This window comes from Cyprinus carpio, chromosome A7 (assembly GCF_018340385.1).
Source record: "Cyprinus carpio isolate SPL01 chromosome A7, ASM1834038v1, whole genome shotgun sequence".
Taxonomy (NCBI): Eukaryota; Metazoa; Chordata; class Actinopteri; order Cypriniformes; family Cyprinidae; genus Cyprinus; species Cyprinus carpio.
In genome coordinates, this window is record NC_056578.1 from 36616128 (window position 1) to 36688216 (window position 72089).

General features: G+C 37.9%; 2 protein-coding genes across 5 annotated transcripts in view; one reads left to right on the top strand and one right to left on the bottom strand.

The window, feature by feature from the left end:
• The window catches only part of LOC109109959 (anoctamin-1-like), a 41472-nt gene extending 35887 nt beyond the window's left edge, over positions 1-5585 (bottom strand). For 3 of the 4 annotated variants that reach the window (XM_042761024.1, XM_042761023.1, XM_042761022.1), the window contains exons 1-3: positions 5339-5584; positions 2854-3020; positions 67-384 (exon numbers count right to left, since the gene is read on the bottom strand). In XM_042761024.1, coding sequence (XP_042616958.1) covers positions 67-384; positions 2854-3020; positions 5339-5396 — 543 coding nt within the window. In that variant the 5' untranslated portion in view covers positions 5397-5584. Of the gene's footprint in view, positions 1-66; positions 385-2853; positions 3021-5338 lie in introns of all 4 variants that reach the window. The other variant, XM_042761021.1, reaches the window with a different exon arrangement.
• A 30777-nt stretch (positions 5586-36362) lies between these two features.
• On the top strand, positions 36363-46448 carry zgc:153993 (uncharacterized protein LOC767645 homolog). Its single transcript, XM_019086857.2, has 6 exons — positions 36363-36777; positions 37909-37957; positions 38078-38239; positions 43543-43675; positions 43945-44049; positions 45683-46448. Exons 1-6 carry the CDS (start codon positions 36711-36713, stop codon positions 45779-45781), a joined length of 615 nt encoding a protein of 204 aa, XP_018942402.1. The 5' UTR covers positions 36363-36710; the 3' UTR covers positions 45782-46448.
• The last annotated feature ends 25641 nt before the right edge of the window (positions 46449-72089 follow it).

Here is a 72089-nt window from a genome sequence, read left to right on the forward strand (position 1 = left end):
TAAAATTAGATTATGAATCCCAGGTTTCATGGACACTACTGTAAATGAAAACACCATGGGACTCACCCCTTCTTCTCTCTCCATCTCAAGGCCCATCTCACGCAGGTTCTCCTCAAACTCCTCCCTGCGGAGGCGCTGGTCGTCCTCATGGTAATCCAGCCTCTGTTCCTGAGCTGCGAGTTCGGGGTCCTCATGCGCAGGTGGGCTGCTCTGTTCACGTCTGAATTTGAAGCACAAGCAGGACTTGGCCGACAGTTTGCGAGTGCTCTGGGGCTTCTGGACATGGTAGGTGAGGACATAATCTATCCGCCTTAAGCCATCCTGGAAGTACGGCCACAGCTTTGGGTCCTTAGGTCTCTCATTTCCCTGCTGAGCTTTCCGAAGCTGAGAAGAAAAAAAAAAAACAGTTCATAAAAGAGTTTTATATTTGTATAGTTATTTTTTATTTTTTTATTTATGAGACTAATTTGCATTAGTAGAAGTAAATATATTTTGACATTTTATCTAAAATAGATGAAGAGATTATAAAAAAGTATATGGACAGAAGTGATAATGGGATCTAAAAATGACTTTACAATAATAGAATCATGATGCTAACTCTGACCTTCAACCTCAAACCTTATGAACCAAAATTAAATGCACTAGTAATATTAAGTAATCTTTATGTCTATTACAAAATCAGACATAAACCTGCCTGTGTACTCAGAGCATGACTTCCAGATTTCTGGCCCTTTAAAGGTGTATTTATGTTAAACGCTAATCTATTCCAGCTTACTTCACTGAGACGTAAACCATTCATAGGCTGATTTTCAAGTAAACACTGTGGCTCTGTGGTGATTTCAATGTTGCTCTGTTGGTTTGAGTGCTGTGATTGTTAGTTTGGACAAGGACACATAGAAACATGGGGCAAGAGAGGTACTACCCACCAAATAAAGTTAACAAATTACAGCTAAATTCTATGGGGAAAAAGATCTTATCCATGTTGAAGCCTATTGGTTCATTTACACTCTTGATTAATTTGATTAATTCAGCATTATTTTAAAGAAATTAATTATTTTATTCAGCAAAGACACATTAAATTGAAGTGACATTAAAGACGTTTACATTGTTACAAAAAAAAAAAAAAAAAAAAAAAAAAAAAAAAAAAAAAAAAAAAAAAAAAAACCTGTAAAGCTCTTTCTGATTCTGATTAAATGCTGGACACAGAAATCTTTTTTATTATTTAGCAGATGCTTCCAACCAAAAAAAAAAAAAAAAAAAAAAGAAAGAAAGAAGAAAAAAAAGATAAACCTAGTATAGTTTACTGCAGGCACAGTGTTTTAGACCATTCAGTGCACTTTGCTTAAGAACAGACTGGAACTCACTAACTCTACAATTCATGGATCATCCCCTGTGAGGTTTGATTCCAGGACCTTAGGGTTTCCAGCCCATATATTAAACCTCTTAAAGGGGTCCTATTATGCTTTTTCACTTTTTCAACTTTAGTTAGTCTGTAATGTTGCTGTTTGAGCAGAAAAAAGATCTGCAAAGAAGATCTTACAAAACTCAAAGTCCACTTCAAAGGGAGATATTTTATTTAACAGAAATCACTTTTCAAAAACTACAATGAACGGCTCATTTGGATTACAACGCATATTTTCCGGGATTTGATATTTTACAAAGATCGACGAATGGGACCAGACCTGGTTGAGCTGCACTAGAGAAGGCAATGAGTGTTATCACTATGATGGAGACGTGCTAGTGTTCCCAAGGCAGACAAGCTTAAAGCAGGATTTATACTTTCGCCTGGCTCCGCTTCACGAGCCTCCGCTGACTGCGTGCGCACCTTCCCAATCGGACGAGGCTTTTATACTTATTGCATTCGCCATTGTACAATTCTTTGAAAGGACAGGGGGCGACAAGGAGTAATTGTCCTCTAAAACCATCGGGAATCACCAGTGAGAAGAAGTCATTTGCAGGTACAAATCTTGTGATGAATGAGTTGATGAATTAATAATTTCTTTATGTACAAACTTAAAACAACTATTGGCTTTATTTTGCATCAAATTAAAGACAACTTTAAGCAAATAGTGTATAATTAGTATCTAAATGAATTCTAATTCTATTTTTATACAATAAAAATAAAACATACTTCAAATAAAAAGCCTTGGACAAACTATGAAAAAACAAAAACAAAAAAAAACAAAATTGTTTTCCGTCAAAAAACACCTGATGGAGTTTGAACTTCACATTAAACTGCTTTTGTTTCACAAAAACGCCGGCACAGATGTGCATGTTCGGCTAGAATTGCCCTGAACTCATGAATCTTCGGATGTGGAGCTGCGCGAAAAGTTACAAAAAGTGATCAGCCTGTCCTGCAGATTTGCAAAGGCTTTCAAATACTCCCTTAGTATGCAAAGTAGTTTTGCACACACAAAGAGTACGCACACTCGGCAGATTTTAAAGTTTATTACACCATCTGGAGTACGAAAAAGAAGGCAATTTGTTCTAGCCGAGATGTGTTTGGCAAGCTTTAGCTTTTCATTAAAATATATTTGGTTGTTTTATAAATGATCCTCCATGATATTAGCTTACAAGATTATTTCCCTTGCATAAACAACAGAATTACAATGCGAATGTGTCTATTTATGTAATTTAACCTTCCTAGCTTTAATATCATATATAACCTGTTGCCAACAAAAGTGTAAACTGAAGCATTCAAATGTCCACATATTTCTCCATAGTTTGCCTTGCAAATTATGCAGTACTAGAAAGACAGGAAAACAGTTGAGGAACCAGTTATAGGTCTTTATCCCTGAAAAGAAATAAACAAAATGAGTGAAGAGGTATGTTTTCTCTGTTGTTGTGACTTACAGCAGCCTGGGGGTATAGTGAATCTCTAGTGCCTTTAGAATTGTCTTCATCAATCCCTTTCACATCCAATGGGACAGTTTCATACTTCTCATTTCGCCACATGCTGTCTTGTCCTCTCGGGCCTGATGGCTGCTCCTCTGTGCTGTTGAAACCCAAGAGTTTCTCACCTGTTGAAGAGCAAACACAAATGTATCAATGCAAATATTATGGCTTTGCAATATGAACCTAAAGTGCAATGCTAAATTAATCTCAACAGAATTGCACATAACTAGCTGATATTAAATTTTGTTTGACGTAAGCTTAAAGAGAAAAATCAAGTTTGAATGCAAATGAAAAATAAATAATCAAGAGCAACAGACTCCCCAACAGTTCACATTTAATAAAAAACGAAAGTGTAATTAAAGCAAAAATATTTTATAAAAATATTTTTAAAAACAGAAGTGGTCACACAGTGAGTATTCTACTTTTCATTATTATTATTGTAATTAGTGACCAAGAAATTGTGAAGAATCTTAAATATTTATTTTTATTTTCATGATTCTTTGTTTTACAATTTTTTACAAATTTGATTTGATTTTTTTTTTTGTTTTTGAATTTGTTTAATAATTTGTTTTTTACTATAACAACTTCTGTTGCTTTTTATAGATCACAGCTCTGGAGTAAAACCAGAGAGGGCAGCAAGGGGTCAATATATTGATAAAAATAATGCCTTCCAACCTAATTACAGAGCAGCCGAGAGCAAATGCAATTCATTTAAGACACCCATTAGAAATTCATCACCTTGACTAAAGCCTAATAAATAAATTAATGTTTTTAAAAATGGAGTGGTAATATGACAATGGTACTGTATATTGAATCTTAAAAAATCTCAAATAAAGCAAAAACAATGTCCTGTAGAACACATGCCTAAATTTTTCTCCCTAGAATGCATATGTAGGTCATTGTAGGATACAAGTTTGTGTGTGTGTGTGCGTGTGTGTGTGTATGCTTAACCTCGGACTGCTCCAGGGGGGCTGTCACTGCAATAATGTCAGCCAGCCTTTTTTTGTTCATACTCAGTATAAATTACATGATAAACAACACAACAAATAAATAACCCAAGAATATATATATATATATATATATATATATATATATATATATATATAGTTTTGACAGACATATGGAAACTAGAGGTATTAATACCAACATCCTTTAATATTAAAATAGCATATTATATGTGAAAATAATTAGTTTACATGACCCAATATACATTCATGTTATATTATTATATAATATTTGCTGCAATAAGTAAAGAATTTTTTGAGCAATTTTCTTAAATTAAAAAATTGAGTTTGAAAAAGATTTTGTTGCATTAGATTTCTGTTCCTGCTGGAAAATCCTTGTTATTTCATCATATTATGATCAAGCTGATTTTTGGGACATGAAAGCTGGTTTGTAACCGGTCCAAGGTGGTTTACCATATTTAACCAGCTTTGTCAAAGTCTGCCGAATCAATCTCAACTGCTAGTCCATCTGATCCATCACCTACAGCAGATCAGTGTAGACAAGCTAATAAACAAAACTGAACAGCATGTTCCGCCCAGAAACCATATAAAACCAGCTGCGATCAGAAGAGGAGCACAAAGGCTACAACTATTGAACAGTCAACTGATGTACAGTACGAGATACTTTCTAGTAATTTTCAGCCAAAACATAACCTGTTTCTTTATAGAGGTTTATGTTTAAGATGACCATATACTCACGATAATGATGTCAGACAAGTGAAAGCATTCAGGATGGCAAACACCCTTGTGGTAGTCATGAATTAATTACATTTGATTGTCTCATGGTATTTCAAGGCCAATAAATCATGAAACTTACTTGTCACACTGTTGCAAATATGGAAAATATTACAAGTTTTGTACATCATTCCCACATTCTACTATACAAATCACTGTAGATAATGTAGTAACATTCTCCCTTAAACCATTTCTTTTTGAAAAGCCATGCCTCCATACACCCCAAATGGGAAAATCCCTTCTGATAGTTTAGGCTGACATGCCCCGTCCCCTCAGACCAACATCTCTCTCCTCAGGTGAAGATGATGCTGTGATGGATTTTCCTCATGTGCTCAGTGTGTATGTGTGTGCGCGCGCGCGCCTGAAGGCAATACGTGACTGCACTAAACCCACAGAAAACTGTTGCTCACCTAATAACACAAGCCTCTTTATCCATTCATCACATCTGACTTTACTATTAGTATTATTTTATTAATAATAACACCAGTCAACAGGTTATTGCTTAACTGCATTATTTATAACATACTTGGATGTTATAACAATCTGGGCATTATAAACGTGTTCAAAATAAATACGTTGTCTGAGTGATGGATTCTGTTTGGCTACGGGGCGATCCATTATCTGTCGATCTTTCATATTCATTGTTACAAAAATAAACGCGCAATCAGGATTCTGAATACAAAAAAAAAAAATGAGAAACTCACCCGAGCCATCAGCCTCCTCATCTTTCCTCGCAGTATTTACATCATCTTCACCCTTCATTGGCGCAAATGTTCGTTGTATCTAGTTTCCAGGTGGATATAGACAAGTGGAAGTTGTGTGTCGTGTAGGCGGTGTGTGTGAGAGTGACGTCCCTCCGCGATCGTTTGTGGAGTATTTACATGAAGTCTCGAGCAGAGGACAGGATCCGTGCGAATGAGTTTTTTTTTTTTTCATCTCATCCACCAACCACACACATCTACATCACTTTAAGACACACGAGCTTTTCCTCACGTCAGATGCGCTTTATTTGGGCAGTACATGAGGCAACACCAGTTGAATGCGGGATTATCTCATTTTGTAAAATGATGCTTGAACTCATAGGACTCACAACCTGTTTAAATATTATGATTTATACAGGGATGCATGCATATCAGTATTGATACAGTCTATTATCGGGAAACAGTGCTAGTTGTCACACTTTTTATTCTATAGCGAATTTTATTAGGTTTGACCATTTTACATTTACATTTAAAACATCTATGAAACAAAGAAAATGTAAAAATGTAAATGTACAAAAACATACCATTGTTTTCACAAACAAATACTGTATGTACATATAATGGCTAAACTGCTCTATACATCGTTTTGTTAATAGACACCATTCAGAGTGTACTATTACAGACCATTGATGACTACCTAAAAATTTTAAGAACATTAATTAAAAATATCTGTGGTCAAGTAAATCTGGAATATTCAAGGTCTCGAATCTGATTGGACAGAAGTGTTTCAAGACTGCTACCAGTACTGTTTGTATCACTACTTTGTTACATCCTGTAGGTGGCGACATTAATTTAACCGATTATACTGATTCATTCAAGCACAAGGAATGAGGCCCTGTCCTCATTCATTTAATTTGCACAATAAATTTTACATAATACATAACATTCTTAATTTAAAGGGAATGGTTAGAGGGGATGGTGGTTTCACAGGGGGGATGCTTTCTGTAATTTTTTTTCCACCAGGGGGATGCCATCCCCCTGCATCCCCTTCTTAAATTGAGCCCTGCATATCGCACACTAAACCCTCACCGCTTTGTTTGTCGGGTAGAAGTCTGCTTCGGAGCTCGCCTCTGTGTGCCCCCGAAAGAAGTGTGCATTGAGGGCGCTTAGCAGCAGCAAAGGGGGCACTAGTGAGCACCCAACTGAAAGCTAAAATGACAAATGGGACAACCTACAGCCTCTTGGAATTGATGTTGCTGAAAAGAACATTATTTCGTGTATTTGGTGTGATGAAATGGGTTTGTGTGGTTTAAGTAAAAAAAAAAACATTATTTTCCACATACTGTACATTATTGTTTCTCCTCTATGCCCCTCCTTTCTGAAACGCATCGATTTTTACAAAGCTCAACATTCTGGAAAGCGAAGTGTGTTCTGATTGGGTAGCTATCCAGTGCATTGTGATTGGCAGAATACCTCAAACGTGTGATGGAAATGTTACGCCCCTTACTATACTGTGATGCTGTGTGATGCTGTGAGCGCCGAGACAAAAACATTAAAACCCATCAGGCATTTGTTGCATCCAGTGGGGACATAATTACAGATTATAATGAAAATACTGTCTTTTCACTTCAATACTGTCTTTGCATTGCATTGCGCCACATAAACATATAACCATGTCTGTATTTGTGATTGGAGAAACAACAAACAACAAGCGCTACTCCATAAAATGCACTGCACACATCTGAATATTTGAGTTAAACTGTTCTGGAACAGTGTTGTAAATACAACTTAACCACTGATTTCTAGTTGTTTCCTCTTTTAGAAGACCAAACAAAGTGGTTTCCTTTCAAGGGAACTTCGAACTGCATCCTTTAGGGGTCGCTATGGGGAACGCCTCATCGTGACCCGTGTCTGAAACATACATTGAAAACATCAATGACAAGTTGGCCGGCGACAGCCCATGACATCATATGTGACTATAGTATAAATAGGCACCGGGAGAACACGTCATTCTCTTCTTCATCTTCACTGACTGTTTTGTTTGAAGCATGCATTTGAATGTGGTAAGAATGATTTTTACTCTTTCTTCATGGCGAGTACTAGCAAGACGTTTAGAGGGTGTGTGCATCCGTGTTGTCGTTATTTGACACCCGATGACACACACGATCTCTGCGTTTTTTGTTTGGGCAATGTACGCGATGTCCTTGAGGGAGCAATCTGCGTGCATTCTGAGCATTTTTCAATGAAAAAGCTCCACTCTCGTTTGTCATTCTTTTCAAGGAAAGAGGGGCAACCATTTGCTTCCCGTGGTTCAGGACCTGCCGCTGCAGAGGCACGGAGGAGAATGAGCTTGTGAGGATCACAGGTGGATCTGGTCGAAGAGTTTAGAGAGGGGCTTTCCCTTTCGCGCTTGTCGGCTAAGGACGAGAAAGAGCTGCTGGAGGACGATGATATTTCTTTAACATTGTCTGATCCGGATGCTAGTGCTCTGCTGGGTTCGGACCAGGAAGAGCAGGAGATGTCTGAGGACGGCAAAGAAGCTGAGGCTGAGCCTTCTCAATCCTCCTGCCCTGCGTATGATGAGCTATTGGAGGTTATGGATCGTCCAACCTTGCCGTGGAAGCATGCTTAGAAGGTGACACCACGAGGTCGTCTCGACAAGCGTTATCTTTCTGACCATAGTCCTCCAGCTCAGATGAGCCTTCCATTTCTGCCTGATCTACATACAGAGGTCAAAAAGGGATGGAAGAGGCCATTTTCCTCACGCATCCATCAGTTCCAGCATACGAGTTATGCCAACATTGAGGCGATGCGCGAAAATGGCTATGAGAGGATGCCCCCTGTAGAAGAGACACTGGCTAGCTGTCTCTTTATGGGTGAGATGTCCTCTCTTAATACTCCCTCTTTGCAATCTAAGCCCCTTCAGGATACATCTTGCTTAAATGGCAGGCTGTGGCTTCATTGCACACAATGGCGGTGCTCCAAGCATATCAGGCTGATCTGCTGAAAGACCTGGATAAAGGCAAGGGCCTTTCCCCTGATGAGGTAGCTGAGTTGCGCCGCACCACAGATCTTGCTCTCCGTGCTACTAAGCAGGCCGCCTCCACCATGGGCAGGTCTATGGTGGTAACGGAGAGACATCTGTAGAGAGACATCTGTGGGTGAACCTGGCAGATATCGGGAAGAAAGAAAGGGGCTTTCTTCTTGATGCTCCAGTTTCGCCTTTCGAACTTTTCGGTACCTCAGTTGAGACGGTGGTCGAGAGGTTCAGGGAGGTGAAGGCGTGCTCAGTGGCCTTTAAATCCTTCATTCCATGAAGGTCCAGGTCTGAGCCCGAACAACATAGGGGTCCTGGTCCGTTTCCGTCTGAGGATCAGAGATGGGCACAGAAGGCTAGTGTCGCGGCTCGCGCCCCTCCCCCACCTGTGGGTAGGGGTAGGAGGAATCGAGGGTCAAAGGAAGGTAGGCAAGGCCTAAGGGATGGGATCCAGACAAGGAGTCAGCACTTTCGTCCGGATCAGATCGATACTTGAGTGTCTACTCATTCCCTTTGGGGGGTTTTACATCTGCCCTTATCCTCCACTTCCTTATTCCCCTATAACTACCAGCTCTCCACCTGACCGAGGTTAGGTGGGAACTTCCTGGATTACAGTCTCCTATGCTGGACCTATGATGTTTTGGTTGGTTCTAGGGTTTCATAGTGAACACCTTATTGATGGTCTGGACTAAAAGGAATCGCCTTTTGAGTGGGGCTCCAGGGGAACCAGTGTGGGTGAGTATGATCCATTCTATATATATACTGAAAGTGCTGCTAGCAGTAATTTACTTGAGGGAGGGAGCACAAACCCAGCTCAACTTAGAGTGTTACTTCACTCGTCGATATTATGTCCAGCCGGTATGATAGCCCTGGTTCTGGCTTCATGCTGCCTGGATCATGCGGCCAGGTCATAGGCTTCTGTGGGAGCCTTTTTGATCATCAGGCCCACAGCACGGCACTGCAAAAATTTCCTGAAAGTCCAGCAAGGTCTCCCTGAGGGGCTTCCTGGATATCCCTTCTTGCTGACGTATCGAGCAGGAAGCATAGGTGGCATTTGCGACAATCTTCTTATGTATGCTGTCTCAGGCAGTGCTCCCCTCGTCTTAGAGGGTTGTATTTGAGCTTGCCTCTCCCATTCAGTTCAGCACCTCTGCGATGCTTGAGAAGTACACACGCTGAGCTCTGTGTACTTTCTGAAATCCACATGGTGGTAAGTGTGCACGTTGAACACTTTGTGCACTTTCTAAAAGTCCACGTTAAGTGGTAAGTGTGCACGCTAGCTCTTTGCGCACTTTCTAAAATCCACATAGGTGGTAAGTGTGCACGCAAGACTCTGTGGTAAGTTCGCATGCTAGTTCTCTGTGTTCTTTCTAAAATCCTATATGGTGAGGGCTTCGCACGGTGGCTTCGTGCCCTCTCTTGTGCTGGTAAGCCCCATTTATCTTGGGCACCACTCCACCTATGTATCCTCAGCATACCTATTTAAACAAGGTGTTGCTACTAGGAATCTGTTGTGTCAGTTCCTTCAGCAAGCTTATGCAAGAGCAAGCGGTAGCCCATGTGTGACAGGTAAGACTTAGTATGAATGCTAGGCTTTTGGCCATATCCCTTTAAAGGAATCTATTCTTAATACCACGCCTTGAGCTCTACCCCGGGCCCAGGAATCTGTCCCTAACAGGTAAGTTGGGTATGTAGCTTAGGCCTTTGGCCATAAGGGATAATGTCATGGACAGCCATTTAACGTCCCAGGGGCAGCTCACATGGAAATGGTAGAATTGGTACTTAGTGCTTGCCATGGTTCTGGCCTGCACTCCCCTCAGCATGGTGGCGGGGGTATAATGTTCCCCATAATGACCCCTAGAGGACGCAGTTCAAAGTTCCATTGAAAGGGAATGTCTCAGGTTACAAATGTAACCATGGTTCCCTGAGTAGGGAAATATTCCCATATCATAACGTAGACATGTGGGGGCATGTTAGAATGAGCCATTTTAGGTAGGCGTGGTTGACTCTTAACTTTTATAAAGAATATCTCTTTCAATTTGAGACTCTAGTCTTTGCAACTTTACAGATCTTTATGCACTAAGAGCTTGTAACACTCCAAAGAGAAAGGAAAAATTGAGATCGCATCATATGACCCTTTTAACGGACACATGCACACAGCGGCCATTGTAAATCCGCAAGACTGCAAGTGCACATGAAGTGTGCCATTTGGGAGAGGGCCTGACTGTCCTTATGAGTGAGTCATTGAATTATTCACTCAATAGATTTTTTCAAAAAACAGGTTCAATCGGGTACGAAAGGTGCCACTATTTTATCTTTAAGAGCCAGATTTCAGTGCTTGGTAAAGCCAACTCAAATGATACTTCACTCCTGATCAATGCACTGTTCCGCGCTCACGCAAGTGATCTGGAAGCTCCTCAACCACTGTAAATACGGATAAGTTATTGATATCCTCGGGGACATGGCAAGTATTTTTCTTACTTGCACCGAAACAGTCAAAGCACAACTGTCGTTTTTAGTTTTAAAGTGACTTTTTATGTCATCAATATCACAATGACATATGTGATATACAGTGTTGGGCTCGTTACTCAAAAAATGTATTTATTACTTGCTACTAGTTACTCCTTTCAAAAGCAATATTATTACTTATTACTTTCTGGCAACAGTAATTAGTTACACTACTAGTTACATTACTTTTCATTCACGCCCCACAGATGTTGTAATTGTGTATCTTCCCCATAAAATTCTTCTAAAATGTTAACAATATATTTCTTCATCATCATTTGACCAAAATCTACATTGGATCCCAGTCAAAAGTTATTGCAAACAATGGTGATTGATAGTGACGTTTAAGTAAAAGTGTTGTATTAATTGTCATGTGTATCTTGAAGGTAACTGTAGCTATAATTTCTCTGTTACCCATATATATTAGCCTATATTTCATGAAGTACTTTATCAAAAGAAGTCACATAAGTTCATAAGATTTTTTTTATTATAGTAATATTATTTATATCGGGATCAGAGGGATGTGGGTGGGCAAGCCATAATGCCAGAGAAAAGTAATGCCACAACTTCCATAATGCCACAACTTACACATTTGTGTTCAGATCACCTTTTCTCCTGACAAAATCAGTGCAATCGCAATATTTCCATCCCCTGAATGTAAGCTTTTCCATATTCCATCCAAGCTTTCTGGATGCACTGGTGACTTCATGTGCCTGTGTGAGTCGTAAAAATTATGAAAATAATTATAGGAATTATTAAATTGTTGGACTTCAAATCAGTAGTAACGAGCTGTTTTATGGATGGTAACTGTAATATTACTGTAATCTTAATAGTAATTTGTTACACTACTAGTTAATGCAAAAAAATAATATTATTTAGTAACTAGTTAATGCCCAACACTGGTGATATACAGTATTGCAGTGCCGTAAAGTTAGTTTTACGATGGATATTCACCATACATTTGCTTTCCCTTGCCACTTTTCTATTGAGTCGACATTTCTACATGATATCAACATCAGGATTATTTTTAACAATATACAATCATTGTATTTCGACATTAAAAAAAAAGCACCTACCCACTGGTCTCCATTACACCAGCAGTACAGAAGTCCAGGACAGAGCCAGCAGTACAAGAAGCCAGGGCAAAGTCGGCAGTTCAGGAGCAGCCTCTTTGGCTGTGATGAAGGAGCTAGGGAAACTGGAGTTATGAATGACCTCCTACGCTCTGACAAAGAAGATTTCCAAAAAATTTCTTGGGAGGAGCTACTGAGGTGTGTGCAGCCCCACATACAGTACAGGATAACTATAACTATCATGGACAGCGTTGCGGCCTCTGGCCTTGACTCTGGAACTTGAGCCGGTTCCTGGCTGAGCTCTGTGGCATGCTCTGGGGTGGAATCTAGAGCAGACTTTTAACTTGAGAACCAGCATATGGAAGTGGTTTGATAATCTTGTGAATGTATTTTTCCACAGTGTATACTGTGTCTTTCCCTTGCAAAAGCTTTTCCATTGCAAATACCTCTACTTTGTTTTTCCATTTGGTAGAACACAGTTGCAGGCCATCTCCATACATTGTTACTACCACCTGTCAGTACGTATGTAGTTTTTCACACATTTTCTCCTCCTCTGGGCAGGGTGTGGCTTCTGTAGAATTACGTTTTCCCTTTCAAGGGCACGCTTTCCACAGTGCTTTGTCATAAATAAGAGAAATCTGAAATTGCTTTTTTTTGGGGGGGGGGGGGGGGGGGGGGGGGGGGCAGTAAGGACTGTTTTTTAGGAACAGTAAGGACTGCTTGTCTGTCCCACATTACAGTAGACTTTGTTGACTTACATGGGATCCTGGGAAGGGCCATTGGTTGTGGTACTTTCCATAGGGAATGTAATGTTGAACATGACTGAATTAAAGGGAACATCTTGGTTACTGTTGTAACCCTCGATCCCTAAATGAGAGAACGGATATGATACATCCCTCATGCCATAACTGTGGGGTGCCAGGATCCCATCTCGGCTCTTTAGCTGGAAATCTGAGCTGAGTGTGCATGAGTCACAGGGAGGATATTTGGTATGCAGATCTCACCAACCACAGTTCATTGGCTCTTTCTCTTCTTAACTGAAGGTTATTGGGGCTTCCAAGCATGACGCCATCAGCATCGATGTAATGCAGGGTTCCTCAATAGGCGGCCCGGCCACATCCTGCCGCAAGAGAATAATGTTTGGTCCGCACTAATTTCAAATAACGTGGCATGAAAATTAAAACGCAGCATCAGAGATCGACAATAACTTACATCGTGTCTACACCGGACGCGAGTGGTATAATCAGTGATGCTGTCTTGAAAGCAGCCCAGCGCAGCGCGTCTGGCGGAAGAACATTGTAGCCGGAGCTACTTCTCTCTGTTTACATCTATGGCGAGTCACGCAGGTACTGTGCTACTCTGCAGCGTTGCCGACCCCAACCAGACTAAAATAGTCCGAATAAAAACACTTATTATAGGTGTACCGTAGTGATTCAGGATAAGACAAAAACACGGTTTGGAAAATGGATTCATGATGATTTTATTTATCTATATATATATATATATATATATATATATATATATATATATATATATTTTTTTTTTTTTTTTTTTTTTTACATTTTCAACATTTTTTAACACTGTGGCACAGCCCTGCGCTGATAGGACCAGAAGAGCTGGGAGCGGTGGATTTTGTTTATATTGGAGAGAAGTAGCTCCGGCTACAATGTTCTTCCGCCAGACGCGAGCCCCAAAAGTTTCCGACTGCAGCTTTAACACTGAACAAAGCACATAATCATTACCTGAGATTATCACTTTCATAATCTGTATGTTGTTCCTGCTGCGAGGTCACAGAAAATAAAAACCAATTCTAAAATAGAATTCCGTGTCGCTTATTGTCACGTATCGCGGGTGGTTAGGACAAAAACTATATGGAAAAGGTACTTTTTTATCGCGTCACGTCACGTCTGGATGAGACACTCAGTGTTACAGTTTGATCCCCCCCCCCCAAAAAAAAAAAAAAATTCTAAGTATAAATATAATAATGCTGACAGATCTAATAATTGAATCTGCAATAAGGGAAAGTGGAGAGAAGAGATCCAGTATGGAGATGAGCAGGAACAGTTGATTTGCATGGCAGACATGGAGATCCAGATTTTTTGTTTGTTCATTTGTTTTTAATATTCAGCAGGCATAGTTCTTCTGTATCTAAATGCAAAAATGTTCATAATTGTTTGAATAAAACTACTGGGGGGAAAATCTGAATATTTATCTTGTGACCATCTTTTGAATCTTTTTTAAAAAAGAAAAAGCAACAATAATATAATAACTGTAATAATAATAATAATAATAACAGAACCCTGATGTAATGTCTCCGTTCCCTCATTCAGGATAACAAAGGTTACAGCAGTAACTGAGATGATCCACAGGTGGCCAGCACACACTCCACAAAGTCCACAAACATTCCCTGAGGACTATCAGTGGACAGGTGTGCCCTCATCTGCTCAAGCCTGGTGTGATTAAATCTAAAACGAGTGGTCAGGAAAGTTAAGCAAGACACTTGTAAAAAAAATCCTCATGTGGTCCTCGAGGGACCTCCACTGCTGCTCCAAGAAGAGCAAACACACCGCAGACAAGCCTAGATTTGTAATGGGGTTCTGGTTTTCTTACACTTTGCTGAGTTAAAACACTCACTGGAGGATGGAATCAAAGTCCAGGGAAATTTTATTTAAATCCACCAACAATAAAAAAAAAAATAGAGAATCAGAGGAGAAACAATAGCATTAGCCAGGACTTTTAAATTTGCCAAGATGTCAGGTGCTCTGGCTCCTGGTAAACATTGGACTATGGTGGCTGGTGTCTCTATTTTTCCGACAATATAATCACCAATAACTAGAGCACTTTTATCAGGTTTCTCAGTGGGTGCGTCACTGAGTGGGGAGAACTTGTTTAATGTTTTGATCAGAATGGAAGAGCGATGTTTTGACCCGCGACTATGCTGCCTCACAGTCACCCAGTTGCCCTGCTGCAGAGGTGCTGTAACCGGAACCGAACAATGTACAGGACTCCCTGAGCTAGTCACATCCAAAGCCATATCTTCAGCCCTCACATTCTTACTGTCCTCAATTAAAGTTTGCATGCGTGTCTCTAATTCTGAAACCTTCTCTGTCAGCCTAAATATTTCCCTGCATTTATCACATGTGAATCCCTTGTTCCCAACAGAGAGAGCTAAACTATACATGTGGCAAGCGGCGCAAACAACAATAGCAGGAGAAGAAGCCATTACTCACCGTGATTGAAGAATGATTCTGACTTACCACTGTTGTTTGACTATCAAACCAGGTCACAGGAATGTGGGCAGGCAGGGGACTGACTAACATTATATTTACAGTTTAAATGATTAGGTAAATGTTTTCTCTGAGGTTAGCACACACTGTGAAATGGTAAGCACACGGAACATCCATGCACACAGTTTGAACATCTCTGACCAAATTTAATTTCTTTACGTGTAACAAAGTTATGCATGCCAATTTTCAAAATAACTGAGCATAGGTCTTCCACTATCATGAAAATCCTGAAAATATTGTGAGATTTTAAAACGGGGGTTTCCAAGACTGAAAAAAAATTATGCAATCTTAAGTCATTGAGTACATTTACATGGACAACAATACTCCGATTTAAATACGATTAAGACAATACTCTGATTAAGAATCTACCATGTAAACAGAGATTTTTGATTAACTTAATCCGGCTAAAGTCATAATCGCAGTAAACACTAATCTAATTAAAGGTGCAGAATACATTGATACAATATTTTAAATTGTTCTTTGATGTCCCCAGAGTATGTATGTGAAGTTTTATCTCAAAATACCCCACAGATAATTTTTTAGAGCTTGTTGAAATTGCCACTTTTAGGGTATGAGCCAAAACGCGCTGTTTATGTGTATGTCCCCTTTAAATGAAAATGAGCTGGTGCTCCCGCCTCCCTATTCAGATGAGTGCGGAGCTTCAAGAGCACATGCTCGCGGACATACCACCAGTGTTATGGTTTAACTGGTGAAGACCGTGTTACTGACCCAAACACCCAAAACTGTATGTGGCATCATAACGCAGACGAACTATATGTTCATATGTGAAATTCTGGAGGGGACGTCGGATGCCATCGTGTGGTGACGTAATGACGTGTGCCATTAATCGATCTATGTACTATAACATGTAAAACGGGAGCATGAAAGGAATATTCTAAAAGCAACTCATGTAAACACCTTAATCGTAATATTGTCTTATTCAGAATAAGGTAGGTGATTATGTTAGGGATGTTCTTGTAGGAGTTGTTGTTGATAACTTGATAGTGGTTTTTTTTTTTCTAGCTACTGATTGCTATTTGTGGGTGTTTCAAATCTCTATAAAATCTCCATACAGTAATTATGAATGAAAAGGAAAGTAATGAAAGTTAATTGAGGGTGTGGGATTCTTTGCAACTATGCCTGTGGTTTATTGTGTTTAGGAACAAGAAATTATCAGATACATTTAGTCTTCATTTTTGTACAGTAAAAATATAGATAGCCTACCAAATATCTATTGTCTATCCCTTCGAATGTCATTCTTAACCCAACTTACTCTCTGTCTATTCTTGCTTCAAGAATATAAATCACTAATTTTCATAAGCAATTTGTTCCTTCTACTCCTAATTTATTAATCATCTTCAAGTGCTTCCGATCATTTCCAGAGGTAAGTATTTGGTTTGTTTTGACCTATTTCTTTTCTATTTATTGGTACAATATGTTCTGTTTCACATAGCATTACAGATCCACCCTTTTGTTTAACATTTGGCAAGGTGTTCATTTTTAATTGCTTGTTCTTTGTTTATTGGCAGATTGTTACCAATCAAACCGCAGCAGTTGGTTTCAAAATGCCCCAGGCTTATCTGAGGATTGTGTCCCATGACATTGATGAGACTAGAGGTAGGGTTTCCCTCCGATGACTCGTCCATATTTATTGTGCTATGCTGCACAGTGAAGTACTGCACACTACATTAACGCATGAATTTTCCTTTGGATGATATACAGTGATATGTTGGCTTCCTAGAGGCTATGAGCAGATATGGCAGAGAACTTTACTGATCTATGTAATTTTTATATTATATTTTCAATTCTTTAAACATTTGAAAACAATTTTAGCTTGCACATGCATTGGACTAATTAAATGCATCCTAGTTATTCAATAGAGTTACCTAACCTGCCTTGTGCAATAGTTATTCTCTCTCTCTCTCTCTCTCTCTCTCTCTCTCTCTCTCTCTCTCTCTCTCTCTCTCCCTCTCGCTCACTCGCTCGCTCTCTCTCATGTATCTGGTTTTGCTAGCCATTATTCTCTCTATTATGTTGTGGCTTGGCTTGAGATGACTTCAGTCAGTGTGGGAAAAAAAACTTGTTTCATCTTTTGTCACAAGTTTTTATAGAGTACATTGCTAATTGTTGGTCTCAGTGTGAAGCTGACTTAATTAACAGGATTGGTTAAGGTAATAAAAAAGAATGCAATTCTATGCCTGAGGAGATTTTAACACATTTGATGTATAGTGTTTACTGTAACCACTCAAATTTGGGACACTATACTACCATTAGTCTCCTCCTCCTCTCTTATCTCACTCATACACTCTCTCTCTCTTTTAGTCTGTCTTTCTGTTTGCACCATATTGTTAAAACATGCTACAAGAGAGGCCCCAAAATGTACTTGGACACTGAAGCCACACTTGAATCTATGAATGTCATTGCACTAGATAGCAAAATATCAAGCAAAGTGGTATCCGCAACAAATGATGCTGGACTTTTTCTTAAAAAGTGAAAGTGAAAAGTGACTTAGAACTAATACTAATAAAAGTTCTTAAAACTAAAACTGAGGAAAGTCAGAAACAAAATACAGAAAGCCAAAACATGTTTTCTGTACCAATAGATAAGTGAACTAAATAAATGTGCAAATATAAAAATATTAATTTGCATAAAGTAAACTACAAAGTGTTGTCCTCAGGTTAACGTTAGCTGACTTTAAGGTCTGTGGTACAAAACACCTTTAACACTGTAAAACCCGACATAGGAAATAATAATCAGAAACAAATAAAGTTTGTTTTTTTTTTTTTTTTTTTTTTTAGCCTTTAGACAAAATCGAACAAAAAGTTTGCAAATGTGTATTTTGTTTAGTATCAGGCTGCATACATAGTCATACATCAGCATTTATCTGAGTCATACTGTATTTTGAATTACTTTTCAGCCAGACTAATCCCAAGTACATTTTTAGTCAATGAAGCCAGTTTTTCTCAAGTTCCTATAGCAGTTATCACAGGTGTAGTTCAAACACACACACACACACACACACACACACACACACACACACACACACACACACACACACACACACAATGTATTAGATATATTTTTACCTGCTGGATGCATTATCCCAAAGCTGACTTTATCAGTGTTTGTCTTCCGTCTTCCCTCCCCGTTTAAGACTTCCTTTACTCAACATACAAAAAAATCTGTGTAAATGAGTGAAGGTTGGACTGCAACAGAAGCCCCTTAACCCGAGTTTCATAAGCAATTTGTTGCTTCTACTCCTAATTTATTAATCATCGTCATGTGCAGTCACTGCTAAAGTGCTTCCGATCATTTCCAGAGGTAAGTATTTGGTTTGTTTTGACCTATTTTTTTCTATTTATTGGTACAATATGTTTCACATAGCATTACTGATCAACCCTTTTGTTTAACATTTGGCAAGGTGTTCATCTTTAATTGCTTGTTCTTTGTTTATTGGCAGATTGTAACCAATCAAAGCGCAGCAGCTGTTTTTTTAAAATGCCCCAGGCTTATCTGAGGATTGTGCATTTAAACCTGTTGTTGGGGACTCCAAAACAATATTAGAACACTTTAAAATACCATATGAACTGCTCTTTAAATTAGTTATCTTAACCAATGACCTGTTGCTCACCATTGCTACAACCTCACTCGCCTCACTCTTCTGTCAGACTGGCGGCGGCAGTGGTGGGAAAGCATAGTGGGCGTGGTCAACCTGTCACTTCAATCGAGAGTGACCAGTAGAAAAAGGGCTTTCATCCTGGTGGGTAGAGACTACACACTGAGATACAGCTTCACTCACAAGTAAAACTTTACAACTCGCAAGCAAAAGATTTAGACCCGCAAAAAAAGCGAAGAGAGTAACATTTTTGTTTTTTTGATGAAAAATGTTTAAAGGGGTCATATGATGCTGCTAAAAAGAAGATTATTTTGTGTATTTGGTGTAATGCAATGTGTTTTATGCCCCGGCTTTCTGAAACGCATCGATTTTTGCAAAGCTCATCGTTCTGAAAAAGCGAGGTGTGCTTTGATTGGCCAGCTATCCAGTGCTTTGTGATTGGCCGAATGCCTCAAGCGTGTGACGGAAATGTTGAGCCCGTTAACATACTATGCCGTCTCTCAGGCCAGCAGCATGAGACTCAGTCCAGCTGCTCTGCACGTGCACATCCTATCATCAGTTCTCTTTTAGCAGTTCAGTCAATGTACTGTTAGAGGAGTAACTGAATAACTCGGGATATTGGTTTATTTCGCGTCAGAGGGAGGGTAAGGCATGTTTTTAAACTGACTAACTTAAGTAATTTGTGGATTAGTGCGTACTAGAGACGTTTCAAATGATTCCGTTTGATTTGGTGAGCTGGTTTGACTGGTTCACTAAGAAGATCCAGTTAAATAGAATGATCCGTTCGCGATACGGACATCACTAGACAAAACCAATAAAACCCATTACAAACAAGGCATTTGTTGCATCCAGTGGGGACATAATTACTGATTATAATGACTTATACTGTCTTTTTACTTGTTGCGTATTGTGCTGCGTAACATAAAACCATGTCTGCATTTGTGATCTGAGAAACAACAAGCCTACTCTACTGCTCAAAACTCGCGTTTGAATCATCATAGGCAAATTATTTAAATATTAAAAAACATACTTACAGGCTGCGAGTCAGAAGCGCCAGACTGTCCTTGCAAAGTTTGAACTGCCCAACTTTATAGAAACAGCTGTTGTGCCACAGACGCATTGCAGGCTACTGGCTCAGGAAACAGTCCTCATCCTTCATAAAATGCGCAGCACACATCTGAAAATTTGGGTTGAACTGTTCTGGAACAGTGTTGAAATACAACTTAACCACTGATTTCTAGTCGTGTCCTCTTTTGGAATGCCAAACAAAGTAGTTTCGCTTTCACAATGAAACACACAGCGACTCCACAACATGGCAGCGGCAGCAACAGAGAGAATAAGAGCTACGCCTTCTTTCTTCGTGTGAACATTTGGGGGGTGTTATGCAAATCTTCCCACATAGTGACATAGACATGTGGGGGCGTGTTAGAACGAGCCATTTTAGGAGGGTGTGGTTGACTCAACTTTGATAAAGAATATCTCTTTGGATTTGAGACTTTAGTCTTTGCAACTTTACAGATCTTCTTTCTGCACCAAGAGATTGTAACACTCCAAACAGAAAGGAAAAATTTTTAATCGCATCATATGACCCCTTTTAAAATGCACACAGAAAATAAATATTTTCAAAGATCTACATGCACTGCAAAGAGTTTTGTTATCAATTTCTTTATTTTTGAGCTTTAAAAATACTTTTTTTTGCAATCTTTTATTAATTACAAAATAATTAGTTTTACTCTCAAACACAGTATGTTTGATTGAATAAAAATGACACAAAAGAAATCCATACACAGTGCTCTGCATAGAAAATTTCAAAGCAAAAAGGGAAGAGATATTGATGCGTAGTGTATTACTGTATATCTGTGCGATAGTTTATTGAGTGTCTTCTTTTAACCGTTTTAAATTTCAGTTACTGTGTGCGTGAAGAACAATTCAAAGTGCTTTCGACCCCAGTGTAGTGATCTAACAGACACCCGGTAGAAAGTAACATGATTTAGAAACAGCATTAACCTCCAGCAAGATAAAGTCCTTTTATGCAAATTTATTTATCTTAATACAGATCAAGTATAATAATAGGAACATTAAATCATCTTGGAGAGAGTTTCATCGCCTTAACTGTCATAACAAACAATACATGCAGTTTGAATGCTGAATGGAGGATGACTGACAGCTGAAGCAGAGAGAAGAGTTTACACGAACTTGACTTAAATATTCATCTGTACCTCACATCAAACTGGAATGGCTTCAGAACACTTGGGATATAGTGCACGAAACTATGAGCCGGGTTTGTCTCTAGTTTTCTTTTCTTTTCTATTTCATGCAGTACTATCCTAGACTCCTAGCTGTTCGTGATCACCCTTGTGAAAAAGAAGTGCACTTAAGTATACAGTTTTTAAAGTTTACTTATTGCGGAAATAATATACTTTAAAAGAACACACGAATGCAAATTAAATGTTATTTTCGCCGCTTAAGTACATTGTATTTGTAATTAATTTAAAATGAATCACATTTTAATGTTATATTAAATGCAATAAGTTGAACTTTTGAGTGATTTTTTTAAACCACTTAAGTGGGACTTTTTAGTACATCTTTATATGTACAATCACATGTTCATAATTGCTTCTTGTGTCTTTAAAATGTGGTTAAAGTGTACTACTAATGTACTGACAAGCAATTAATGTGAACAAATACATTTTAATGTTAGTTAAATGTAATGTTTTCGACCACATAAATGCATATTTTTTTGTACTTAATTTAAAATATATTACAGTTTAAAATACATTAATTGCAATTAGTTGAACTTTTGAGGGATATTTTTGAACCACTTCAGTGGGACTTTAGTATATTTTATATGTACTTTGAAATATGGTAAATATGTATTTCTGAATCAGCAATTAATGTGAACTAAAATATATATCAATGGCATATACAGTCATGGCCAAAAATATCAGCACCCTTGGTAAATATGATCAAAGAAGGCTTTGAAAATTAATCTGCATTGTTAATCCTTTGATCTTTTATTTTAAAAAATCTAACCTTTCATTGGACAATAAGAATTTAAAATGGGGGGAAATATCATTATGAAATTAATGTTTCACGTTTTCACAATTATTGGCACCCCTAGAAATTCTTATGAGTAAAATATCTCAGAAGTATATTCCCATTCATATTCACAATTTTGAGCACTCCAGCGTGATTATGAACATGAAATCATCCAGCTCTGGCTTCCTGTTTCACAGAAATATAAAGAGGAGAGAAAACAAAGCCCAAATTCCCTTAATCATCCATCACAATGAGAAAAACCAAAGAATATATTTCTGATGTGCAGCAAAAGATAATTGAGCTTCACAAATTAGTGAAGTGGCTTTAAGAAAAGAGCTAGAGCAGTGAAAATTCACATTTCCACCATCAGGGCAATAATTAAGAATTTCCAATCAACAGAAAGTGTTATAAATCTGCCTGGAAGAGAACGTGTGTCTGTATCGTCCTAATGTGCAGTGAGAAGGAGAGTTTGAGTGGCTAAAGACTCTCCAAGGACCACAGCTGGAGAATTGCGGAAAAAAGTTGAGTCTCGGGGTCAGAAAACCTTAAAAAAAATTGTCAAACAGCACCTACATCACCACATGTTGTTTGGGAGGGTTTCATGAAAATTTCTCCTAGCTCATCCATAAACAAACTCCATCATATTCAGTTATCAGACATGACTGGAACTTCAAACGGGACTGGCTTCTATGGTCAGATGAAACTAAAAATTTAGCTTTTTAGCAGTAAACACTCAAGATGGGTTTGGTGAGCACAGGGATAAAAAGTACCCCATGTGTACAATGAAATACTGCTGTATTTTTGATGTTGTGGGCCTATATTTCTACTGGAGGTCCTGGACATCTTGTTTAGACACATGGCATCATGGATTTTATCAAATACCAACAGATAAAAAAAATAAAATAAATCACTAAGTGACTGACTCTTATAATGGGCCATGTTTGGATCTTCCAACCGTACAATAATCCAAACACAAACCTCAAAAACAACACAAAAATGGGTCACTGAGAACATAGCCAAGCTTCTGCTATGGCCATTCCAGTCCTCTGACCTGAACCCTACGGAAAATGAGAGGAGTGAACTGTAGAAAAGAAGCACCAACATTGAGCTGGGAATCTAGAGGGTCTGGAGTGATTCTGGATGAAGGAATGGTCTCTGATCTCTTGTCAGGTGTTCTCTAACCTCATCAGGCATTATAGGAGAACATTTAGAGCTGTTAAACTGGCAAATGGAGGTTTCAATAAGTATTAAATAAAAGGGTGCCGTTAATTGTGGCTAATGTGTATTAGAGAAAAGATTTCATAATGATATTTCCCCCCATTTTAAATTCTTATTATCCAATGAAAGGTTAGATTTTTGTGATTTTTTTAAAATAAAAGATCAAAAGGATTAACAATGCAGATTAATTTTCACAGCCTTTTTTGATCATATTTACCAAGGGTGCCCTTATTTTTGGCCATGACTGTATCTCTGGCAATGAAGTTGAAATTTAGTATATTAAAAACAAAACCAAAAAAAAAATAAAATCTCTTAATTACCTACAATCAACGCAAACACAAAATGGAAAACCCTCTACATTTATTGACAAAACAATCTCTAAAACAAATACACAAAAACGCTTTTTGCTGATGCACAAGAAAAACCCAAAACTAAACAGTTACAACACTTTAACTCACTTATTACAGTCTGGAGAACAATGCAAAATCACTTACATAATCTCGCCATCACAGAAGACATCATTCTGCTTGATGTATAAGCCTGTTTCCTCATTGGCGACCTCAAAATGTCCACAAGGTCAAAATGTACTGGTATTACTATCCTTGTGGAGTCATTTGGTCCCCATAACGTATAGGATTTCTAACACACAAACTTAATAAATAAAAAAAAAAGGAAAAAAAAAGAAAGAAAATTATCATTCCATGTACAAAAAATTAGACCTTATTGTAAAACTTTACCAAACTGTGTTACTTCTACCCCTGGTTTCACAGACAATACACACCAGTAATGTTTTTTCTAAGGCATTTTATGAAAATGACTTAAATGTCCTAACTGAACTATGGCCTAATCTTGGCTTAGCCTAAACCCTGTCTGTGAAACCAGGCCATTAGTTCTCAAACCTTTACTAGCACCAACATTAAACAGGACCGAAAGTTCTCTTCTAAAAATCTTACTCCAGCATAAGTGAATGCAAGTTTGACTAAATAAATTAATTTAAAAAAAAGAACTTTAAATGAACTTGCTGGGAAGTGCTGTCTGTCAATGTCCCAGAAGCTCTCCATCAGCAGTAAACTTCAAATGTCATGAAGCTGCACACAATCTCTCCACAGTCTCTGTGAACGGAAATATTCCAAAGAGGCAGGAAAGCCTGAAAAAAAAAAAGAATACCTTGAGGAAGGAAAGAAAAGGGGAAAAAAACAGAAGACCAACCATTGTTATAAAACATTTCCAGTCATTATAAATGGTTCAATTGAGTGAAAGCAATGGACACAGTTGCAGTCCAAAGTTTATATACACCTAGCAGTATCTGCAAATGTTATCAAATAATTTAAGCAGTAAGAGGATAGAGAAAAAATGCAATTACTGCCCTGATGAAGCATTATATACTGCAAGTAGGCATGTGCCGATTACCGGTTTCAAGGTATACTGCAATTTTAAAATGTCACGGTTTCAAAACCACTAATATTTTCCATTATACCGTTCCTGCAGTATGCGCTGTTCTCCATGTCTCCTCAATGACTGAAAGCGTAGGAATCCCTCAGGCTGAGTGCAGTGTAGAGAGTAACACTGACCCCTCCTCCTCCTGTTGGTGTGAGCAAGCGGTCAGTCACGTGTGTGTAGGATGACGGAACTTAAGGAGCTGCCCACGGAACTTAAGGCCTGAGTACACTTTACATACAGCATTCCCTTCCATCCACGAGTCCTCTTGATGATGAAAATAACAATGCTGACGGTGCGCGGACGGCCGAAGTATACTTTTTTTTTTTTGCCTTATTGCAACTCTCTGTTCTGCACTTGCACAAACTGCGTTGCAATGCAATCATTATCCAAAATGTAATTTATGTGAAATTATGAAGTCTGTTAACGCCTGTTAACACAGGCCAGAGACGCTGAAGACGGACTCACAGAGAAAAATACTGTAGCAGGCAGATCACTCACTGTTCATGATGCACGAACTATTGGAAGAAAATCCTCAATATTGATTTGGGGGTTTATATGAATGTGTTTCTGAGGGGAGGTGGCTGTCTTCTGAAAAGTGTACGTGGTATTTTCTTTTCATCTCGTCTATAGCTCATATTAAAGCAGTGTTTCAGAGCAGCTTTGTTTACAGCGGTAACCAAGGAAAGCCGCACCGTGCACGGATGGCAAGACTACATTAAGAATAAAGAAAGCTTACATCAAGATATACTTACTTGATTCATCGTCTGCAGTACATAATGTCTCATCTGTAATCATTCAAAGGTGGCGCTCCGTTGCTTTTTCTTGTTTGTTCCCTCACGCATCGCGATTACACAAACATGGCGCACCGCGCATTTTTCAAACACTAGTGAAGTAGTGGTTGCATATTATTTCAAGCTTTCCATTTCTATTCAAATTCAAGTTGTTCTAATTCGTTGTGTAGTTAGTCCAAAGACCATGGTTAGATTCATTCACCTAACTAAAAGTAATTTTTACAGTGCAGTGTAACCTATAATAGAAACCAAATGTAGGCTATTTGAATGCAAATTAATTTGGTTTAGATTTGTTAAACTTTTACTTGCAATTAATGTACTTAAATGTGTGTTTAAGTAACTTAGAACAACATAATGATATTGAAAGTATTCTGTACACAGATGTAAATGACAGTACTATTACATACAAATACAGTACTCTCATAAATGACACTGTATGTCAAATATGTAGAAAATTAAACTTTATAGAGTTCATAGCGCAGGAGCTGGTGATGAAAATTTCAACAGTAAGTTTTATGGGAGTATACTGTACAAGAAAGTGTATTTAAGTTTATTTTTTATTAATTGCATTAATACACATAGTATATTATAGACTATATAGTAATACATTTAAAATACATTGACAAATGTAATTTTGGAGAACCCACTTAAGTTGAAATTAAAATTCAATTATTTTACATGTGCTTTAGTATATTGATAAATATATCAAAATAAGTGCACTTATTTAAAACACCGTAAAATCATAATTATGTAAAATGTATAAGTAATACTTAATTAGACATTATCATAAAGTGCATTTTTATAAAGTGCCCTTAAATATGTTATGATATTGTCATTAAAGTGAACTGTCTTTAAGTACACTTAAGTGCCCTTTAATTTAAATTATATTATCTGCAAGTGCACTTTTTGAAGTACACAAAAAGTACACTTTTAATAAAATTAAGCACACTTCTTTTTCACAAGGGCTCGCTCGCGCTGATTGGGAAGGCATTTGTTTTTTCTCTTTATGCTGATTTACGTCTCTATTTTCATCTGCATGTTACAAGACTTTTTGCCAGATTATTGTGCTTTAGCTGCCAGTCTCTTGGCTACTCATTTCCATCAATTGTGTGATCTAGTCAATTGACATACCTGGATTTATGCCCAGTCTCCCAGTTACTCACTGCCAGCAGTTTGCTTTCCTCTGGATGCTGTCCTCTGGCCCGTACAACCTGAAGGCTGATTTATTATACTTCTGCGTCGGACATACGCCGTAGCCTGTGTGTCGGTTTTCATTTAGACTTCTGCGTCTTTGTCTGCGTCGATGTGCAGTACAAATGCAAACTACTAGTCCGCAGTGTCCACGAGCATGTTACTTGTGTAAAACCCGCAGTACCACAACAAAAGCCGAAGAAGCAGCGGTTCGTTGGAGAAGCCTCAGCCGTGACTGCGGCAAATAAATATCAAAGAACAGATAATTTATTTAAAACTACAACAAATGAGACGACAACAGAACAGGAGAAGATAGCATTCTTTCAATCTCCACAAGGACTTGTAATGTACCATGACAGAACAACTGTTTGTCGTGAACAACAAAGTGATGTAATGCTACGTTTTATAATAAATGATAAGACACTTGTTCTTTGCTTTGTTTTATTTTAAATAAGAAGGTGTAACATTAAAATATATTAAAGTGCAAAAAACACACAAAACTCAAATACATACGGAGGGAGGGGTACTAGCAGACCAATCACATAATGTAGATTTGACACGCTGTGATATTTCTGGAGAGGTGCACGTCAGGCTACGCCGTAGCCTCCACGTACTACGCACAACCTACGGCCTAGTTTTGACGCAGAAATATAAATCAGCCAAAGTTTAGCTCCAACCCTAATCAAACACACCTGCCTTTAATTTTTAAGTGATCCTGAAGACCTTAATTAGTTGCTTCGGGTGGGTTTGATTAGGATTGGAGCTAAACTTTGCAGGACAGTCGATCGCCAGGAGCAGTGTTGGGCACCCCTGCTCCAAGACCTCAAATGTGTGTGTCATGTAAGTGAGGGAACTGATTTTTGCAGTGTTGGGGGTTCTAGGGGATGATTATTGGGAACCACTGAACTAACATAATCTATAAAGGTGCAAAATGCATGCATTTACTTATATTTGAAAATCGAGTTATTTCACAATAACACACAATTTCATCCGAGGGGTGCCTTTAAGCGGTCTGTGCCCAGAGCACCGCTGCATCATAATCTTTCCCTGACTCAACATCATGTCATTACAAACTTAAATGACTTGTCATAATTTTCTCTTACTCCATAGCTCTTAAATTTTCAAGCTGTCAAAATTCCCGCCAGTCTAGGTTTGACATCAGTTCAAATATCTCCCAACAAAACAAAACAACAAAAGTGCCAACTGAGATTTGGAATCTTAAGTGTTATTTCCTGAATGTTCCATTCAATTCCATTACTAGGAAATGTTATGTTTTCTAATTAGGGAGAAACCATGAAAAGTTGAAATTATAAATGTTAATGTCATTATATTTATCAACAAATGTCTATTTAAGTCCACCAAGCCCCTAGGGCCACTGAGTTTTAAAATGCAAAAAGTTTGTCACTCTCATTGACAGCTTGATGCTACTGGATCTGTACTATAACCAAGAAAAGGAAAACATGATGTTGTTTTTGTGTCCACAAATGATACTATATTTAGACTTTTAATCCTGTTCTCACAGTAAATGACAAACATTTGTGGTCAGAATCTCTGTTGCATGATGCAGTATTAGATAAAGCCGGGAAGCTGATGGCTGAAGTATATTTTAGGAAAAAAAATCTTTCCACTGGGAATTCAGCAGCAACAGGGTCACTAAGCTCCACCACCATTTCCCGTTTGTCAGAAACTTTGTCCTGACCTTTGAACCCAGGCCCTCCGTGATAGTGCTTACATACCACTCGACAGTCTAACCCCATGTTTATTTCCGTCCTTTACAACAAAGAGACTTGAACATTTGGCTTAGCTTCTGTGAGCCGAGAATAACTTGACAACTAAATATATCTTTTGTGTTCATTTTTAACCAAAATTAAAAATTTTAACCATGCTAGCCCATTAAAATATTTTCCAAAATGCTACAGTGTTCTAGGTGATTGCTTACCGTCCCCAGTCAAAAGAGCCCACCCAGTCTCTGTGACCCTGTTTATAACTGGAATTAATTGCATGATGCTAAATACAAGTATAAACAGGGTCTAAAACTTCTCGAGCTTGTCCACTTTCAACCACTTCCAGAGGTGGTGAGAAACTCATTCGCAGGATTGCTTTCAAAGTGTGGATGCTCATGTGTTCAAATGTCTTTGAACAGCCACAAAAGTCTGCCTACTCACAGCCCGTGAGCGTTATGGGAGATGTTTTGAGAAAGCACACCAAAACAACCCATTCCATCTTTACTAAATATTGTTTCAATATGTTTAATCTCCTGCTTGCTCATAAGTATTCATTCATTCATTCATTCATTCATTGGGTCATATTTGTGTGCAGTACTTGGCACTCCTCCAAAAGAGATGTACTGTAGAGTGTCATGAAATAAGAAGGAAGAGTCTAGACAAAATCCTACAACAAGTTGTCACAGAAAACACATTTAAAATGTTTTTTGGCAAAGCATCTTGGCTGACCACTTATAGTTGAATCACTTTGCATAAATGAATATACAGTATACAACAAATAATGAGTGCCAAGTCAATTAGTCTTATGGGATTTTTTTTCGCTTGATTTATTGTCCACCAGATATAATCATGAATCTTATTCACCAGAAAAGTAACCTAAAAAAATAAATAAAGAATGAGTCACATTAATAGCGATGGCTGCCTTAGCAAGCACCACTGAAAATGTTTCCTTAAGGTATCAAATAAGATTTCAGTGGAAAGTCTGCTGGCGGAGATAAAATGTGTTTTATTTGAATACATTGTGTGCCTTAGATATGAAAACAATGGCCATAAGTGTGAATGTGAGCTCATGAAACACCTTGTTTTTAGTTCTCCAGAAACTAATGAAAGGAATAATATTTCCAAGTAATGGCCCGAGTTTTGGGAAGTGATTTTGGTCACGCAGTTGGCTTTGTTCAACAGACTCATTGTTTAATCAATTCAGTTTCAATTTCAATTTCAATTTAGGTGAACTTTATTGGCATGACAAAACTGTACATTTGTATTGCCAAAGCAGTTGCAGCTAGGCTGCTTACAAATAGTGCACATATGTATTAACACAAAGAAAAAGAATAATAGTAATAATAAAAATTTATAACACGTATTAATCATGCCATGCAAAACAATTCCACCTAAAGGTCCAGACACACCAAAGAACAAGTGGCATTAAACACTTACTATTGTGTCACTTATGTGTCCTGCATCAGGGTTAAAATGTTGTGCTTGAACACACTGCAAAGACTACAGTCAATGACCAACTAGTACATGTGTTCTGCACCCATGTTAGGGCTGGACGATATGGCCAAAATTTATATCACAATATATTTCTTAATTTCGGTTGATATTATGATATCGATATGAACACTATTAAAAAGCCTCGTAAAAACTACCAAGAACGCCCACAACAGATGTCTGTGTATACAAACTTATGAAAAATGAATTTGTCAAGTCTATGACACCTCATTTAAAACCATATAATATTTTAGAAAAAAAATTATATATATATATATATATATATATAATATATATATAAAAATTATTATATATATATATATATATATAAAAATATATATATATATATTTGTATTTAGCCTTCATACAAACAATAAATGTGAAATCACTGTCAAATAATCGTCTCAGACTCACCTAATTAAAATTAATATCTTTAACTTCAAACTATTGGCTAATATACTCTACCAGTCAAAAGTTTTTGAACAGTAAGATTTTTAATGTTTTTAAAGAATTCTCTTCTGCTCACCAAGCCTGCATTTATTTGATCTAAAATACAGCAAGAAAAGTAACATTTTGAAATATTTTTACTATTTAAAATAACTGTTTTATATTTGGAAATATTTTAAAATGTAATTTATTCCTGTGATTTCAAAGCTATATGTTTAGCATCATTACTCTGATTACATGATCCTTCAGAAATCATTCTTAAATTCTGATTTGCTGCTCAAAAATAATTTATTTTTATGTTGAAAACAGCTGAGTAGATTTTTTTCAGGTTTCTTGATGAATAGAAAGTTCAGAAGAAGAACATTTATTTGAAATAGAAATCTTTTGTAACATTATGAATGTCTTTATCATCACTTTTGATCAATTTAAAGCATCTCTGCTAAATAAAAATTTCTATAATTTCTTTCCCAAAAAAAAAAAGAAATCATGATCACTCAAAGCTTTTGAATGAAATAGTGTATAATGTAACAAAAGCTTTTTATTTCAGATAAATGCTGATCTTTGGATCTTTCTATTAATCAAAGAATAGAAATTTTACTGTTTTTGCAGTATTAAATAAATGCAGGCTTGGTGAGCAGAAGAATTCTTAAAAAAAAAAAAAAAAAAAAAAAAAAACATTTTAAAAACATTAAAAATCTTCCTGTTCATAACCTTTAAACTTTTGACTGGTAGTGCAAGTGCAATAGATTGAAACAAATGTGCTTTAGCAGTATAAAGAGTATGAAGAGTGCTTTTGAGTTGCTGCAGAGAAAAAACAACAACAACAAAAAGCCATGTTGCTGTAGCCGGACTTGAATGCAAATTGCAAATCAAAACAGCTCCGCTTATGAACGCTTCTTTATCAGATAAAATGAAAATGCCATCGAAACTTTTTTAAAAAAACGTCGGTTCCCCTTCAGAGATACATTCATATAAAAAAAAAAAAAAAAAAAAAAAAGCCACCAATTGGGGTCTGACTAGTGCCAACAGTGTAGAACATGCTTCAAAATCTGGGCCAGTATTTGCTTAAGACAAACATTGGCTGACGACCGGCCGCTTAAGAAGCCGGGGCTACTGTCATGTCTTATATCAGACTGCTGAAACAACTATTAAATCTTGGGTCTCGGATATAGACTGAAAAAGATTGTAACTTATTACTGTAGGCCTACCATTGCTGCAGTGTTTGTCTTTTTGTCGTGCCAGTTTGTTGTACATTGTGATGGGTTTTTTTTCTTAGTTGAATATATAGATACATTTATAAATTGGTTTAAACTCAAATTCATAGCTGATATTGGACCCTTCAATGCTGTGATTGACCAATCAGAATGAAGTGTTCCAGAGGGAACACTTATATAATTTGACTTTTTTTGTACTGTACACTGACAAAAATAGGTGTAGGATTTACTTTGACATTCACTGACAATTTTCACTATGAAATTGCTTGTAAATTTCACAAATAATCACCATGAAAGAGGAAAGTAACACATGAAAAATTAAATTTTGAAGTAAAAAAAAAAACATATTCCAATATTATTATTATTATTTTAGTGTACAGTTTGTATTGTAATATTTATCCAGGTCCAGTGCAACAAATGCATTAAATCCTGCAAAATTCCTTTAAGAAAGAAGGAAAACAAAAATGTTGATGTTTATGTAAAAGGTATAAAATCTTTTGATCATTAAACATATAAGATCTCATATTGTGTACTGAGAATGTGATCGCAGAAACTGATGACCACTTATAAATTATGGAATATAAACATTGTGATAGTGGTAATTCACTTTCCATGGGAAATTTGTCCATTACTGTCCTTACCCCAATCTGAAACAGTTCCATTAACAAGTTCCCACACACTGACCACTTCCTCTTATCCCCCACATTTCCTGTCACAATTTTCAGCTTAAATTGAAACAGGCTGGTGGATCAGCTTGCAATCTATCCCAAACAGTCAAAGTGAAAGCTTGTCACGCAGCCTAGTTGTTCTTAGGATGGTCTGAATATTTTCTCACAGGCTCAGTCAAGTAAAGTAAACTGAGGGTCATTTGGAGACTGCAGATCATTTGAAGATGAAGGGTCTACACTAAGAACAAAGAGAAACATCCTTTCCATTAACTGTCCACAACTTCCCACAAATCCCACAAATCTCAAGGAGAGTGATGGCCAAAATCATCATTTCTAACCCGGTTTGGCTTCAGTCAGTGTGTAAGTGTGTGTGATGGTAGCAGTTATGGTTATGTTAATGCTGAGGACTGGCTGCCGTGGGACTATAAGTTTGGAATTTTTGGAGGGAGAGCTTGTACATCCTGTGTGTGCTGGGGAGGATGTTTTTCTCCTAGTGGGGTCACAGAATTTTTTTTTTTTACAATATTGGGCATCAGTTATCTTACTGCACTCCTTTTCAATTATTTTTTTCTTTTTTCTTTTCAAGTTTTTATCCTGTATAATTTATTTTTTGCAGCCAATAAATAATAATTAAAAAAAAGTTTAAATTTAATATTTAAATAGACAAAAAAGTGTGATTTAAAAAGTGATTTTAGAATTAGAAACCCAGTACTTAGCCAACAAGTCTAGAAAAAAGGCAATTAATTGACCAGTAAAAGATGGTTAAAAATAGGAAGTTAATACAGAATAACTATATTTTAGATACTACATTACGAAGTACTCTATAGGCCACTTACACTCTAAAGAGTTTCAGAAGTGACAACCGCAATTAAGTTAAGGTGACCACATTTCTGAAATTAAACTGGAGACATTTCCTAGTGGCCAAAAAAACATTAAAATCTCACCTTTTTATTTATGAAAAAACAAACAAACAAACAGGGACAATACATTTTTTTTTAGTTTATGTAGTTTTTTTAAATGTATTATTAATTATATATATATATATTAATTATTATTGTTATGCTATTATTATAACTAATATTTATTATGATGCCTGATTTGATTACTGGTTTTAATACAAGTCATCTAAAATTACACTATTAAAAACAGTAAAAAGTAACACTCACAGCCATTGGCTGCAGTGCCCATGACAGCCACCAGAGGGCGATCCTCCAGGGTCTCTGTTATTGCTTGTGGACTTCATTTCCCATCACCCTTTGCTCTGTCTATCAGGTTCATTGTTTTCCAGGTGTGTGTCATTAATTCTTGCTAGTGTCCCTATAAGTACCGTGTTTTTGTTAATCTTAGTTTGCTGCAGTATTGCACTGTGTTTTTGTCATCCTGTCTTTGGGGTTTTAATGTTGTTGACTACTGCCTTCTGGATTACTTTGTGTTTTTTGCTGTTTGCTCTGTTTTTTGGACCATTTGTTGTGGAAAATAAATGCTGCATTTGGATCTTCATATTGACTCTGAGATTGTTTCGTGACAGAATAATGCAGCCATCATCTCAGACCTGGCAGCTAGCCAGTCTTCACTGACCTTTGAATCACGGGCGTAGAGTTCTTTCTCCTGCTTCTAAGAAGGAGCGTTGGTGGCTCTTCGTCAATGGGATGGGAGTTGGAGGTCTTGCACAGACTGTTTGGAGTTTGGCGGTAGGACTGGAATTTTGTAATTCTGAGCTCAACGAGACTTTTAATGAATGCTTGGAGTACCCCTTGCCTCTATGGGAGATGGAGAGACTGAAGACTTTTGGGGTTTTGACTCTCTCTGTTACCACAGTTTAGTGGTTTCATCTGGTCAGTCTGTGCCTGTTGCAGTGCCCATGGAGAGTCTTAAGTTGGACCTAACTTCCCCAGAGAATATTGAGGCTTTGTCATTATTTTGCAAGCAAAGGAGGAGGGCAGCAAGACCCACTCCTGTTGTTCCAGAGCCTGCTCCAGTCCGGGAGCTCTCAGAGAGTCCACTTGTCAAATGGCTCCAGTCCGGGAGCCCTCAGAGTCCACTCCAGATCCCTCTGAAGTTTGACTTCATTCCAGAGCTTGCTCAAATCTGCGAGTCCGCTCCAGAGCCGGTTCTAGTCCTTGAATCCACTCCTGAGCCCACTCAAGTTTGAGTTCACTCCTGAGTTCGTTCTAGTCCAGGAGTCTGCTCCTGAGCCTGCTCCAGTTCCTCCTAGTTTGCGGCTTCAGCTGCAGAACCTCCCGAGGCAGTGAAGAACCGCCTGAGGCGGAGGAGTCCAGTTCAACTCCTCTCTGGGCGGTGGCACCCACTCCTGAACTTTCTGCCTGTCTTGTCACAGCCAAGGAGGCCGTTCCTGAACTTTTTTTTTATGGCCTAGCCATTGGCTGGAGTACCCATGACAGCCACCAGAGGGCACTCCTCCTGGGTCACATCACGCAATTTGTCTTTACAATACACTGTATTTAACATTAATAACACTTTCTACTTTTTTTTTTTTCTTCTTTTTTTTTTTTTTTCACAATCTGTGAATATACTATTTCCGGTAATCAAGGTTATTTAATTTTTTTTTCCCTCTCAAATGTTACTGTGTGTTTGGAATTTATTTATTAGTTTTTTTGTTTTTTGTTGGAGAAAAAAAAACACATTGGAGTGTAGGCATATTTTTCACCCAAATAGTATAGTTCAGTATGATAACACAGTAAAAAAAATGTTGAATGCATCTTAATTAATCATCTATTTGCTTTGTTAAATCCAAAACTGTCTGTGGTGTACAGAGCCATCCCAGCTTCCATGACTTGGTCAAGGGCATGTGAACATTTTTGCTGTGAATTTCTGTGAGGTCACTTTCAGGTTTGGGAGTAAAACAATTTTTTTTTATTTTTTTTTTCACATGCTGTACAAAAAACACTGCATGATCTCACCAATTTCAATAACATTCATCTCAGAAACAGCAAATGTAGAGATCTGCCATTTACAGGTCACTACAGTGTCTGCAGGGGTACCAAACTTATATTTTACATGATTACCGTATAATTAAACAGAGCTGGAATAAGGACATATATTACATTTTACAAATAAAAACAAAGATGATGTATTTGTATATACACTGAGAAAAAGCATGCACAAGTTGAGGGTAGATTAGATTATTTTCCTTCACTAGTATCATCTTTCTTTTGTAGTGTTAATCTAGCAGTTAGACACACCTATCCCAGCCTCTACTCTAAGCTGAGTACAGCCTACCTGCTAATCAGTCTCTGAACGCATATTCCAGTGGGCTGGGTTGGTGTTTAAGAAAATGCTGGTGCTTTTGAGGTAAGGTATCAGCTGTTGGTAAATTATGCCAAAGTGTTTTTTTTTTTTTTAATATAAGATAGATTTGATGGACAGCTACTATCTCTCCCCGCAAAGTGATTTCTACTAAGAGGGCCCTAGTCAATATACTGTTCGAGGGCCCAGAAACAATAGCGGCACCTCTGATCACAGGTACCTGCAATTCACCAAAAATAGGCCTACATGTTGTTTTTTTTTTTTTTTTTGTAATACGCTTAGGACATAAAACCAGTTTTTTCTAACCTTCCCCTGCTTAAATAAATTCCATGTTTTAGGAAACTGATGTTGATGACTGGAAGGCAACGGAACCGATGTTGTTGTTATGGTCCTTAGTCTGATAGCAACATCTTGTGGCGAATATTGTACATTACCGTCTAAAATTCCAATAGTAGTTCTCAATAGTACAGTAGTATTCCAATTCCAATAGTAGTATTAAAAACACTCACTGCATTATAGAAGAGAAGGATAGGCTCCTTGTGCAAAACGTAAAGAGGAAACGTCTACAATAGGTCTAGTATGTCTAATAAAGTGATCTAGGAATGTCTATTATCAAAATATAGCATTTATTTCCCCAGGCCTCTACATAAAACCAAATAAATAAAACATTTAGTTATTTATCAAAGCCTCTGAATAAATACTAACCTAAAACTAATAAATACATACATTAAATTAATAAATACATTTCTGGTGTGTGAACCTATGCAAAAAAAAAGAAAAGAAAAAAAAGCACACGAATTTTTTTTTTTTTTTCAATACATATTGCCCCTTTCTTATTCACATTCATTCCCTTGTATAATTGTATCAGCATATAGACCTTTTTGTACATATTTTGTCTATCTTGTCTACTGTGGGCAGTAAATGTTATTTGTGAATCTAAAAAAAATACACTTTATTTTCTGTGGGTTTTATATATATAAATGTATATAAATGTAATAATTTATATAACGGAAAGATTCATGCCTGTGGCTCATTCTCGGCACAGCAGCGAATCTGCCCTTGTGTACAGCGGGCGGCTGTCGCCTTCTCCATTTCCGCGTTATTTCCAGGTTTAAAACGCTCCTATGGATCCGTGGAGCTCTTTTTAAAGCCTATCGACAATTTTTTACTTTCATATCATGCTTTTATAATTTGAATGGTGCTCCCGTGGAGGACATATAACCACAAGCGTCGATAACTTGACTAGATTATGTTGTATATTGTTGGAAACTGTGAATTTAGCGGATTCAGAAATTGTTAAACTGGTCCGGCTAAATTAGTTAGCAAGCTATCACTTGGTCCCGGCGGTATTTGTGCTGAATAAAACCATGGCAGATGCCAACGATGGCGAGAGGGTAGACGAAAACGAGCTGAGGGGGGCTGCCGGTGGTGAAGGTAAGACGAGGAACAACTTTAAAACTAATTAGAGTGACTTCTGTGAACTAGCCATCCTTTTCGAGCTCTTTGCACTCGGCGTGACGTCACGCTGTTCTTCGAGTAACTACTCTTTCTTCTAAACACCTTCATAGAGCTACATACTACAAAGAGCGATGTTACGGTGACGGTGTATGGTGATTTTAAGTTAAATGAGTTCGTCGTGTCTCCTATTTAGGCTAATAATCATTGTCGTTTCAGTTATTATGGAATTTCCTGTGACGTCATAATAAAGTAAGCGAGTCTGACGTATCGTCCCCTTGGAATTATAAGGTTCTATCTGACATTTTTGTCAAAATTGAGTTATTCACATATTCTTATTCTGTGTCAACGTATTTACATTGTGTGATAGATTTTTTTTAATGTTGTGTACATTATGGGAATTTTTATTTAAAAAACAATAAGGTTCTATCTACACAGTCAAATGGAACACACAAACTTTGAAGCTCAATATCTCAAAACTACTCGGAATGCAGATAGAACCTTATAATTCCAAGGGGACGGTATGTCAAAAATAGTGGTGCGGATTTCGAGACTCGAATGTTTTCAGTCACTTCACTAATAATTTATTTAGTCAGTCTTTAAAGTAAAAAAAAAAAAAAAATTTTTTGCCAGTTTATTCAAAAGAATCATTAAAAACGAATTCCTTCACAAACGAAACACCCACTAGAAGACATTCACATTCAGACGCTTTAATAGCATTCAGACATTAATGACATCCTGCAAAGGGCCAATAAGACTCTAAAACAAGGCTGTTGTTTAAAATGAAAGCATGCACATTAAAGCTGTCTTTCTAAAATAAGATAGGATTACACAAACAACCTTTAAACAAGGTATTGACAAGAAGAGAGAAAACCTGAAGTGAGAATTCAGTAATAATAAGGTCATATGGATACACCACAGACAAACATTCTCAAACCCATGTCATAAACCAGCTAGTATCAAAACAGGAAGTTGTTCCCAATTGAGGTCAGTGTTCACCACACGTGTAATAAACTCTCACCCCACTATCACACCCAGGAATACAAACTTTGAACTTGTAACCTTTATAAAATATTCATGATATAAACATTAGTTTCCACTTATTTTCAGATGTCATGGATGAGGTGATCATCGAACAGGGTGCAGTTCTACTAAGAGGGTAAACTCATGTAATCCTTATATATTTTTAATATAGGTTGTCTATGTGTTGAATGTTTATACGTGAATTTGTGAATTAATGCATCTCTCCAATGTTACTGTGCTTTGGTTTCACATGAAGGTATGTTATTGAACGAGTTACTGTAGAGCATCCAGCTATTCGTGTGAGCCATGAGGATTTAGGAGGACGACCTCAGGAAGCAGATGATCCTCAAATCAAAGAGGTTGTAGATCAACTTTTGAAGATAGCCGACGACCTTAACAAGAATGCTGAACTGCAACAGTATGTTTTTAATTTTATTTCAGCTTACTTATCTTTTTATGAATATGAGGTTTTGTGATGTTGAAAGGATACTAAAAGGAACTAAAGCGTCTAATCTAGTTTAATCTTATTATAATGACTTCCTATAGTATAATTAGTCACATTACACACAAAGCATTTTCTCTTAAAGGGATCATATGATGTTGCTAAAAAGAACATTATTTTATGTATTTATTTGTGTATACATTATTGTTTCTCCTTTCTGAAACACGTCTTTTTTTTACAAAGCTCATCGTTCTGAAAAGCGAGGTGTGCTCTGATTGGCCAGCTATCCCGTGCATTGTGATTGGCCGAATCCCTCAAGCGTGTGACGGAAATGTTACGCCCCTTGTCATACTGTGATGCGTGTCCCGGTCAAAACACAAGTGCGATAAGACAAAACCAATAAAACCCAGTACAAACGAGGCATTTGTTGCATCCACTGGGGATATTATTACGGATTATAATGACTTATACTGTGTTTTTCCGTGTTGCGTTGCATCGTGCCACGTAAACATAAAACCATGTCTGCATTTTTGATCGGAGAAACGACAAACAACAAGCGCTACTCTACACCAGCGGTTCTCAATTCCAGTCCTCGCGCCCCGCAGCTCTGCATATTTTGCATGTCTCTTGTAAGGGTGGTTTCCCTACAGTGGTTCAGGCTGCAGGATTCCCGAATGACTAAAGAAACATTGTCAGCATGATGGTATAAAACTGTACATTTCTAGTCTATTACCACCCACTGCCACTTGTACCAACGATTGAAATAAGTGCAGTTGCAATAGCTAAATATGTGGGAGAGCGTTGCTATTAAGTGACTATATTGTATTGCAATAGGTAGCACTTTAATGTTAATGTTGAATCAAGACTAGTTAGCAACATAATAATTGAAATGGTTTAATAACAATATTTTGAAAATAGTTGGGTTTGGGTAGGGTTTGTAGATTTAGTTTTGTACAGCATGTATGTAAAATATTACCTGTGAGAGAAAGGAGGGGGGGATAGAGAGAGGGAGAGAAGGCAGAGCCTCAAGAAGAGAACTCCAGCGAAGAAAAAAGGCATCAAAGAGAAAGAGACAGAGCAACAGTTACTCTTCTTTTATCCCTTCCTTGACCATGTGACTAAAAACCAAATGTGAGACAGTCAAACTGACCAATCAGCAGTTTACAGCTTCACCCACTGGGCAAGAGGTGTGACAGTTAGCAGACCCCCGATGTATACACATGTTGGCCTACAGGCCTTGATTGATATCAGCACTTCTGTGCCTTCAGGAATGCCAAATGTCCCTTTTGTTACTCAAGGTAGGTTTGGGACAGGAAAACAGAAGTCTTTGATCATTTTTGACCCTACACTCTCTTTGTTAACACACCTGATTCAGATAATCAGCTCGTTAGAAGTGAGCTCCGTGCATGAACTGTGTTCCCATTAGCCGCTTTTCCACTGTCGGGCCAGTGCGAGCCAGGGCTTTAAACGGGCCGAGCAGGGCTAATAGCCCTGGACCTGTAGCACCAGGCCAAAATAGCGCTGCGTTTCCACCGTCGGGCCAGAAGCTCCGCTGAGCTTCACTAAAACCCACCCTTTACACGCCTCTCAGGAGCAACGTCACGCAACCCTATCATTTCATCAACAAAGAGAAGTTATCAGAAAACTATTAAGAAATAAGTCACTGGAACTAGCGCGATCACAAAACGAACACGATGTTTGTTATATTTTAATGACATAGGCTACGCGGAGCTGAACTCGAGACGAGACTTATGACAGATAGAAAATGTTAATAAATAAATACACGATTGTGATAGAAAATACACGATTGTGATAGAGAATAAGAAGCTGACGTCTGATTTCTTCAAGTGGTCGTATTTACCATGTTTACTATGGTAACGTTAATGCCTATCGTGCATAGTCTTTTGCATCGCTTATTAATATTTCTGACCTTGTATGGTGATTATAATCCACAGCGGATCAAGTTATTTTAAACACTCGCTGCTGACTGAAAGTGAGTTTTGAGCTCAACTTATTTTAAAAAGTGTTTAATGCTGGTGTTATAGCTGTTAGCTTTTTGAAATGATCCACGGCACTGACGCACTCCAGACGCGGAGAAACTCCACCTTTGTTTATAACCACTCCTCTTACCCCAGCTGGCCCGCTTTGGCCTAAGGTTTTCATCGGGCCAAAAAACCCGGCCCGAGGAAGCACCGGAAGTGACAATGGAAATGCGATTGGCCCTGGCACGCACTAGCATGCCCGCTTTTGGCCCAACAGTGGAAACGCGGCTATTGACATGGTCTCTACACAGTGTTCATTGCTTCCTACTCCCTGAGCAGGGGAAATCTGTTGAAGTTTACCTTACTTCGGAACATTCATTCACGGATTTGCGCTGCACAACGTCTTCACACACAGACAAGTGTGACATCATATACCTTTGTAAATTAATACAATTTAAATTCATGTCTCGCACACTTCAATGCACTTTGAATGGAACATATACGTTCACTTCAAACTTGAGTCATGGCGAAATATCCTGTGATGTGATGTCCACTTCGCAGGGTACTTACATTCAAATATAACAAACGACTGAAGCCATAAGAGAAACATACTAAATGTACAGAGCAGGGGGGCGCGAGGACTGGAATTGAGGACCTCTGCTCTACACTGCTCAAAACTCGTGTTTGAATCATCAGTGGCAAATCCTTTACATATGTAAATGTACTTACAGACTGTGAGTCAGAACAGCCGGCATTGTAGGCTTCTCTCCCAGGATCAGGAAACAGTCCTCCATAAAATGCGTTGCACACAACTGAATATTTGGGTTGAACTCTTCTGGAACAGTGTTGTAAATGCAACTTAACCACTGATTTCTAGTTGTGTCCTCTTTTGGAAGGCCAAACAAAGTATTTTCGCTTTCACAACAAAACAGCGTCCCAACGATATGGCGCCGGCGGGAATAGAGAGAATCAAAGGTTAAACCTTCTCTCTTTGCATGAACATTTGGGCGGCGTTATGCAAATCTTCCCACATCGTGACGTAGACATGTGGGGTCATGTTTAAATGAGGCTTTTTAGGAGGGCGTGGATGAGTCTTTTATAAAGAATATCTCTTTGGATTTAAGAATTTAGTCTTTGCAACTTTACAGATCTTCTTTATGCACCAAGAGCTTGTAACACTCCAAAGAGAAAGGAAAACTTAAAATCGCATCATATAAATCCTTTAAACGAGATCAGTCTGATGAATATTTTTTTTCTTGGTAAGAACTGTATTTTTATTTTATTAATTTATTTTTGTGTGAAATAGAAACTGAAATAGTCAATGTTTTTTAATGGTTTACTTAAGATTTTATGTAAAGCTGCATTCAGTCATTTTTGTGTGTTGCACATTTGCCTGGGACTTAAGCTGACACCTAATGGCGTGGATGTAAAAGCAAAGGTTTCCAGTTACAGACGCTATTGTAAAAATTCTAGCTTTAAGTTTTTCTACGAAAGAAAGTTTCTGGTAAAAGGAGGTTACCAAGATAAAGGAAGTAGTATTGTCATGTGATCTAAATAAAAAAAAAAAAAAAAGCTTTTATTAAAGGGATACTCCACCCCAAAATGGAAATTTTGTCATTAATCACTTACCCCCATGTTAAAGATCACAGAAATCTATGAATGTTTTTAGGCTAGTCATAAAAGTTATAGAAACCATCACAGACACCAGACTTTCAGGAATTTCAACATAAGGGCTTTTTTTTTTTACACCGCTGTCTCGAACCTTGTATTTGGCCAGTTTGAAGAAAGCCTCACCAATACAAACCTGACCAGCCAGGCATTTGCGATCACAGGAATTTGTAAGACACTATGAACGCAGATGGGTGACATTAAAGGAGATGGCTCCAGATCGGCAATGTAGCATTTGATTTCCCAACAAGGCCCATAGCTCAGCATGGAATTAATTTGCTGAGTGCATAAACTGTATTTTCCTGCGCTTAAACCTGCCAGTCTAAAGGAAATGCTGTGTATGGCGTTTGAGGTAATTTGTGAATTACCATATACTTATAGTCTAAATAATTCTGGATCATCCGGTTCAAATGAGAGGTAGAGCTTGGTGTCATCAGCATAGCCATGGTAGGAAAAACTATGTGCCTGAATGATGGGTCCCAGAGATGTAGGGTATATAGAGAAGAGAAGGGGTCCAAGAACTGATCCCTGGGGAACCCCAGTGACCAGTTGATATGATTTGGATATTTTTTCCCCCAAGCCACCCTGAAGGACGTACCTGTGAGTTAAGACTTAGGCCCTGTCGACACGAACACAGTTATTTTTAAAACCACAGCTTTTTATATGCGGTTAGGCCATTTGTCCACACACAAATGCAGCACCAGTTCACTGAAACTGAACGTTTTTGAAAACGCCTGCCAGGGTGAAGATTTTCAAAAACTCTAGTTGCAGTGTTATCATGTAGACAGCAGAATCTGAGTTTTTGGCTTGTGACGTCGGTGTCTGCGCTGTTATCTCCGCCTACGGGAAACTTTTTCAGGCTTCTGATTGGCCAACATGGCTTTACGTTTGAGATTAGATCGCCACCTGTTGGTTTGGCATGCTCTTGACAGTGCATCAAATCTCGGATGGAAATTTTTTTTAAACCGGAAGAAGGAAAAACTCAGTTTATAAAAATACCCGTGTACGTGTGGACATGGCCTTAAACCAGCGAAGTGCAGTTCCGTTGATGCCCAGCGATGAGAGGGTTCACAGAAGGATTTGATGATTTACAGTGTTGAACGCAGCAGATCTAGGAAAATTAGAACTGAAGATTTGGACTCTGCTTTTGCACTCCATTGCGCTCCAGTGACTGACAGCAAAGCAGTTTTAGTTGAACACTTTTAAATCCAGATTGGTTATTGTTCAGCAGGTTGTTCTGTGAAAGGAAGCAGGACACTTGATTGAACATAACATGTATCCCTTTAAAGGGCCTCATGCTCATTGTGTACAGTATTTGTCCAATCATTGTTATTTATCTCTCAAATGTGTAAAAAAGAACATTAAGACAAGGTTTAAAATGCTACAGCGTGAAAACTCAAAACCTGACAACCCAGGATTGGTTACTAAACCAGGATGCATTCTGAACAGTGTACAATATAGAACAAGATAACTAATCTTTGTCACCACCAAATGTTAGCAAAATGATTATGAATTGGTCATTTGTATTGAAAAATGGGTAGTGGTCCATATGGGTGTTGATTTGTTTAAGAAGGTATGGTTGAAGAGTTTGGGAAGCCCATATAACATACAACTTTTTTCCCCTCACAGTCTCATCAGCACTGTGCAATCAAACTGCGCTCAGGACGTCTTCATGACTGTGGCCAGGAGCATCTTTGAGGATGGCATTAACTGGGGACGTATTGTGGCACTGTTTCACCTCGCGTATAGGCTCATTTACCAGGTGAAACTCTTAATCTGCTTTTTAAAACAGAATTTTAGTATTCTTTATTCATTTGTTCATCTTTGAATTATTTTAATTGAAAATGTGAACATATTGCCCCACCATTTGTTTTTCAATCAAAGTGCTGTGGTATTGCATGAATAATTGAGAAAAGGAAATGAAAACCCCATCAATGCAAATGCATGATTGTTGATGAATCAGATTTATTAAGGGATGCTTAATTCTTTTGGATAATGCAGATGTATAAACATGATCTTTTATTTCTTTAGGCTCTGACTCAGAACCACTTTGACATTATCAAGAGGATCATTAGCTGGGTTTTACAGTTTATCAAGGAAAACATTTCTGCCTGGATCAGACAGCAAGGAGGATGGGTAAGTTGCTGTTTGTGTGTGTGCGTCTGGCCACCCATGTGGAGCCACACAGGTCGAGCCAGACATGGGCCACCACACACAGAGAGACGCACCCACTTGGGCCAGGAAGTACATAAGCACAAACCCAGACACATGCCTTCTAGGAATATCCAGACACAAAACACACTGACTTAGCATGGCATGCAACCACATACCAGTGGTCTGATCTGTCTTTATAAATTGCATATTAAGAATGCAAATTTTTGATTTTCACATCATGTAAGAGTTGATGTTGTCATACTTCAGTAAGATGCGATTTGCATGTGTGCTGCAGAGCCTCCACCAGGCTAGCTTCAGTTCCCGGGCCCACTCAAGTTTAATAGCACACATATGATCATAAAGGAAGCAGAATGTGGGGTGCTGGGTTTTGACTTCAAACAGTCAGGCGTCATGGACCATACTGTGGCCCTGAGAACTGAAATACAGTGAGCATGTGACAATATTTACAGTGTGCTTAGCAGCATGAGCCCAAAGAATGCAAACCCAACCAGGAAGATTTGAAAAAGATCAGGCACCTGCTGTTTACAGTATTGTACTGCAGGGGAATGTGCCACCAGTCATGTATAACCATTAGGCAGTTGTGGCCTAATGGTTAGAGAGTTGGACTTGTAACCCAAAGGTCATGGGTTCGATTGTCAATACCGGAAGGAATTGTTGGTGGGGGGAGTGATTGAACAGCCCTCTTTTCCACCCTTAACGCCCACGACTGAGGTGCCCTTGAGCAAGTCACTGATCCCCTAATTGCTCCCTGGGCGCTGCAGCAAAAGTATATGCCCACTGCTCTGGGTGTGTTTACAGTATTATTGTGCATAATTAATTGTGTGTGTGTGTGTGTGTGTGTGTGTGTGTGTATTCAATACTTACACTTGTACCATACTTGGCTTCACGTCACTTCATCTTATGGTTCAAACATTGTTTGTAGTACCATATCTACTAAATTATTGGCATTATATTTGGATTGTATAGCCAGAAGTGTTAAGTTTTATGCTTTGACTGTCATTTATATGTGTGATTTACCCCAGGCATTGATGCACATCAGCAAATATTAATTAGGCTTGTTATTTACTACACCAAATTGTAATAAATTGAACAAAACTTTATAAGGAATGAATAACTCCCAACTACATCTACTATACTAAACATCAATATCTACTACATCTATATACACTCATATATAGATAGATAGATAAGTAGATAGATAGATCAACTTCTTGATTGTTTATATCATTGTATAATTTTAACCATATCATATAATTTTTCTGGGTATTTATTCCTTCTGAAAAGTATCAAAAAAGTCCTTATTCAATGAAAAGCTTCCCCTCCAGCACTGCTGTCTAATAATCTCATTAGCATTTGTGTAATTTAAACAGTGTTTTCCAGTTTTTGAATTTTGACTGCACTGGTTCCATTCATTTGTGTAGTTATGAAAAACTTCCACTTACGGCAAAAAAAAAGCCCATATTTGTCTTCCATGGAAGAAAGTCATAGAGATTATGATTATTGATTATAGATTATTGGATGGATGTCATTCAGAGTCTTAAAAATGTGTTCAAATGCAGGGTGTATCTAATGCTTTCTCTGCCTTGTGTTGCAGGAGGGCATTTTCCGCAACGTGTCAAGATGGCGTACTGTGTCTTTCATCGCTGCGATGGCATTCATTGCAGCTGTTGTTTACTGGAGAAGAACGCGTTAAGATAAAAGTGAAAGACATGCCAGATTCATAATTCTCACAAATGTGATATCAAAACTCATATTAAAAGCAATACAGTGTGTAAGTTGTGCAATCAAGTGGACCAATCACGAGTCATACAGACCAATCATGCTTCATGCCTTACTTTGTTTAAAGACTTAAACAAAAACAGCTACTTCAGAAGATACTGTAACCTTTTACTAAGAATTTCTATTTTTCTAAACAATCCCTGTCGGCTGTTGTTGTGTCTGCCATTTTTAGTACAGTTGAGGCAAGGAACATCTTTCGCTTTGATTTATTTATTTAAGGGATGTGTTGCTATACTTTTTCTCCACCAGTGCCTTTTACTCTGTACATTTTTTTTTCTGGCTCAGGTATCAATTTTTTAATGTGCCACATAACATACCAGCCCTACCTCGAATCAGCTAAATATCTGAGACTAACAGTTTACCAAACGTTTTTAAAATTATTACATCAGGAATACAGGGACAGGGCTGAAAAAGAGGTAACATTAAAAATATTAAGCCTTTTTTAAAGAAAGTTCAATAAAGGTTTAAAATGCAGTTTTAATGGTGTAAATGATTGAAAGGTTCAGCATGCTATTGGTGAAATACAGTGAATGTGGACGATAATTCTTGCACACCTTGAAATAAATATGACAATGAATTACTGAGAGATGTCTGTGTATATTCTTTCATATATATTGATGTGATGTTGTTTCTCTTAACCCAAACTATTTGTTTTTGGACATGTACCAATTATAATTCTGTGCTATTCTGTAAGGTTCCTTTAGTACATATTTAAAAATAAAGGTTTTTAATTGGCATCAGTGGTTCCATTGAGGCTCTTTTTTTTCTATTGCACAAAAAAAAAAAAAAAAAAAAGTTTCCACCAGACTTCTCTTGTTCCTTCCAACCAGAGCTCAGTTTCACTCATAAGCTAAAGCATATGGGCTGCTGGTAGGTGACATAAATATACTGTATATAACAATACCTAATAATAAATGGAGTACCCGAAAAAGACACTTAAACCACAATGACAAATGTGTGGATTTCATTTGCATAAATAAAATATCAAATGGCATCTGCAAATAAATTTAGTACATTTCAGATTCTCCTGTGCATCTCATGATATATTAGCTCAACACATCTAAATCACAGCTTTTATGTTCAATAATTGGACAGTAAAATTATGAAATGACGTGTTACCACAAGATGTCATGTTAAACTCAATGTTAAACTTGGTATTTCGTTCACTGAACAACCACATGGATGAATAATATTAAAGCAGTGTTATTTGATTATTATTAATGTACTATTGGTTTTAATTCTCTTTTCTGTTTTCACTTTAATTTTAGTTAAAGTTTTAGCAATTGTGTTTTGTATTTTTTTATAACAATAAAATCTGAAATATCTAAAAATGAATTTAAGTTTAATATTTAAGTTTAATATTTTATATCAGTTCATTTTTAATTTATTTCAAGTAATGAGAATTTATATATATATATATATATATATATATATATATATATATATATATATATATATATATATATATATATATATGTGTTATTATTGGTTATTGTTATTATTTTTTTTTTTTTTTTTTTTTGCTGAATTAGCCAGTTTGACGTGTCTGACAAAATACTTTCTGCTTTAAGACAGGGTTATTATCTTATTATTATTATTATTATTATTATTATTATTATTATTATTATTATTATTGATTAATGATATAAAAAAAAAAACTGTCAAAGCAGGAATTTTTTTTTTTTTTTTTTTTTTTTTTTGATGGAACTCAAGTTTTATTAACTAATTTATCATAGACAAAAAGAAGACAGAACATAAGACCATAAAATCCATTTTAATTTTCATGCGTTTTTATTTTGCATGTATTGCCAATTTTTTTTTGACATTAACTTGAAATCCATCAGTCAAAATCATCAAAACTAATCCATATGCTTTCATGTCTACATGTTATGCACTTGGGGCATTTATACAGAATAATTTTCTTTATTATATTGCTTATTGTTCATTGTTATGCTACTACAGTACACATTCCTTTGCTTTTTAGGATTTACGTCAGTACTTCCTATCCATGACAGTGGCTTTGAGCCTATTGACGCCATATGCATTTCAAGGGCGATAGCAGCAGCCGGCCCGTGTCTGTGTTAGCTCAGCTGTTAGAAGACTACAGACTGGATCTCCAGCAGGACAATGACCAAAGTTTTCAGAACTCAGATTTCACATTATCACACGATAATGCCATTTATTAAACACATGCTGCAGTTATGCAATCTGTGGCTTTTTAAATGTACAAGAGCTTTAAATCAGATTGGCTTGATTGGATGTCTTTAATTGTTAATAGGCAAAATGTCCATTATTGTCAATAGTTTAGCGATGTATGAAGGAGCTCACAGAGAAGTCACTTTCAAACCAAGCAGTTTTTTGTTGGTCAACACGGATATTTGGTGTGATGAACCTGAAAACGTTGCTGAATTTGGTGGGAAAATCTACCTCAAGTGCTCAGCCATCTTTAGAATTTTGTCTAGTAGCTCTAGAATCACTGTTGAAGAGTAATTAGCTGGTGAACTTGAAATGGATTTACTTATTGTAGAGTTAACGAAAGTTATCATGTGCATAATGTCCAAAGCGGATGTCATAACAAATGTCAGTAGACCGGGAAGATTTAAAAAATTTGTATACTAACTACTTGATGCTGTGGAAATACAAAGACAGCGAGCACAGTGTTCAAATGGGGCAGAGCTACATAAGATATATAATTGACATGAAAATTATTAAATCAAACAAAATTCATAGCATACCATTTGGTAAAAGAATCCGTGCCAGAGTCAAATACACACCTTAACATTCATATTTATGTTTACATTTAGTAGACACTTTTATCCAAAGCAACTTAGAAAAGATGAACAAAGCAATTCATCAAAGAGCCAACAATCGTAGTACACAATGCCAGATTTATTATATATCAGTCATAAAAAAATTAATCACTCCCTAAAAATATAAGCAGACATTACAGACTGTAGGTTACTTAAACAAGCCATTTTAAGTCCCTTATCTCTTGTCATCTGTCATGAGCACAATCAGTAGCCTAAGGGTGGGTGTCTTACGTTCAGACAGGCCTCATAAAGGAGAGATATTTCCTTGAGGAAACTGTCATGACTTGTTATACTCGGGTCTCACTGAAGGGAACTACTTTGAGCAGTAACCTTTCTATTGTTTGGGTGAAACTCTAGTCATTGGTCAAAGGTTATACTTAGCAATGACTCAGTATAAGGCCCCTGTTGAGAGCGACCTCTGTAGTTGTCACTATCCTTATGGAGCTGGACCCCCATGGACAAGCATGCAACCATCTCTGACGCAAAGGAGAGCCCACTGGGAAAAGCAAAGGGGGGAGTGTGGAACCCCAGCTGTGGATCATCTAGACAAACCACATGACTTGGACGTAGCAGTTTCTTCTATGTCCGGTTATTAAAAATGAAACGATTGGGTTGTGCAGCTTTCTCACCACCCACACATTGCTGTGAAGGTACACATTGCTGTTGGGGGCCGACCTCATTTGTAGTGCTACAGATGGCATGCTGTGCAATGCATCATCTTTTACACTTATTTAGCAACAAGTCAGCTCTCCTCAACCTCAAGTTTACCTGGCTGCTATTGAGGATTATTTCAAATCCACAAATAAACAAATGAGTCAGTGCTAGTGAGTAGAGCAACTTCAGAGTGTTTTATGACAACTTTTATTGACTTAAAGGGGTCATATGATGCGATTTCAATTTTTCCTTTCTCCTTGGAGGGTTACAAGCTCTTGGTGCATGAAGAAGATCTGTAAAGTTGCAAAGACTAAAGTCTCAAATCAGAAAATATATTCTTTTATAAAAGTTAAGAGTCAACCACGTCCCCCCTAAAACAGCTCATTCTAACACGCCCCCACATGTCTACGTCATGATGGGAAGATTTGCATAACACCACCCAAATGTTCACGCAAAGAAAGGAGTAACTTTTATTCTCGCTGTTGCCGACACTGCCATTATGTGGAGACGCTGTGTGTTTCAATGTGAAAGCGAGTGGGGCAATTCCAACTTCGCGAGGAGACTCTGGCGCTTTTGACTCACAGTCTGTAAGTATGTTTACATATTTAAAGGGTTTTCCACTGATGATTCAAACGCGAGTTTTGAGCAGTGTAGAGTAGTGCTTGTTGTTTACAGCAAATGCCTCATTTGTAATGGGTTTTACTGGTTTTGTCGCATCGTGCCGGGAGATGGCATCACAGTATGGTAAGGGCCATAACATTTCCGTCAAACACACTGGACAGCTGGCCAATCAGCGTACCACCAAGGGGACCACCAAGGAGTAGAAAAACTAATTTGCTTGTTTTAGCAAAAAGTGGTAATGTTTAAAATATACTTAATAGTTTTGTTTGTTCAGCAACACATAATCCACAAGCAAAACTACTTATTCCACTTTGTTGACTGTGAAAAAATCAGTAGTCTAGGGCCCTATGAAATACGTTTTATTTTTCCCCAAGTTCTGTTTTATTTTTTTCCAAATTACGTTTTTTTTTTCCGTTTTAATTTTTCTTGACTCCTTTTTAATGGTTAAATTAAATTTTATTAATCAAAAAGCATTTCTAATTAATTAAAATCATTAAACTTATACACTTTCACATCAATTTATTACAAGTTTAACAAAAAATTACATGTTTAGGGCCCTATGAAATGTTTTATTTTTTCTTCAACATGTTTTATTGTTACCTAATTCTGTTACCTAATTCATAATAGTTTTAGCATGTCTAATTATTTAAATGCATAAAAAAACTTAATTTATTCACATTTTTCTTAATATAGCCTTATGAAATTAGGGGGAAAAAATTCCCTTCAGAAATTCTGTTGTGTATTTACATTTTTTTGGTTATCAAATGAAAGCATAAAACATTAATTTAATTTATCTTTTAATTATTGAAAATTAAGCAAACTTTATTTTTTGGTAAACAAAGGGGATTTACTATTAAAATTAAAACATGGAAGAAATGTGTGATTATTCCCTAAAAAAATAATGTTTGTTTCTTTTTAGTAGTAGTAGTAGTAGTAGGCTATGTACATTCTGCTGAACAATAGTAATACATTTCTGGCAAATACTTGTCTTTAAATTAAACTGGACTTTCATTTTGACGGGTTGCGGTGAATACCTTTACAGTTCTGTGTATGTGATACGACGCTATTTTTACTCAAATCAAATGGTCAAATACTCATGAAGTGACTCTCAGAGCAGTTGTGGAGATGTTGTTCATGTGTTTATGTCCTTTTTTAGTGAGAGGGCAGATGCTGAAATAACGCGAGCGTCATGTGCGCTTCCATATGTGTGTAATAAACGAAACCGTGCTTCTGTGCCATTCATTAACAGAGATGCAGAACACACAGGATTCATATTTAAATCGATCCAGCTTAATATTTACAGATATTAGTCCATATCGTGATTCGATTTAAGTGTAATGACCTACTTTTGATTCACTCAAAATTTGACAAAATCCGTAACATTCCGTGTTAAACTGTAAATGCCGTTTTTATGACTGAATTCCGCGATTCCATTCGCGTTTTCCGCATCACGGAAATCATAGGGCCCTAGTAGTCATTAATTTTGAACAGACAGAAAGTCTACAGACATTTCCATTCATTTTTTGTCGTGATGCTTGCTGCTGCACAATGGTGCCACATTGTTGTGTCCAATGTTTCTAAATTTTTTATGTACATGTTATAATGGGATTCTTTCATTTACATTTACATTTATTCATTTAGCAGACACTTTTATTATTTCATGTTGTAGACCACAAAATAGCAATTGATTTGCCGTTGAGATACAAGTTTTAACAAAAAACTAAATAAATTATAAAACGATAAACCTCACAATTTAACCTTTAAACCATTTTTTTTAAGAAAAGGGATGAGTCGGAAGTATAAATTATTATATTATTTAAAACGGATTTATATGGGTGAATTTTCGCATTGGTCTGAACAAAAACTGCAGACTGGATTATTGAAAATGCAAATTTATTCTCCACCAGTAGGAGGTGCTTTTTGAAAGTCAGAAATATAGTGGTTTCCCCGGTAATGGCTGTAAACAATGCAGCTCAGCTCATAAACGATACTTTATCAAGTAAAATGAAAATGCGATCAAAACTTTTCTGAAAACAATCGGTTCCCTTCAGAGGTTCATTCATATAAAAACTTGAATTAGTGAGAATGAGAAAATTGTGAAAAAATATAGCCTATATTGAAGAGGAAAGTCCACTGATGAGTTACCAGCTTAAGCCTACTTTTTTTTTAGTCATTTTAACTTAGGGCTGTCAGTCATTTAAAATATATAATTGTGATTAATTGCTTGATGGTCATGAGTTAACTTGTGAATAATCACAACTTAATCACACATTTTTATCTGTTCTAAATGTACCTTAAATTAATACTTTTCCTCATGGTTTCACAGACAAGGCTTAAGCTAGTCCCAGACTAAAATGCATGTTTGAGTTGTCTCAACTGAAAATATCTTGCTCTGACATATCTTAAAAATCATTGTTCTGTATCAAGATGCACACCTGTAACACTTTCTTCTAAGGCATTTTTGTAAAAGTTACTTAGATATCTTAATTTAACTAAGGCCTACTCCTGGTTTAAGTTAAGCCCTGTTTGTGAAACCGGGCCTTCAAGTTTTTAATCTAATCAACATGCATGGACAAATATGGATGCCTTATGTAATATATGTTTATTATTAGTGAAACCATAATTAACAGAGCATGAAGAGTAGACATGTTTCATAGGTCCTAGATGTTTTTCAAAGAACTTGTTCATGTCTATTAGACACGTGAAAAAACATAAAACAAAAACAAAAAAAAAACCCTGGAAATACTAGGTTCCTATTACTTCTCTTTATTTGCACTGAGCAATTTACTTAAAGCTGTTTGCATTTTCTCAGGACAGGCCAGCTCACTTCTTCTGAACATGCAAAATGTACATTTATTATTTATTATTACATTAGTTTGCCTCTCTGTGCCACATACTATATTTTGATGCAGCTAAATTCTCAAAGCTTTTTCATTGATATATTTGACTGTTTCTGTTGTCAGACATAGTGACATAGAAATAGTGACTGAAACGCGACCCATTAAGACTAACCAGCTCTCCCTTCCAAGATGTTAATCTGCAAAAAAATCCTGATTTATAATCGTGCCATCGTCTGATAAAATCAAATAGGCTACACATAAGATAAAGACAATAGCTGTGCTGTGATTTCGGCTATACTTGCATGTAAAATTAGAGGGAGGCCCTTGGTTTTTGGGGGCCCAAGGCAGTCGCCTACCTCTGCCTAATGGGTAAGTCCACCCCTGCTCGAGTGCTGACCTCAGCACAGGGTCATGTGCGAACTTCAGTGGAAAGGCGCTGTAGTTTTTATGACATCAGAATGACCTGAAAAACCAGCATGCAGTCTGTAAACAAACAGGAAAAAACTGAATCGACCCTTTGGCAACAACATCTAATGTCACACAGGGTGGCAAAGGGAAACATTCTCTTATATAAGATGGTTATATTTAATTCACTTGAGTTCATACGTTACGCTAAAGGAGCCATGACGCACTTAACAATTGGAGTGATGTCATTGCTGACAGCTGAGCGCTGCTAAAAAAAAAAAAACCCTCCAGACACATTTTGCCACAAAACAGCAGATAGATGACTATTGTAGCCAGCATGATGAGATTTACACAAGTAGAGCATATTCCTGGCTTAACATGCTTTGTTGGAATCAAATTATTATCAAACTATCGATAATATAAAATTGTCCCTAATCAAAATATAACTTTTCCAAATAATTATTTCCTCATCTGCAATTAATCATAACATCTGAAGATCATGGTATAATATTTCATGCATTACCACAATACATTACAATCATAAAAATCTCTATATAAGTAAAGTCATATAGAATAAATTTTTTTTCAGCACTTTTTTTTTTTTTTTTTAATCTTTACATCAAATTATCTTCTTCCATTTCTTTCAAATGAAAGCCTTGAACCACTAGATGTCACTATCTGCCAAAGTTCTCTGAAATGATCACAGGACAACCTGTTATGTATAAAACAGCTTCAGAGATCAAATACCTTCCTAAAGCTCAGACCTAAGAGTGGAACCTAAAGTAAAGAAAGAGGGCTTGTGCAAGCAGAGATTTTACACAATTCGTTACATTATGAACTCATCTAAACTAAAAAGGAGAAACACTTTAATCATCAATATGTCAAAACTGATTCCAGAAAAGGTGGCCCTCTGACCAAATGACATCTTAAAGGGATAGTTCACCCAAAAATGAAAATTCTGTCATTTACTCACCCTCATGTCGTTCCAAACCTGGATGAGTTGCTTTCTTATGTTGAACATAAAAGAAGATATTTTAAAGATTGCTGGTAGTGGCGACCACCAACTGTTTGATCCAACTCATACAGGTGTGGAACGACATGAGGGTGAGTAAATGATGACAGAATTTTGGGTGAACTATCCCTTTAACATCAAAGCCTACTTATTGTCTACATCAAAGCTCCTTTACAGTTAATGATGCGTACTTGTTGATTATATTAAACTATATAAATTATTGCAAAATGTAAATATAAATGTATTATTTAGAAGTGAGTAAACCTATGGCTGACTTTATAAGGATTTACAGTAGTTGAAAATCATTATTTTCAGGGAGTCTTGGCATATAGTTATTCATGTGATTTTAATTGACAACTGTTTGAATTTCTCTGAAAAAGTGTATAAACAGATGAAACACAATATGAGAGAGACATTCATGGGGTGGACGACTGTTCTGTGGTCACTCCAAATTCCATTCTGACAGCAAGAGCTCTTTAAGAACTCTGAAGTGCTCATTCAGCATAGACCTACAGCAATGTGGGTCTGGGCAAAAGGTTTTCTTTTGCTGTCTTTTTCTCTTTTTAAAGGCAAGCGGTTCACAGCAGTTATTCTAGACAAATTATCGACACTGAGAAACCCTTCAACTCAGATGTCCTCTGAAGGGGAACTTTTAACCCTTTGTGAGTCTCCTTACCCCTGTACTCCTGTACCGCCACCCTCTAACCCATCCCACCCTCAAGAAATGTTCACAATGGGATGTTCCAAAAGATTATACATATATTTTAGAGTACAAACAGGTACAGGTGCACAGACAACTCCATTCTGGAGCATTATATAGCAGCAGCATTAATGATGCGTTGCATTGCTTTGCTTGATAATGTTTGATGTGGTTAGATTCAGAATGAATGATCTTGTGTGACCTGTTATCCTGTGCTCTCCGGGTCTGTCTACCTGTCTCTCTCTCTCTCTCTCTCTGCTCTGAATGGACCTTGGGAGGTGGGCTGAGTGATTGGGGGAGTTTGAGTGATTGAATCTGCTTTTCAGCCACTGTCTCTCTGCCACTACCCAGCTGTGCGAGTTAGTGTTCAGGGATTTGGGATATTTTTTCCTCACTGTGGCCAGGCTTCCCTCCTGGTGGCAGAGCGCTAACTCCCATACTAAAAGAGAATATGACCCCCTGCCTCCCACCAATAGTCCCCCAGCCGACTGCTGGGAGGCGATATGCTGCATGGTGGTCTTGCTCAACAGACCCTCCACTGCTTTCTCAGGTAATACCAACAAAAGGTCATTAAATTGAGTTCAGGCCCTCTTTCTCAAATAGAAGCAACGCTTATGCTCTGTAGGGGAACAACAATGTTTCTTATATTTTCAGTTTGGAAAAATAAGATCCTAAAACAGGCATTACCAATAGCAAAATCATTTGACAAAGACTTAAATAGACAGGTAAACCACTTTTAATTTTTGAATAAATTTTGAATAAATTAATAAAAAATATTTTATTCATAATTCACAGCTGGAGTATTTGTTGTCGTCTCAACCTTATAACAACAGTCTTCATTTGACAAGCACAAACACAGGGATATACTCTTAATTCTGCTGAGTAAACATCTTTACAGCACTAAGCAAATCTGGATTTTCCCGTTATTTTGACAAAAGGCCACTCACCTCATCCCCTCATCCTTGTTGCTTTTTGTCCCAGAAAATCCCAAATCAAATGACAAAGCCTGTTCTAAACAAAGAGATTATCACACACCTAATCCCGACTGCAGACCCAGGAGACACACTATGCGTTGTTGAGGCCATGACACAGTAAAGAAACCCATGTCCATGTTCTCATGAGCTACAAAAGAATGACAGATTTTAGGGGATCAGTAGGAAATTTAAAGGAATTAGTCCGAAAGCAGCCGGTGCAGATTAGAATCTCCAGTGAGTGATTATGAGGTTTCCAGACTCCTGCAGTAAGCTACAAGGTGTTGGATATGCTGCCTTATTTCATTTTATTCATTTTATCATAAAAATAAGCCAGAAATAATATACTGCACAATATTTTGGCTGTGATCTGGTCATTAGTTATTAATGTTTTCTAAGGCAAGCATTAATGTTGCTGTTGCTCATACTCACACTTGAACCCTAAAAGTATTAAATTTGATTAAGGAGAAGTGTGCTGTTACTTTTGTAGGTGATTAAACTTACAATATTCTCCTATGGCAGGCAACATAACAGGAAAAAATCCTGTAGATTTACATTGAAGTAAGGACCTGAACCATGTCTAGTTACTGGAAAATTAGTAGAAAGGACAAAATTATGTCTTTTTGCAGCTTTGTCTCATGCATTATGCTTGTTATGTAAATTTTGTCATCAGCAGAGTATGCACAAACTGTGTGTGTAGCCAGATTTTCGTTTGCACATGCGTTTGGACTAAATACTAGAGGGCCAACATCCTGCAGAGTTCAGCTCCAACTTATTCCAACACACCTGCCTGGAATTTTCTAGTCATTGTAATTCATTCAGATGTGTTTAATTGGAGTTGGAGCTAAACTATACAAGGACAGTGGCCCTCCAGGAGCAGGATTGGACACCCTTGCATTCGCAGTAACATTCGCAGTTGGGCCACTGCTTTTAAGATGGAAAATGAAATGAAACAAATGTGGAAACAAATCAGATCAAATCAGTCAGGTGTTCACAAATCTGATCACAAATCAGTCATAGTGTCCATGTGTTGAAAACATTTATACTAGTTCATGATGAATGGCGTATACTCAGAAAGGTTAAAAACTAAGCATACACTAGTGTTCAACCATGTAGCAATGCCCTAGCTGCCACCCAGAACACCCTAGACAATGTTAAGTGGCATTTCTTGCTGTACACCTGGATCATTTCCTCTTAAGGGTCTAGCCTTTCAATCTTGCCACTGCAAGTCAAGGATAAGATCCCCAGGGGTATAATAAATATTTTTAGACTTGCCATCGTCAATGTACAAACACCATGGCCTTTTGACAGGGCCTACGAGGCCTCCTTCAAATATTTTTAGCAGTAAGGGGCCTGCCCGCATGCTCATGATCTGTCTCATGCAGAGCAGATGGATTTGCAAGATTAAGATGAATCTTACATCTTACAGTGGCCATCTAGACACTACACAGGCTGTAGTGACACAAGCATACAGATTCACAGTCCCTAGATGAAGTGAAACAGTGGAAGCCACCCACTGTAAAAGATTCAGTAATCAAGAGCATAAAAATCATGGGGAATTTCACAAGTACTCAGGCTCGAATATTATATTTCTTCACTCATTGAAAAGTTGGCCGTTACAGCAGTCAGACATTTTAATGTTGAGCCACATCAGTGGAATATTTATAGTGTTTATATTTAGAGGCTGAAGCTCAATAGAAAGAAGAAGCACAGCCGGACTCTTGCTCTAGCTAACAGTGTTTCATCATATCTGAGTGGCTGCCGGTGGCCCTCTGATCTTTGTAACAACCAGTGGACGTGCACTTTCCACCTTTATGAGAACAAATGCTGATCTGATGTGGTCATCTGAGACAACTTTTATCAGTAGTGATTTGTTTTGAGCACCGATGTGAATGGGGTAAAGTTCCCAAGAAGTAATTTACGACAGCTCCCTTCCACACACATGCAGCTCTGTCCCTGCAACCCAACAGCTTACTTATCTGTGAGTGACAACAATGCATGGTGCTCTGATATAATTTGAGCTGTGGTGAAGCATTGGATTGCGTTCATACAGTTATCTTCTCACTTTCAAAGCGACGGGCTCCCTAACCCACCAGCATGGATAAAGGTGGCACCATTTGCTCTACGGCCGCCAGCGCATACTGGCAGGTCATGACCTTGACAAGATCCAATGAGAGATCCAGAGTGGTGATCGCAACTGGTTTCCTGGGCAGAAATGGCTTCTTTTCCCCTTCCCCCATCAAACTCCACTTCCAGCAGAACCTTAACAAAGACGACACAATTGGGAAACAAGAATGAAGAGGGTCAAAAAGAGAAGGAGAAGGCGGTGGAGGATGGGGAGGGGGGTTGAGACAAATCACATTTGATCCAAAGATAGTCAATGGCTTTTTAACTGGGAGCATGCTTTGGGAAGTATATGGACTGTGACTTTCAGGGCCTGTTTGCACAAAAGTGATGCACCTTTGAAAGGGCCCCTGAATTGACAGCTTTTTCTTGCTCTGTGTGGTGCGGGCCAGGGGCCCAAGACACTCATACCACTGGGCCGTGACGGCAAGGAGAGGAGTTACACTTTGAAAACCCACGGGGTTCCATTGGTCCTAGCTTTTGTTCTTTGGCTCGCAGGCCACTGTTCCTGCTCGCCGCAAGAAGACAATGAGTGGGCAGTCACTGGATTGGTTGCTCCCGAATCGAATAGCAAATGGCTGCCGATGCAGAACTAATCTGTGAAGAGGTCTTTCCTGTGTGATAACCACCCCCTACCCTTCCGCTGCCCTCCACCACCTCCTTGAACCAGCAGCGCAATCTTTGATGGCAGATCACACAAAAAAGTCCAACCAGCTTTAAGGAACACTCCGCTTTTTTTCAGCAGTTGCGAGGCTCCCATTCGTTCTTGTTCCTACTTATTTGATGTGGCAGCAATTAGTGAAAGACTTTTGTGCCTGGAGAAGATGGAGCAGACCACTTCAATGATCACGTTTATGCTCTGAATAGAAAACAAAAAAGCCAAGGGGACAGATAACATGTTCACATCAAACGGCCACACCGGTTGCACTTGTTACTGTTATGGCTCGTTCTCCTCTTTTATGGTGAGCTGAGCGAAGTGTTACTTTTCCCATGAGAAAGCTCACCGGGGGCTGAGTGACATCATAGGGTGCCCCTTTTACACCCACCTCTACAGGCACTGAGCGTGCTCCCATTGATGTAAGCACCTTGCATTCCGTCGGCGCCTGACCCCTTTGATTGCTCCTGCATTAATGGCCCCATTGAGAGATAATAACAATTAGAGAGTCCTTTCTGAGATGGCCTGTTTATTCTTAATGACAACATTTTTTAATCAGGGGAGGCAGGAGTTGGCCACCTCTGCTCCAGCCCACAGACGCCCACACAGATTTGTCACTCTCGCCCCAAATAAAGGGCGACTGGGATTAGATTAGTCTGCAAAGCCTCCATTAAGGTTTTGTTTATTCCAGCGTGTTGAAGCTATTGAAGTATTTTTTCACACCATTTTACGATTGTAACACTTTTTTTCCCCATAAGTCATTCCCATAAATATTTCACTGTCGTGGTGATGACTGTTCTCTAACCGTAATTATGATTCGCCATCATGCTCCCTGCAACAATGCAATGCATAGTTGAAAAGCAACTCATGTCACTTGCGTCTGACACTGCTCTCTCATAAAATGTCTGCTTACAATTAGGAAAATGCAGTTAAAGCAACATTATTTCACTTACAAGAAACCAGATTAATGATGGGGGGATTTGTCTCGTATAGAGGCAAATGCTTTTACCAGAAATTCATACACAGGTTGTCACAAGCACAGCTTGCACCCTTATGCACTTATATATGAACACAAATTTACAATGTTAAATTGTGACCTTGTTATACCCGCTTAAATCACTCTGACTCCAATTAGGCCTTCAGAATGAAAGAGACAACTCAATTGGAGAGGGATCAAGGCAGGCCCCTTTATCACATAATGAAAGTTTCAAGTGGCTTTGGTGAGCTCACAATGCACAAAACACATAGCTCTGGCTTTGTTTTAGCTGTTAAATGTGTTTATTCCTTAACCATGCTGTGTTGCGCTAATTGCAAGGGTGACTTGTTTATTGTGCACGCACAATGCAATTGCCGTTGACTGAGCATTTGAGGGGTGGCTAGAGTAATGCGATAATAATACGGTTTGGACATCATAAAGCATTTTTATGATTGAGCGGGATCTAGCTCAAACGCCTGTGGCTTTCATTCAAATGTTAACACTACTAAAAGAGTTACTGGCAGAGATTGGTCTTTTACATGCTTTAGGTGTCACTTTATAATAGTTTATCAGGTTATATCAGCTAAAATCGAATGTTTATATGTTCCTCTATTTATTTCAGTTGCTAGAATTTATATATTGAGACATTTTTAATGAATTTGTTTCGAAATGGAAGGATTCCTCTAACTGGTGAAGTGCAGCCATTTCTTTGTGTACAATTATATCTAATCAAGAAAGTTAAGTATACATTATGATATTAGTATGAAAAAAAAATCAATGTTTTTTTAATAGGGTGCAAATGATTTAATAACCTCAAATCCTCTTTGTAGAGACTAGGTGAGGAATTTAGTGCTCACGCTGTAGAGTTGACAGTGTTGTCCACACATCTGTCCCATAAAGAGAGGACAACAATTCTTCAAATGCTGCTAGGAAATGACAAGTCAGTGAAAAGTCTTCCAGGGTGATCAATAAAAAGTGTTCAGCATTGTCGCCCACTCTGGACAGAAGGAGACGTATTGGGACCCTTCCCAGGTCAGGCCCTCAGGGGCTTCTCCTTTCTTTGATTGACTGATTTAAGTCTTCAAGAGGGTCTCTCTCTCTCTCTCTCTCTCTCTCGTCAGGCTTTAACACAGCAATTTGCCACCTTGTTACCAGCTGGATCCACATTGCCACTGCTGGACCTGTATACTGTCTGGCACCACAGGCCTGCCTCATCCTCTCTCTGTCTCTGTCTTTCTCCCTCTCTGTTTGAGTGACTGGCAGGGGAAGATGCACAGCGTGCATTACAAAAGACCCCAGGCTTATTCCTGCTGTTTCTGAAGTAAATACATTTAGAGCTGCTCTTGACTGACATGAGAAAATTTAAGGCAAATCTTGCTCAACAGATTCCACAGCTTGGCCTACTAGACCAGACCAAGAAGTTACTGTATGCAGATTATTTTAGTAAACAGTGCAATTTGTTTGATATAGCATAGTGCTTAATACTGATAAAATAAAGTGTGCTTTATTATTACACGCAGAAACAAACTTTACTCAATTGTCTATTCAAATTATAGTATATGGGCCATTCTACAGAACTGGTCCAAAGTCAGAGTTAAAAATGTCTTGGAAAAAAAAAAGTATATTTTTCAAAAAATGTAATGTATGCACATTGTATAATATCCAAGGTACACATTTCTAGTAATTGTGCAGTTAATTCTCCTATTGTATTTTCAGAAAGTTTTCCTCTGCTCAAATATGTCACTACCGAAACACAGTAATAATTTAATTTGAAGGGTTAAACTGACCTTTTAAGATCTTGTTTACATCTACATTGTAAATATATATATATATATATATTTTTGCTATTTTCAAAAATAAAAATCCAAAACAATTAACTTTTTTTTTTTTTTTTTTTTTTTTACAATATTTCAAGTGTAATTTATGAGATTTATTGTATTTTGAATACATGTTTTTATTTGTATGAGTGTTAGAGTTGGTATTGATGATTTCAAAGTTTAGGATTCATTAGTTTGAATATAAATTGAACCAAAAACTATCATATCATTACAAGGCTCTAAACATATATTTAGAATGGAAAAGGTTAAGAATCAGCCATTGAAAAACCCATTATATTGTGGAGACTGTAGACCCCACAAGAACTAAATTCATACAAGTTTGGAACAACACGAGGGTGAATAAATGATTTTCAAGGTGTGTGCGTGCATCAGTGTACAATTTTTATTTTTGGGCGTCCTTTAATGCCTATGGTAGTTATGGCTCTGATCTTTTGGGCCTGAGGTGGGAAAACAGGATTTCCCGAAAGTAAAGTTTTCAAGTCATGTCACCTTTATTTATATAGCGCTTTATACAATACAGATTGTTTCAAATCAGCTTAACAGTGTTAAACAGGAAAATAATGTTTCAGTAATGCAAACAGAATTCAATTCTGCTGTAAAACAGCTCTGGAGAACACAGCGATGTCATCGTCCAGCTCAATTCAGTTCTCATCCAATATTGTATATGTAATCAAGTCAATAATATTACCAAATATCATGTGTCCCCAACTAAACAAGCCAAAAGGCGACAGTGGAAAGGAACCCAAACTCCATTTGTGACAGAAATGGAGAAAAAAAAAACTTGGGAGAAACCTCTGTCAGGGGGCCAGTTCTCCTCTGGCCAGACAAAACCAACATGGTGTGGTTTAAAAGTACATGAAATTTCTTTGTTTCTTGAAAAGTCCTGGAACAAAGTGTGCAGTACATTGTGGAAGCTTACTAGTTTGAAAGCCAAGGCCAGTATTATACTGTGACCCTTCTTCCCCCATAAATCATGCACTCTATTAATTGTATGAATAAACCAAGAAATAAAAGAATGAAAGAAAATATTTTACATTCAAATGAAGACTGTTTTCTAAACATGATCTTTTTGGTCAGACCAAATTAAGTCTTTACATCCTTACATCCTGTTACATCCATATGCTAGCACACAAGAGTGTACACTATTTCAAGTGGCTGCCTGATGTACTTTGTGGGCAACAGTCACGTTCAGATTAAAAGGAGGTGAAGAGCTGAGTTAGCTTTGAAGAGCAGGTGTTAAAGAGGCCAACTTATGTGCCACGTTGGAGCTCTTATTTACTACAGTATGACACCTCACAGCTGCACACACACCCTGACATCTATTACTTATATAATGTGCTAATTATATTTTTCTTTACCATATCCCTCTAATGATCACAGAAACTGTTTGTTTGTTTATGTATTTATTTATTGATTTTAATATTTGCCGTTTAAAATTGAATTAAGACTATGTTTAGTGATGTTTTCATCTTGGGAACCAGTGGGAAATCACACATTATAGTATATTTCAGATCTTACAGTCCTTGTGTGGATGTCCCCAAAAAGACACTAAAACCTGTCCCACAGACACACTGATTTACCACAAAATCTTGATTTACCACAATAATGACTTACTACACAGTGCTTGATTCGTTGTTGATTTACTATATTTTAGCATGTTTATAATAGATTTTTGCTTTGAAGTTTCAGTTTTTGTCAACCCATTCTCATAATGCATAATCCAGCATAGTAATTATTGTAATTAGTAATAGTAATTATGAACGCATCCACATCAATCAAGCTGCTGCTTGTTTGTTGCTTTAACATGTAAGACAGGAAGTAGACTCCATTGATATCACTGTGGTTGAGTGGAGAACAAGCTTGCAACTGTTGTGAAAACATTGGGCTTTTATTAATTACCACCTATTGTGCGTGTGTAAAGCACCCTCAAAGAGTTTCCAGGAAAAAGAAACTCTCAGTCCAACGGGTAGCACCAAAGATCTAAGTGTCAACTTCCTAAAACAATATACTGATGCACCCGTGAGGAACAAGTGCACTCAGAATGAAATGGCTCACTTCACACATGCAGCGGGTGAACTGGTGGCCACTGCCATCAAAGAGCACACAGTATACATTATCAGCTGTCTGATCAGCTGCTACATCATTCGCTCATTCTTCCTCTCTTCCTCCAATGCTTTCTTTTGCTTCATTACTCCTCTTAACCCTCATGTTGTCTTTGGGGTCTGACCCCAAACTATTTTTTATAACTCAGATACTTAACATTGAAGAAGCAGGTTGACACAATGCTAAACAGGTTAAATGGAGTGTTGAATCCTAAATAATATTGATCCATTGGGTTTTGATAAGAACAGGGGAAGATTTTAAGAAAAATTGGGTAAAACAATAGCTAACAACTCATTTTATTTTAACATTTGCAGCCTTGGGGTCTCTGAGACCCAAACCCCAAAAGTAAAGTCAATCTCAACAGAACATGAAGGTTACATATGAACCAGCTGTACTATAAAATTTGTGGACCACCATGTCGACAATATCGGCATGCTTAACTCATTCAGTATAGTGAGTAAAGCATATGTTTTTAGAAAAATGAATAAAAGCCCATTGGGAACATCACAATTTGGTCTTACTAAAGGGCATGTTAGAGATGGCAAATTATTAAAAAAAAAATCAGTCATAACCCATTTGAAACCCTGACAGGCAATTTATGCATTATAACCTGTAATAAATTTAGTGTCAGAATGAGTCTGTGGTCTAACTGGTATTTGTATCCAAACTTAAGATGCAGTGTCATTGGAAATATATTACTGATATATATTCATCTCAGTTCATATCCACAAATTTTAGTTTTGGGAACAAAAGTTTACACCCATGATCATGTTCAACATAGATAACTTCCGAAATTTCATTTAATATCCAATTGTTTCAGCAGCTTTAAGACCTTTTCACCGCTTCAAAGAGTGTCTGGGACTGACGGCTTTCCAAAGGGCACGTTGGCCTTTTCTTTTTGCCCCCAGCCAATGAGAAAGTTGAAAAAAAAAAGGCATTGGGTTGCAAGGTGGTCACATTTGAACTCCTTTGATGAATGGAAGGTATAGGGCTACCTTTGAATGCAGATAAAAGGTTGGGGGAGCCAAGAGATATCTGGCAAGGTGCCAGAGGAGGGGGACACACTTGATTCTCTACTGGCAGCAGTGCATGAAAATGGGAAGCTATGTGAAGAATCCCCTACTTTGTTGTCTTCCTCTCTCCTCCATTGGCGAAATGAGAGAGGGAGCAAGGCCTTTCTTTCCACGGGCTGACACAGTCACTCTCCCATGCTATTGCCGGGTGTGAGGCATCTTGTAGGACAAGACTGATGACACAGGGAGGGGCGGCAGGGGTGAGGGGTTGGGAGGTGGGGCAGCACCGTGTCCATTCACTTCAGAGCCCTTGTTAATGCGATCTGCTGATCGATTAGTGGAACAAGAGGAGGAACACACTGGCTCCACTGGCAAAGGCCATTCAACCAACCACCCACTCTTTTTCTCTCTCGCACACACACTCGCAAATATACACTGATGCGCATGCACACCCACATGAGGTCAACTCTCTCAAACCATGAACACCAGATCTAAACCTGGACTCAATTACCAGAGCAGGTTTCCTGCTTTATAAAGCTTGACTGAGAAGAAAATGGGCAATTGCTGCTCGAGGGAGCAGCGGCTGTTGCTCACATTGTACACAATGGAATGCATGAGATATTGGTGGCATTGTAAGTTCACTGGGTTGTAAGAGAATGTGTGCAGTATTCAGGTATGAGAAGACCTAAATAAAGTTAAAAGACCACCAACATTTTAGGGAGTCTGGTAAAGCTGATGGCTTTCCCTGTATTATTCCTAAAGCCTGTGGAGCAGAGCTCATGCCATCTGCTCTTAATGTGATCAGATGTTAACTTCAAATGCTTTAATCAAGAGGAACAGGGTCATATTTTCCACTTTCGCTTTATGTCTGGGTTTTTCTTAAATTCTAGAGTTCTGTTCAGATTTAGTCTATTTTTTTTAGAATGTCATTCAACTCTTACTAATATTCCATTATAAATAGTGTATACTACGTATAGTGTGCACAATATGATTATTTTTTTATTTTTTGTGTCAGTGTAAGGATATAAATTTTTTTTTTGTTTGGTGAAGTGTTGGGTATTGGATTATGCATTTTTATCTTCTATCATATGTCCCACAATGCAATCCACTCAAAATGACTTTTACTCTTCCAGTGTGATGAATGAACAATAAGTAGCTATTTACAGCTGCAGTTTTTACCATAACACGGCTGCTACAGGTTAAGAAAATTAAGTTGAAAATGCAAAACAATCATGATGAGGTCATTTAATAGTAAACAGTGCAAGCTAGTAAGCTACTATTCCATTCTGAACACAGCCTCAGTTTTAAGTGTGTGCTCTCATGTTTAGCTGGTTAGCATTGCTTTGTGCTCACTCATGGCTAAAACTGTAACTCTTTGACATCGAACACAAGCTGCAACACGATATAGTGCAGCAGCCCTGCAAATGGCCTCCCACTGCTGCAGAGAGAAGAGCTCCAGACCCAATCCCGTGTCTGCGTCGTATACTGCCTCCTATTTATTTAAATAGTATATTAAACAGTATGCTACAATAAACATTTCAAACTGTACTGTACTACATTGTTATCTCTTGACTTTATTATGTTGCATGTTTAACCTAGAAAGTATATAGGGCATACAAAAACATACAGTTATATTTAAAAAAAAAATTGTGTAAGAATGTCTTATCTTTTGTCAGTTCAATCAAATAGCATCAATAATAAGGTACTAAAAATTATATATGGTCCACTCATCACTATTGAAATAGATATCAAGTTGAGTTCATTGCTCTTTGGGATACAGTATCTTTTCTGTAGGTGCATCTGCATGATTCTATGTCATTAAGTAGAATAAATAATAAAAGTAATGTGTTTACATTGAAAAATGAGGTGCCTTATCAAGCAGTGACTTTGCAGGTAGTGTTTGCACATAAATATACCTCACAAAACTGATTTTGGCAGCATAATGGTTTAATTATCCCCACCAAATTAAAGAGAGCATGCATCTATGCTACCTTCAAAAATCAATCAGATGAAGGCATCTCAGGAGACAGGGAGTAAAGCTAACACTGGATTCAGACATGCCTTGATGCCATCCTACCTTGGAATGCATCTTCTGAAGACCACATTTTTCAGCTTTAAGACATTATCTAGTAATCTTGAAGACCTTGATTAGCTTGTTCAGGGGTGTTTGATTAGGTTTGGAACCCTTGGTAGATGTACTGAGCCAGAAACAGTGTTGCCAGATCTGCGAAACAAAAGTAGCCCAAAGCTAACTCATTCACATTTTTTATTTATTTATTTATTTATTTATTTATTTTTTTGCAGTCTTCCCTTTTGTCGGGGAGATTGCTTTAACCTGCAAACTAAAAAACAACCCACGGCAACAGTGTAAAAGTAGCCCAATTCCATGGGAAAAACATAGACTTGGCAACACATAATATGGTACACTATTTATTAATTCATACTGCGCATTCTTCCAAATGTATGGAGTCATCCCAGTATTGCATGCATACAAAAAATTTGAAGTAGTATGGTCATCCTGTTGCCAACATGATATTTGTGTCTCCTTCTACTGTATGTACGGTAGTGAAAGAGTCTATCTGGCTGCTATTTGTGAGTCTAACAGATGTCAATGGTTTAGCCATCAGACTTGTTTGCATGCAGCATTTCCAGTAGCATTTCTGTAGATAACCATGGGTCGAGCTCCCTGCAAAATTACACCCTCTGAAGGAACATATTGACAACAAGAATGTGGATCTATGGCCTGCAGAAACTCACATTGCATACATGGGAAAAATGACTAAGCAATTATGCACTCTGAATAAGAGAACCTTGCAACTGTCCTCCCATTTAGCGCCTGTTATACTTGGGACTTTTTCCCTTGATTTAATTGCATGTGAAGTTGCCAGGCACATTTCTAGATTGCGGTGAGTGGCCAAAGAACTTGGCTGTTTTCAAATTGTTGAGTTGTTTCTCTGGTTTTGGCAGAGTACCAGCTCAAATGTGGCGTAGCGCAGATCTAAGAAGCCAGCACTAAATTCACTTGCCTCTGGCAACATAATACATTGTTTAAAGAGCACAGAGAAAGGGAATGCAAAAGATGACAGGGAATGAAATAAGCTCAGAAAATACTTTACAAATCTTAAATGGGCTGTGTTACCAAGAGAAAACTTGTATTCCTGAAAGATTTCACTTATACATTGCAAGAGACTTAAAGAGATTTATCAGCAACTAACCAACATTGTTTCTCCTAAAATTCCTAAAGAAAAAGAAAGAAAGAAAGAAAGAAAGAAAGAAAGAAAGAAAGAAGCAGGGACTTTAGTGATTGCCTAGTTTTGCTCCTCATTTCTCATAAGGAGAAACAATTGAGACTTCAAAGCAATGTTTGTAACTTTTCCTTCATGTATTAAGTGACCAGTCTAGTACTGTACATTTTTGTCTCTCAGTGCTGCACTGCCATGTTTAACTACAGACTTGTGATGAGACGGGACCCATTAAGACCTATGAATACAGACCTCAAGCTTAAAGAAAACTGAATGAAAGAGGATACCAAAGGATCATTCAGTCCACTGGGGCCCTAGAGAACACAAGAGGCTTGTCTTGTCTCCTCATGTCATTTCTAGACCTTGAATCAAGCGAGTGGTGCAGCCCCCAGATCTGACACCGTAAACCAACTTTCACCCTGATTAACAATGTGTTCAGCAAATCACAACATTATTAAGGGCTTATGTCTAAATTATCCCACTGAAAGATCCCGTAGCCTTGTGGACTGAGGTCAAGTGATCTGAATACCTGCTAACAGACCACACTTTCCACTAGGGACGGAGTGGCTGTCTTATCTAGAGGCTTCTGTCGGCGGTCTTATCCTCACCTAAATAAAGAGAAGGGGGGTGAACAGTGACAGAGGGGTTAAGAGCATGACACGCAGAGGTGATTTTCTCCTCTTTCTACCGGCTAAGATAACGCTGCCTCTCGGTGATGGAGCGTTCCCGACCTCAGCTGCTTTTGTCCTTTTGTGTCTTTGTGTCCACTTATCTTGAGACATTTGTCCATAGATGCTCCAAAGATCCTTGATCCCTCGAGCTTTTGCCATGAGATTTTAAAGACCCATGAGTCTTTTATTTTGCAGGGTAAACAAATAAGTTCACCTTCAGAGGAGTTTCCGACTGAAACAAAATCGTTTAAAGAAAGATTGTTTTTGTGGTCCAACACTTCCCAACAATGCCCTTGTGTTGTCTTGACATGTGATGTCCAGTTAGAGAAAACATTAAGCTAGAGTTCCATTCAACTCAGAGAGTTGGAATGTCCAGCTCCTTACTTAGAAAAGTAAAACAATACTTGAAGCTGGATTTCCAACTTGGAAGTTTTCAACCCTGAGATGTGGTTGTCTAAGGAAATGATAGTCACACAGTTGCAAAACAAATGCTAAGAAAAGATGTTTGTCTAAAATGTTGATGTAATTATATAAATCACAAATCTAAATTTGATTGAGTTGAGTTTTCCATAGATCACTGACTTTCAACTAAAAAGTCTGTCATCATCTACCCACCCACATGATGTTTTACCCATTTAACAACATGTAAATGCTTCTCTTTTCCATATAATAAAAAGGCATGCTAATCACTGGCTGTTAAGTTCAGTAATTGATTAGTTTAATGAAAACTCTCTATCTAATGTCAGGATTTGAATCCTAATCCCATTTCATGTTAATCCAATATAGAGAACTGCTAAGTAGTAAGTGTTTCTTTTTTCTTTGGTCATGTCTTATCTTACCTAGCACACCAAAAAAAGGTGCATGACACCCTTGCCCCTGAGGCAGCTAATGTCTGTGTCACCACTTCAACTAAGAGGAATGAAAATAACGGCACAGAAGCAGAGAAAGAGAATGCAGACAGTAAACAGCATACCCTAACCACACTGATGGAATTCAGAAAGTGGGTGGGTTGGAGGGTACCAGACAGGAATGTATTTCTTCCGGGGCCTTTGAGAAATGTGGGCCGTAGTGTGTTGAATGTCTCTGGTATCGAACAGTGTAACCGATGGAATCTCCAACCAGCTACCTCACTTGGAGTCCCAGCTGGGGGATGGGGGTGGGATGTGATTCAAATGTCTGAGAAACAGCTATCCCTTGTAGGCTGGCCAAATCCAGTCTGGAGATGTGGGTTGATTTCTTCTGCATTACAGAGTGGCTTGACATGGTAAGGGCCACATCGTGGACAAGCCCTGTCTGCAAGGCAGGGCAGCCCCACCTCATCTAAGCTCACAAAGGAAAGCCAGTCCTAGATGTAGGGCAATAGAGAGTATAAAGCAACCAAAATACAAGTAACCACCAATCATTTACAACAGGACATTTTACTCAGTGGGCTCATCAGGAAAGATCTCCTTTCTGAAAGTAGTACACAGATCCAGGTCTAGATCTTTTGACGCTTATTGCCAGTGACTCATGAGATGCCCAATGAGACTGTGACGTCTGCCTCCATTTACATGTCTGAGCTATTCATGTGTTCTACACACCTTTTATTCTCCATGGGTGCCCTTTGGAGTAATAGCTTGTTTAAGCTGCAGTAAAACAACCAAATTAAAACGAGGACACAAAAATATAGGAGGCAAAATAAAGAGTCACATTGGAAATACATGCAGTGTCATTCTTTTAGCTTTCTACGTGTTGTGTAGTTGTGCCTTTTACAAAACATCTGTGGAATCCATGACATCATGAAGGCAAACATTGAATAGTATCTCTGTTTTGGAAAGGGTTGTTGTGAACTGTGGTTCCTTGTAAAAGCCATTTGGCATAAATAGCATTGGTTCATGATTCTATTGAGTGTGGTCGAGAGAAGTTTTTTTTTTTGTGCCAAACTGTTTAAGCAAGAAAGCTCAAAGGGGACTTGTTGCTTGAGCTTCTGAACAAAGTCTGGCCCCTAAAAACCTATGAGTAGTCTACTGAACTGATGCTAGGTGGCACAGTAGGTTTGCGCATATAACCATGTGTTGACTGGGAATCAAACCCTTGACCTACACCTTGTTAGTGCAAAGCTTTACCAATTGAGTTACAGAAGCAGAAATAAATTATATGGTCTTATGGTAGATACACTGATTGTAAACATTATGTTGAGAACCTTTTCACGTAGCTGGCTTCATTCTTTATACCTTTCTAGTGTTTAAGAAGAGGATATGATGAGGATATGAGTTTTTGCACATCAAATATAGTTGCTATATGGAAACCAAAACTATGCAACTGATGTGGTTTTGGTTTCCATTTGCAACTGCTTTATTTGGAACCAATATAACAGTGCAAAAGCTATGTACAGCTGATGTCTAAGCGTATAAATCTGTCAGTGGCTCTCACGACAGCTTGTTTGCATAGTATTAGACACACTGGTAGAACTGGTAGTGTCACAACAGAGGCATGCAGGTTGTGTCTCCAGAGAACATTTTGTGTTATCTGAACAGTGCAAAGCCCTCCTCTAAGATGTACTGCTGAGTGAAGCATTTATAAAATCTGCCTGCACTCTTTAAAACATGACAAACACTCTTCCATCTCCAAATTGTCCTCTAGAGGGCCAAGCTGGTTTTCATTAGGGTTTCCAAAAGACTCTTACAATAGAGGATGAAGAGCTTTAAAGTCTCATATAGGCAATGTCTTTATTGCCATGTCTGCCCATCTCTAACACCCCCTTCCCATGGTGCTACATGAGGCCCACCTGAGTAAGAACTCAGGGAGATCAATGTCTTTAACACTCCTGGTCTGAGTACTTAATATTAAGTGCTTCATCCCAGCCATGTGGCATTCCTGATCCACTTCTTATGTTCAACCATACTTCTAAATAGTAACACCTGCTGAAAGCCACAAAGCTGCAGCCCAGGGACAACACACAAACAAAAGGGACAAAATGAAGGAGAGGCCGTCTCGTGGAGATGAAAGACAACAGCAAGGAGGGGCCTTTCTTCTTTTGATGAAAACAAGAATCATGCGATGGAGACTAAAGAGCCTGCCATGTCATGGCTTCGTTCAAAAGCCACACCTGCTGTTTGCAGTGGCTGTCTCTCCACTCCCGCCGCACAGAGACGAAACAACGCTGCCGGAAAAAAGTTCAGAACTTCAAACAGTCGGCTGGTTTCTGCTCATGCCGCCACACCCGGCTTAAAAAAACACAGTTTTTGATGCCTATATGTAGTGCTGTTACAAGTAAAGACAGGTAATCACAGAACCCCAAAGCATTATTTAACCTGGAGATGACACTTCTAATGAAATAATAATATTTATTGTTTCAATTCATTGGGTGAGAAGACACGTTGTGTGACTGATGTAAATTTGTTCTTTGTAATATGCTTATGTGATACAATGGATTTCATATCTGTTTGTGAATATGTTGGTGCTACACGTGCATTTCAGCAAATATCAATCCCTGCAGCATATTAATTTACACAGACTGCAGTGGCTGTGCACTATATTTAATGTCCTGTTAAAATAGTATAATACATCTATGTTAGGAACAAACAGAAATTTAAGACTTGATTCAC

Coding starts and splice junctions, on each gene's coding strand:
- zgc:153993 (XM_019086857.2), top strand. CDS start 36,711: ATGGCAGATGCCAACGATGGCGAGAGGGTAGACGAAAACGAGCTGAGG. Junction 38,240..43,542: donor AAGAATGCTGAACTGCAACA/GTATGTTTTTAA, acceptor TTCCCCTCACAG/TCTCATCAGCACTGTGCAAT. Junction 44,050..45,682: donor TCAGACAGCAAGGAGGATGG/GTAAGTTGCTGT, acceptor CTTGTGTTGCAG/GAGGGCATTTTCCGCAACGT.